The 72,089-nt window shown below is 43.0% G+C and overlaps 1 protein-coding gene across 1 annotated transcript; it reads left to right on the top strand.

Moving 5' to 3' along the window:
• Positions 1 to 33,784: 33,784 nt before the first annotated feature.
• Positions 33,785 to 63,793, top strand: DPT (dermatopontin). Its single transcript, XM_054388011.1, has 4 exons — positions 33,785 to 34,083; positions 45,013 to 45,138; positions 57,286 to 57,393; positions 63,727 to 63,793. The coding sequence occupies exons 1-4, from the start codon at positions 33,785 to 33,787 to the stop codon at positions 63,791 to 63,793; spliced, it is 600 nt and encodes a 199-aa protein (XP_054243986.1).
• The last annotated feature ends 8,296 nt before the right edge of the window (positions 63,794 to 72,089 follow it).

Below are 72,089 nucleotides of genomic sequence, written 5' to 3'. Positions count from 1 at the left end.
ACGAATGGTGAGATCAGTCAGATTATCCAGACCAGATGAGGGAAGTTTAGGTTGGCTTTCTATTATATTTAAAAGTCTTCAGTGTGCTGACAGCCGTTCAACAGCTCTGTCCAAGGAGGAACAATATACAGCAAACACATAGATCACTCTCCGTAAATGGGAGAAATGTTTATTCTCTTCTGCTACAGTTCCCACAAAAAACTAAAGTATTTCTGTATCTCCAGGTACCTGAGGTACACTCACCCCTGTACTGAGGCTGACACAAGGCCTGCTCGTGCTCTGGAAACACGGCATCAGATAATCATAGAATCATATCATACAGGTCATAAGGGGCAGATAAAACATCCAATTTATCACATCCTCCCCTCTTGTCTAGTCTGTGGCTTTGTTTTAAGCAGCTGAACAAGATTTAGAATGTTCCTGCAGAGCCAGCTGGTACCCCCAAAACCGGGGTGGTGATGGGATCCTGTGAGTTACTCTCACTTACCTGTAGAAAGCTCACCAGTCTGGCTTCCTCTCTAACGTGGCACAGGAGCAGACAACAAGGGGCTGGCACAGCCCCTCCCATTGGCTGATCTGCAAGGTAGGAACTGCCACCCTGTGAGTGGCTTGGAGCACAGTGCAGTGCTCACACCCTGCAAGAGAGCTAGAACCGTGCACTGAGACTAAAATACTTTTATGTCTGCTTCTGATTTTGACATGAATGTTTTCTGAGATGATCACTAAGTGTGCTTAGCTTCACTTTCCCCACTGACAATGCGAGATGGCTAAAACTATGAAAACCTGAATTAAAAACGATTGTGTCTTAGAAATAATTTTTGAAGAAGTGCAAAATGCTATTATAATGCTGAAAAGAGTAGAAGGAAAAGAGGGAAGGGAAGAAGAAACAGAGCTAAAAAGTGCGAAAGAGGTCAGCATGTGAATGCTGAGAGGAACAAGAAGCATGTCACTGCTGAGAAAGGAGAGGTGCACCCAGAGCTGACCTCAAATACAGAAGCAGGGAGCAGCCTAATGCTATAGGTGCAGAGAAGAATCGTGATGGGAAAATAAGTGAGGAGCACAGGACTACTGCCAGTGATGGCAGAGATGCTGCGCAGTGGAGCAGACATTGAGTGGCACACAGCACATACCTGACTGACAAGTGTTACTATGAGATGGAGCTGTTTATCCTTTAGAACACATCTAGCTCTGGAAACGTGCAGCTCCCTCTTCCTTCTAATTACCTTTTCTAGAGACATGAGCAATATCTTGTTAACACTGGGCTGCAAGTTATCAATCTGAAAAGAGAACCTTAGAAGCCTCTGTAGTTTTCATCATTTGGTAGTTTCTCTGTGTATATTTGTGCTCCACACTGTCTTTCTCTTTTAAAGAGTGAAGCACATCACATAGAATATTCAAATACTTCAGCCTAATAGCAAAGAGGGTTGTGCTGCTCAAAGAGTGATAATAGCAAGGTCTCCTAGTTTATCTAGGCTGGATCCAAGCATAATAAACAGTAACAGAAGCATCCTAGGATTGTTCAAGATAACTGGGTTGAAATGGCAGTGTTGGCAGCGAGAATTAATTGTCATGACACTAGCTGGTTTCTAGAATGATGGACAGCTAGGCGAAGTCTGAATAACTAGAAAAGTCAATGAATCATGGGTTAGCCTGACATAGCCATGTGAGCCATAAAGCCCTAGTCCCATCAAAAACTAATCTTGGCTCTTTTCCACCCCACCATTTTTCCTGGAAGACAAGAAGAACTGGCAGATTAGATGTGGCCCAGGATGGGTTCACATCCCATCATGGGTAATTAAACTGCTGCCAAAACTATCATTTGGGATGATTTCCATCATGTCTCTCCTTTACAAGCCTGCAGACTGGATTGCCTACTTAACCAGTCTCCTCAAGCTCAGAGCAAGATAGAGGACTAGGAGGAAAGTCTGAAACAGGGCTCATGGGTGAGAATGGGATCTCTTTGTTCTTTAGGGGTCTTGCAGATGTTTAAACCTAAGTAACTGGAAAAAAGAAATTGGGCAGAAAATAATTACTCAGAGGTCTAGAAATGAGGCTGATCGGCCCATCCCAGGGTTCACAGTTAGAAGAGACTGGGGAGAGTCCCAATTCATCACTATGCAATACATCTGAATTCTAAAAAAAAAAAAGAAAAAGGGGATAGTTTCAATTCTTGCTCATGGTCTGCTGATACCTCTGTGAGTCAGGGCAGGGAGCACCTGAGCTCCCATGAGGCAGCCAATTGCAGGGAGTGAAGTAGTGAATAAAGAAGTGGAAATTGTAGATTGGAGTGGATTGGGAGGGGGTACCAAAGGGACAAGGGGCAGAGGAGATATACAAGGTGTGCTCGCTCTCATTAGAATCTATTCTTGAAGCATCAGCAAATAACAAAGCCTTTGTTTCATCCTTACTGACTCTTTAAATGTCAGCATCTCTGCTCCTGCCATGTGGCACCTATAAATTATTCAGTCACCCAACTACATCATGTGTGAAAAAGGGAGGACTGAGAGGAACAGGACCAAAACCCAGAAGGGATTATTTTAATTTAAGCAAGAGCACCTGCTGTGTAAAGACTAGGCTACTTTCTCACCAGAGTCACCCTCAGGAGAGAGAAAGGGGAAGAACCCCCATCAGTAGTGCAACCCCAGCATTGGCTGTGCCAGCCGTCTGCAGCGAGTCTCTCTGGCATGAGAGTGGAGAGCCCAGGGACGTTGCAGACCAGTTTATTGCACATTGCATGGGACCTGGCCTAAGCCAGGCATAGTTTCAAGACTAGACATTGCCAATGATATTACTCATACCACTTTGAGCAATTCACTTGGCCTCCATCTGTCTCAGTTTCTTCACCTGTGAAACAGAATCTGATAGTGGCTTTGCCATGCCTGACTGCTCTTCTGGCCCTGGCTTCTCCACCTGCTCTATAGCTCCTGGCAGAACAGTCTGCAGGCGAATCTGCTTTCAAGTCTGTAGCATGAAGGGAGGCAGCTTTTGATATGGGAGACCACAGTTGTATGAATAGGTGAAAACAATGCAGGCAGTGCTACTATGAGAGCAGTAGCAGCTGATTCAGCCACAAAGAAAAGGTGATCAGAGCCCAGAGAAGGCAGATGGTGCAGACATACAAGACATGCTTGCCTACCACTTTCAAATCCTACTTGCATTCATATACATGCACTCACTGCAAAATGGTTTATGCTTACCTTTCAGTTAGCCAGGTATTCCTCTCTGAATATCACACAAAAATATCTCTTGTGATCATTCCCCAGCATACCTGCCCCATAACAAGGCACTCTGTGGCCTTTGCAGGCAGCTGTGAATGCTTCAGCTTAGCTGGGAGAACCATGCACAACAAACAAAAACGAGACTTTCCATAAAGAAGCAACCAGAAACTACAATGAGAACAGACACAGAAGCAATCCTCCTAAATTATTTTTATTATCAGTTTTCTGAGGACAGCAGCTTTCCATTCAGCTGATACAAGAAACACAGCCATGGGCTTAGGTGTTTGCATGGATGAGATGCCTTCTTTCTCTTTTTTACACACCTGCTCTTCCAGTTTCTCTTCTTAATGAACATGCAGGGAAGAAGAGGAAGTGGATCAGGAGAACAGAAGATGAAACAGCCAAGCTTCATAGATTCATGGATTCATAGATTAGATTCATAGATTCATAGATTCATAGATTCATAGATTCATAGAATGGTTTGGGTTAGAAGGGACCTTAAAGATCACCCAGTTCCAAACCCCCTGCCACAGGCAGGGACATCTTCCACTAGACCAATCTACTCTCCTCAAGCGTCAAACCATTCCCTCTTATCCTATTGCCACAAGCCCCTGTAAAAAGTCCCTTTCTGGATTTCTTGTAGGCCCCCTTCAGATACTGTAAAGCTTCTATAAGGTCTCCTCAGAGCCTTCTTTTCTCCAGCCTGAACAACCCCAGTTCTCGTAATCTGTTCCCATAGTGGAGCTGCTCCAGCCCTCTGATCATCTTTGTGGGCCTCCTCTGGACCTGCTTCACATTAGTCTCACAAAGCACCTTATCAGATTTTCTTTCTACACAGTAACTTGAACTTTGCAATGCAAAGCTAGAAGTTAAAAATAAAGATGTGACTGTATTGTTCCCACCTGTAGAGCCAACTACCTGCAAATCGTATTTAAAAAAAAACAAGTCACAAATTCAAATATCAGTGGAAAGATTTTCAGGAGTGAAGAAAAGGGAAGTTTGGATACTACTCTGAATCCTCACTAGGCATACATACTCCTGATTTTGGAGATGTGAGTAAGAGGAGTTACGTAACTATGCAAAATGTCAGAGGTGTGGGGGCAAGAATCCTGTCGGGGCTCGGGTATTAGACTGGGACTCCGAATGCATTGCCATGATTTCCATCGCAAATCCACTGAGTCACAGAACTGTCAGGGATTATTCACCCTGTGGGAGGAGCCAAGGGAACACAGATCTGGGAGGAGACCTTTCGCACTGGCCAGATAATGCTTCAGGCAAGCAGGGAGCACTGTCTGGTCCATCTGCAAATAGCCCCAGTGCCCTTTCAACTATTGCACACCATGAACGAATGTTTTCACACCCCCACCCCCCTCTGTACTAGCTGCCTGTGCACAAAGATTCCTTTGGTATCACATCAAGATATTCAAGCAGTCTGGTTCTCATAGAGCTTTTTTATACTACACTGATGCAAAGAGCTGGCAGTGGATTTATCCTTACTTTGGCGAACCAGCCTGCAACTCATAAGAGGAGGATCTCCATACGTGAGGGGATCTCCACACAGGTTTGAACAAGCAGCCCTCTGCTTTGATTTCAGAGTGATAATGATCTTCTTTTCAAAACGACAGCTTAGGGCTCAGCTGCTGCAACACTGTTTTTGGAATCAAATTACTAGAAAGGTCAAAATCATTAACATGTGCTTCAGGAAGAGGGAAAATACCAGGCAAAACCTGTAAGCTTCCACTGCTGAAAGATGCCCTGTGGACTAGCAGATGCTATTATTTGCTTCATTTCACCATAGGCAGAAGGGTGTCATCTCACCAAGGGAACAGAGAAAGAGGTCATTCTGCTTGCAGGTCTTTAAAAAATGTGCATAGCAGGAGAAGCCTCTTGTGACTTTGTAGATTTTAAACTGCACAAAACAGTGCTAGAGGGAGTGAATGAACAGGCTGGGGCAGCCTGAACCTGTACACTCTCCATAGGGCCCCTTTAACACTCTAAGCTGTTGGGGATGGCTGTCCCAGTGTTAAAAATGCACAGGCTTATTCTTGCTCCCACAGCAGGAGATTACAAATACAGAGTTGGTGCTACACCCAAAGGACAATACCTAATAAGAGGATTTTGCTCATGCCTCAGTTAAACGTTTTGGGGCATAAGCATAACAGTGATTTCACTACAGTTCTTCAACAAGAAGAGTTAATAAATATTTGAGCTACAGCTTTGTGAGTCCACCTGAAGACATCCAGAGTCTCAGCAGTGCTTTGATCACCAAGGTAGTTGGCAGATCAGGGCAATGTTTTTGAGAGCATTCAAATTAAAAGTTAAAACATCTGTCAAGAAACAGTGTAGAGCTCCTACAAGCTCCTGAATTTTGAGTGCTCCATGCACTGTTTACTATTTTGAGTTGGGTCTCACTAAGTAAAAGCCAACCCTACATCCTACAAAATATGGCTAAGACACTGAACACAAAACAGTGTTCAAACCTTTGAGAGCTGAACAGGACAGTGTGCTCACAGGGTTCTCTCCTGCTGATGCTTTTAACCATCTCCTCCCAGGTAAGTAAGCTGCTTCTAGATTCCATAGTCCAGTGATGCCCTCATATTTGTCATGTGTATTCCTGTGTAAATAATAGGATTCACTTTGATATGATAGTACCAATGTCTCTAAAGTGATCTAGCCCATGAAAAACCATCTTCCTAATCCCTGAGAAAGTCATATATATTAGCTGCAGCCTTCCTGGTATGAATTCTCCAGAGTGGATTCAGTTTCACACAAGTCCCAGCAAGACAGACCACCCTATGCTAGGAATTCATACCCCCTAGAGCCTCTACTCTTCAGAGAGGCAAGCAGCCACTGGTCTTCCCATAGGATCCACCTTTAAACCTATAAGTAGTTTTTTCCTGCCTAGAGCAGGGAGGTTCAACCTGGGAATTTGGAGAGAGAATGCCCTATATCCCCCTTTCATGTTTATACACCTTTTTGTGCAGCATTGCATGTCCATACTCAGTGTTCACCTGCAGCATTAGATAAGAGTTTCCACGGCATTTTTCCTTATCCAATCCTCCTGACCCATAAAAACTTATTTCCTGGGCTTAATGAGCTATTCCTCTTGGCTCAGGCTAAAATTGTTAGCCACTCTGTTCAAAACTGCTGGTCTTCCAGTGCTTTTCCATAACTGCTGCATATTCCTGATCAGCTAACAACTCACACTGGAAAGGGCCCCTTGCTAAGAAGGTATGTAACAGGTTTAAATCCACCTGCAATGCAGCCTTCTGAGCAGGCAATATTCCTAGTATTTCTATGAAAACAACCAGCCCAGCTTCCAGCTATCCAGGAGAAAATGTATCCCCAGGGCATTGCAGGACTGAGGACCTGGATGGTGATAGCAGAAGTCCTGCAGCCTCACCCGAGTGAGCAGAGCTTTTCAAAAGGACACACTCCAGCACAGCTTGACACGCTTGTATTCACTCGGCCCAGCTTAATCTGACCCAAGGGCATGCAACAGTAAAAATATACCCTTCATGCATTGTACTTCTGTGAGCTTCACCTTTCCTGCACTTTGCCTGCACCTTGTTGCAGTTGCCACATGGTTATTGATCACAGACCACTGTGGCACAGTCTGACTGGGGCTTTTTTTCCCAGCTTTTATTACTGCTTTGCATTGCATTGTGTTGGCTACTGTACTGTCACTGCAATCAAGTACTTTGATTCACAGCGAATAATTAGCCTAATTTACCCAGTACACAGAACTTAAAGGCTCTTGCAAGCATTTCCACTGGAGAAAAGAAGTGTCAGACCATGCTAGGAAAGATTCTGCACTGTGCTCAGAAAAGGCAATTCAGGAAGGTTGTGTAAAGGTCAAATTTAGTTTGCCTTTAATGTTATCAAAGGGGAGAGTGTTTTAAACTTTCAGAAGCGGGTAGCTGCCTCAGGACAGTGTCTCCCTGACTCCACTCTCTCCAGTGGAGACCCCTCACTCTTTAGGCCTGAGCAGTTGTTCAGACCACAGTGAAATAGTCGTGGTCATGACCTTGCTCTCACCTTTCCCTGCTACCACTATTTCTTTGAGGATAGTACTTTTCAGGGTGTGAGGGCAGTGGAAGGACTGTATTCACCTGATGAATACAGCCAGGACTTGTATCTGCAGGAATATAACAGAGGTACTGAAAACACAAGTCCTCTGCTCCTCTTTTCTCGCTGAGGGCTCTGCCATCCAGCACCTCCATGCAGAATTTCCTCAAGGGATAGCAAGGGCTCAAAAATGCAAGAACTGGCTTCAGGCCAGCACTTGGTCCTTTGCTTGTTCAGGAAAACTCCAGAGATGCCCTATATGTGAAGTGAATCGTGAACCTCTACCTCCAAGGGAATTAGAGTTAATAGCTTCATGTTCTCACAGCACACACACACACAGACACAAAGCCAGGATGCAGGCATTTTGAGCAGCATCACTGCTGGGCTATGTACTTCCTTAATGCAGTTTCAGGAGAGATGGTTGTTAGGCAGAGGAAGCAGGATCCCATTTTGTACGCAGATTTCAGTTCCAAATTTAAGGTCTTACAACCTCATGATGCAGAGGCATCAGCAGCAGTATCTGGCCATTGCTTTTACAGTGATCATCAAATGACCTTGAGGTTTACCCGACTGGGGAAGTACCATATCTAAAAATACCCCATTTTCCAGGATTGTGTTTTCATCTATATCAGAGACATCCTAGTGAAGAATCAATTCAGTTGGGCACAGCCTCACTGCCTTCTCACCCTTCCCCTCCCCCACCAGCTCTCCCTTATTCTGGGTTTGCAGAAAAAGGCTCTGAGATTTCTCTTTTAGCACTGACCTTCTGAGATAGCTAATGATGAAGATAGGAAGAGGCTGCAACCAGACAGTGAGAAAAAGAAAAGCCTTTTGCTAGCAGCGAAATGTGTGAGTAATATACACACTGTTGGACTGTGGCCAAATCACTCTAGTAACGGCTGTTAGTTCTCCTTACCAAGAAAATGATCAAATGAGAAAGAGAAGCTGCAGTCGGGTGTCAGCAATGCTGAGTCGCAGCGGGAAAGTGCCGCATCGGATGGAAATTTACCCAGGAGCCAGCGACCTTCACATGCTGGGCATGAAGACCAAGGGCTTGCACGGATATCCTGCCCTCAGCCACACTGTGCTGCCGCGCCACCTCTACGTCACCTCCCAGGAAGAGCACACCCCAGTGAAGGAGGCCAGGAGATAAGCTCAGGAGCTGTGCAAGCTTCAAGACAGAGTGGGCTGCCTTCAGGCATGGACAGCCTTCATAGCATGAAAAAGGGTTCTGCCTCCATGGAGTACAAGGATGGCTGGCTCCACAGCATTGCCCAGTCTATGGTGATTACTTGTTGGGAGATTACTTGCTGTTCCCCTGCTGCTGCTCTGGACACATGGTGTTGAAATCAGACAGTTGGGTCCAGTTGATCCATGCCTGGGGCTACCCTACCTGGAGATTGCAGGTAGAAAAGGAGATTTCACAGCTCCCTGTTTTTAGGGCTGATGGGCTGTGCCTTGTGTCAGGCTAGAGCTTTCCCAGAGCCTGCTTCAATACTTGCTCTGTAGCCATTTTCACATTTCAGGCACCTACTATAAGCAGAATATAGGAATGCTCTAGCTTCACCTTGTCTGCAGGTCTGAGGTTTGGGATATCACCAGTACATCACCCTTCCTCCTCACTCCCAAGTACTGCAACATAGTCAATAGCTTTGCCTGCAGTTTGCAGTCTTTCTCTGAAAGACAATGGGGAGAAGGAAGGATGTGCAATAATGCCAGAGGACAAAGCATACAAGGCAGTAAATAGCTGAAAACAGCGGTCAACTACCAGCACCAAGCTGGAAGATGGAAAAAAATGAAGAGGTAGTTGGTGATGCAGTGATGGAGATGCTTGCTAGATGGTGCTAGCACATACTTTGTGCTTTTGTCAAGGACCAACACAACATTATTACTGCTTTTTCTTGAGGCAGAGGTTTCATTCCCATTTCAAGAGCCAGAGAAACTACTGTCTATTGATGGCACTGCCAATAGAGAACTGGTAGTCCCTAGTGAGGTTCCTGTCCCTTTCAAAGATGAAGGGCTTCTGGAAAATCAGAAAGATAATGCTCCTTTTGCAGACTGGGAGAATGATAAGCAATGACAACTGCCTCAATCCAGTACTCCTGTGTTGCTTAAACATGACACAAAATATGACATCTGCCTTACATCATCCTTGAAATCAGCCCTTCTTGCACTGTGCTGCAGGAACTCAGTCGTAATCCTCTGGACTATACTGGATTAGGCTCTCCTGGTCGGGCTAATAGAGCTGGCTCCTGTCACCAAGGCAACAGCAGACTCCTCAGCCCTTGAAAGGACCGTATCTGCATGGTGAGGTGAACAATGTGGCTCAGGCACACTCAGTTCCATGAAACACATGCTTTTCTTTTGTACATTATGCTCTTAGTCTGGCTGTATCCTGCTTGTGGGACAACATCCATGCTGCCCTTTAGAAGATCCAAGTCCAGGTATGCTAGATCCTCTGCCTACTGTGGGAAGAAACCAATGGGCTTCTGGGACACCTGCTGGTGGACAAGGGCTTGACACACCAGGTGGTGTGAAGTTCAGGCTTGCAAAAGGGCTATAGCCAAACTCCAGAGCTTGGATTAAATGTCTTCTAGCTCCTAGTGAATATAGACAGTGAAAATACAGACTGAGGGCAAATCAGATCTTGAAAGCAGGCTCAGACTTAAATCAAACTCCTTTCGTAGCTATGGCTTACAGAGAGCCCAGCCACCACTAGAGGGAACAGAAGGCCACAATGAATGACAAAATTATAAGATTGCTCTCTAAAACGAATGCAGTCAAGCAGAAAACACTAGCAGACATTCTCCATTAAAACTGGAAGAATATACCTGAAATATTGACTCTCCTAATCTGGTAAAAGAAGGAAGTGGAGATTGGAAACGGAGAGCACTGTCCAGCCAACCTTCCCATGTGTGACCGTGGGAAAGAATCACCATTGTGACCACCTAGAAAGTGGAAGTATGTTTTTGCCCAAGAGGTTTGAAATAACCTCAGCTTCAGCAGCTGGCTATCCATCACTGAGAGAAGTGGGAGCAGATAATGAGACTAAAGATCACAAATCGCTGTGCATCCCTTGCCTTTCCTCATGGTTTGAAAGGAAAGAGCTTCACCAGTCCCTGCTGCTGCCTGATCCTTCAGAGCTGTTCATGCTGTCACAGGGACCCCTTGGCCCATGCTGGGATAAGAGCAAGGTGCCTTGCTAGGTGCTCTGATGGCACTTCATTTCAGCTCTGCTGCTGGCTGCTGGTGCAGAGCAGCCAGGAGCCAAGACAGATACAGGGACTGAGCAGTCCTCACATAGTCTTTCTCCCTAAATGTCAAGGTTGGCTGAACAGAGCTGTGGGAAGAGTGTATTCTTCCTGCCTCTAGTGCCAGGCATTTCTGCATATCTTTAAGTCTTCAGGCTTGTCCCTTTCCTGGCTGATGGATTTATGTGTCTTCATCCTCCGCATCACTACATTCAGCAGTTTTACCTCTGATTCACACTGGTATAATCAAGGGGAGAAGCAGGTCTCCATGTGATTGCTGCCAGGAATGAATGCTGGAGGTCTTTTTCTGAGCTGTGCAACAGCTACAGGGAAATTTGTAGTAGAAACTGTTGCATTACTGCCCTTTGTCCCTATGACTCATCTTGATCCTGTTATCTTGATCCTGTTAACTGCTACTAATGTAATTCCAAAGAAAGACACTTAGCTTCAGGCTGCCAGTTTTAGTTCCACCTCCTTCTTATGCATAAGTTTTTGCTTTAGTTCCTGTTGCTGCTACCCTGCCTGGCATGGAGGGGACCATTTCCCCTCGCTCATATAAGCAAATTCAGTGCATCCACTGGTCACACTGCAGTGAGGAACTCAGTTCTGAGGTGCCTGGCTGAAGGAGAGCTGTAACACAGCTCCCAAGCCAGCTAACATATGTGGTTCTTTTCTGGCCCTTTTCTCCCTCTGGATGAAGAGGAAAACCCTGGGTCAAATATGGCTGTGGTCACTGTGGCTGCATGGCACTTCAATGGATCAGCATGGTATCAATTCAGTCCACTCCTCGTGAAAGCACTTTTCAGGTCTGAAGTTGCCTTTCAGGGCCAGGCCAGCTATCTCTGTTGCCTGGCAAGTACAGCAGCAGTTCTGCTGTCAGCTCTCAGATTCTCTCAGAGGTGCACACACACAAATGCATTGACACCTCTACTCATGGCCTGCCCTTCCTTCTCTTCTTCATCTTCAAATGTCAGTCTCACAGAGTTACTGAGGCTGACTCACTCCAAGGCTACATGTTTTGGCATCTTTATGACCTGCATGTCTCTATCCTCCTAGGCCAGCCTTGTCTCAGATCGTGGCTGGGGGCAGAAATTATGTGCCGAGGAAGAAAGCACAACTCCTTTATCTTTGGCAGGAAGGCCTCTGGGACTTCTTTGACCCAGTGCTGCTGGGTGAGGTGGGATGACGTCACAAACCAGAATAATAGGAACAACTCAGAGGTCAGGGAAATGCCAGCCTGCAACTTCAGGTCTTCCATAACAAGAGAATGACCATTTGCCTCTATTTGGATCCTTGTACAGGCTTGAAATTCAAACCCAAAAATACCACCAGAGTACCTGAATTCAAGGTCTGGAATTGGGTTTCTCCTTTGTCTGTTCTGTCAAGCACTTCAGGATTTTTCCATGAGACTCCATGCTGCCCAAAGAAGAACATTATGGCCTCTTCCCATATAGCATGAGCTCTTTTATCTAGTGTGTGGTTATGATACCCTCTTGATCTGGGCACCATGGCAAGACTATTTCTAAAGCAAAATGCATTTTCACAGCAAACTAAACTAAAAGAAAAGATCCTTCTGCTTAACAGCCTAATGGCAGCTTGTAAACATCTGCCCCACCTAGACTTCAGTCATTTCTAGAGGGTCAAGTTTTGTAATACTTTGGCCCTACAGATGTCACTAGGAGCTCTGCTCTTGATTTCTGTGGGGCCAAGGTTCATTTTAAGGGCATTTAATCTCATCAGAAACTGAAAGAACTTCATACGGTCTGTGCTCACAGGTCTTACCTACCCATTCAGGGAAATGCTGTCTCTGTGGAATGACCATGGGCTGACAAGACATCCACATGCATGAAAGATCACCATGTCAAAGCCCTAATTTTTCTGAAAAAAATTGCCTCTAAGAGCTATGCATATTAAGCAGTTCACCTTCCCTTCCCTCTGATGGAAAATAGGCTGAATCAAGAGAGGAACTGCAAACAGGACTTGACAAAGTTTGCAATTCTTCAGAACAATTGGGGCCTCAGCATGAGATAGGAGCTGCACACTTCACCACTCTGCCCAGTGTTCACATCTTAACATCCACTTGAGAAGTTTGCCACTGCCTTACAAATAAGAAATGGCTGAAGCACTTGAAGTATGCAAAGGCCAAACTGGAAACAAACTGTCTTATAAGCCAGATCTGTCACTCTTAAGCCAGCTCTCCTTCCCTGGAGCCAGTCTGATAGCAAGATGATATCGCCAGACCTTTGAGAGCAAGTTGCATCAGAAGGAAGGAGGGAATTGAAACAGTGAATCCACACAATACCTTACCAGAACCATATTTTGCAAGTAAGCCTTAGGGACATAGGGAGCCCATGTGAAGTAGTATAGAGAGAAGCTTGCTTTATGCCCAAGGGCTTCACATTAAAATGGTGCACTTCTGTATCTGCAGATGCACTGCACTGACAGTCCCTGATTTTGGAAAGACATATAAATATATCACAGATTTATTCATGTTTAGAAAGACCCCTGGCATTATCAAGTCAAACTATTAACCCTACTCGACAAAGTTCACCCCTAAACCATATCCCCAAGCAGCACATCTAAATTACTTTTAAATGCATTCAGGGATAGTGACTTAACCACCTCCTTGGGCATCCTATTCCAATGTTTAACCACTCTTCCTGTGAGAAAATTTTTCCTAATGTCTGTCTAAACCTATCCAGTTGTAGTTTGAGGCCATTCTCTCTTGTTCTATCGTTAATTACCTGTGAGAAGAGACCAGCACCAGCCTCTCTACAATGTCCTTTCAGGTAGTTGTAGAGAGCAATGACGTCTCCCCTCGGTCTCCTCCTTTTCAAACTAAACAGCCCCAGCTCCTTCAGTTGCTCTTCATAAGATTTATTCTCCAGGCGCTTCACCCACTTTGTTTCCCTCCTCTGCACTCACTCCAGCACCTCCACATCTCTGCTGTATTGAGGTGCCCAAAACTGAACAAGATACTCAAGATGTGGCCTCACCAGTGCCAAGTACAGGGGCACAATCACCTCCCTACTCCTACTGGACACAACATTTCTAATACAAGCCAGGATGGCTTTCTTGGTTGCTGGGGCACACTGCTTGCTTGTATTTAGCTGCTTGTCAGTTAGAACCTCCACATTCCTTTCTCCCAGAGAGCCTTCAAGCTGCACTTCCCCAAGCCTGTAGCATTGCATGAGGCTGTTGTGGCCCAAGTGCAGGATCTGGCATATATAGAATCATAGAATGTCTTGAGCTGGAAGGGACTTTAGAGATCATCCAGTTCCAACATCCCTACTATGGGCAGGGACACCTTTCACTAGACCAGGTTGCTCAAAGCCTCATCCGGCCTGGTCTTCAACACTTCCAGGGATGAGGCATCCACAAATTCTCTGGGCAACTTGTTCTAGTGTCTCACCACCCTCACAGTAAAGAAATTCCTAATGTCCAATCTAAATCTACCCTGCTCTAGTTTAAAACCATTGCCCTTTGTCCTATCACCATGGGCCCTTACAAAAAGTCCCTCTCCAGCTTTCCTGTAGGCCCACTTCAGGTACTGGACGGCTGCTAGAAGGTCTCCCCAGAGCTTTCTTCCAGCTGAATAGACACAACTGACTCAGCCTGTCCTCATAGAAAAGGTGCTCCAGACCTCTAATATCTTTGTGGCCATCCTCTGGACCCTCTCCAACAGATCCATATAGATACAGGGAGGGCAATATATAAACAGGGAGGGACATATAAATATATATACTCTCCTAGTAAATGAACAACTTTTTACACACAATAATATGAGTATTGCACACAGTAATACAGAGGATGAAGACAGATGTTATGTCATGAGCATATCTTTATCTATCATGGTATAACAGTTCTGGTGGCTGTTTGAAAGCTCCAGTAAGAAGTACTTCTGTTAGACAACTTTCTTCTCACTCTCATTTCATAAAACCAAGGCTGCTGTGGATTACACAGTGACAGTCAGTGCACCAAAAAGTAGCCATGAGAAAACTCCAGCATTGCTGATGGGTGATTAAGCATTAACAGACATCAGTTAAAAGTACAGCAAAAGAGGACATCAGGGAGCAGCAGAACAAGATCCTGCTGCACAGCTCCACCAAGGTACAGAAAACATCACATCTGCATGGAAAGACATTTTGCCTTCCTACTCTCAGCAAATCCTGCCACCTCTGCAGAAGTCTCTGCAAACAAATAGCAGGGCGAGGTTTAGGCAAGTGGAAAAACAAATTTCCTCCTGGAGCAATAGATGCAGAATGCAAAAGACAACATCAAGCTGAAAAGTCCAGCAATCCATTAAGAAAAGCTTACATGAGCCACATTTTCCATGTTTCTAAAACAGAACCAAAGTAGCTAACATCCCTTACATGGCGAGAGTCCAGAGAAAGAGGGAAGCCAAAGCAAGCTGGGCTGTCCTCCAGCAGAGTGGTTTAGCTTCAAAAGTTGAAGTGCACTTTAAGGGGGAACATCAGGCCAACTTTGCATGCTCTTTCACCAACCTTACATGGATTTCCAACCTGATGAGACATTTCTTTCTCCAGATCAATACTCCACCCTTAGGGTATAGTTTAATAGATAGGAACTGCATCATTTAAGCAACTGGGACAAGTTTCATCATTGGATGATCAGCATAGCTGGCATTAGCTATTTCCAGTATACTCTCTGTGCACAGGCAGGTCAAATTTCCCCCCAACACAGTAACATATCTACCTATTTAGCAGCAGTACCAGGCAGGAAATAGGAAGGATTGCTTTTGCAAATAGAGTGTTTGAGCATTTCTAAGTAAGGTAGAATGTAACTAGCATCTAGTACTACAGGTACAGACATGTATGGATGAATAATCGTGTGTTTAGAATACAGCTGTCACAGCCTATACTTTGCGGAAAATAGCATGTCAGGGAGCTTGTTTTTTGTCTCACCTGAAAACTATCAATGCCAGAGCATCTAAGGCAGGCCTGCTGATCCACTTGGTATAAGATGAATTGATTGGGAATCTTCCATCCATGTTGTTACTCCATTCACTGATGCTTTTCTTGGGTAGAGCTAATGGGAACATACTGCAAAGTCAGAACAGCTGTTAGCCAGCTTACTAGCATGGGGTTCCTTTTTCTTATTGTTGTTTTGCCTTGCCTTGTTCACACAGATAACTGGTGATGTCAAACAAGTGAGAAGAAAAATAGATCTTTAAAATGAAGAATTTATCCTCTGAGCATACTCAGATGAAAGACATAGTTTCAGGGATCTTATGGTGCTTTTAGGAGAGAGATGGGAGTTGAAGTCATTTTAGAGAAGATATGTAGGGCCAAGTAACCCCAGCCTTAGTGATCTGCATGTTGCATTGAGTAGGCTGAAGGAGAAAGGGGCTACAAGCCTGCTTATATCAATTCAGCACAGAGAGGAGAGCTATCCACAACACAAACACACTGTCATGACACATAACTCTGCTCTGCTGACAGCCTTAGTGAAGGGAGCAGAACTTATGTGGTCTGGAGGTTGAACACATACCTCTACCCAGGAGCAAATGTGAAGAAGTAGAAGCCATGGAAAAGAGGACTGGAAAGGAAAAACAATTGTTGTACTCTTACTGAAATGGCCAGACAGCTTCCCTGGTGTCCTTACATGGGCAAAGAGCCTCCCTTCTTCCTTAGCAGCTGCGCCTTGTTTCAATGTATTAAAAAATCAAGATTACAAAGCTATTCAGAAAAGGCAATCACACAGTGTCTAAAATACAGATCAGATTTTTTAATCGGATGTTCTTATTTCACAGAATACATGGCCCAGAGGTTTTTGAATTAAGCATGTGCAGAAGTTCTGTTATTTTTTGGGAAGAGTGAAAAAGCCCAAATTCAAGAAACCAACTCAGACTCTAACACACTCCCCTTTATCCAGTTGCACTATACATAGATGATTGTCTTTTTGGGGTGCACTGTAAGGGAAACAGTGAAGATTTCATTCAGAAAGAATTTGGAGGGATTTTTCAATGTGGGAATAGCAGAAAGAAAGCTTATATTAGGAATCTCTGTTGAAATACAGGCTGGGAAAAGACGTCCCTCATCTCCACATTCTACAGCAGATAGTCATATGAGAGGTATCAAGTCCAGAAGGGCCCAGAGAACACTGTTCTCCAAGTCCACACACTCTGCCAGCACCACAACATTTCAGAATGACCTATTTATAAAGCAAAATGCTAACAGCCTATAACACGAAGTTAAATGCCAGCACTATACTGTGCCATGAGAAAACAGCAGGAGAGATGATAATGACTGCCAGTGTCCAAGGTCCCTGCAATAGCTGGGACTTTGCTGTGGAAACTCCTAGCTGTTGGCATGTAAAAGAGAAGCAGGTAGGACTGGCAGTGTGTGATTTCTGTATGGCACATGCATACATAAAAGCAGAAGTTAGGGATCACATCCAGATTCACAAATCTGGAAAACAAACTCCATTTTCAGGGATAAGACCTGATGAAAGAGAGAACAAGACAGTGGCAAAATAATAGAAGGAAAAGAGGATGGAAGGAAGATTAGGCACAAAGGAAGGGACTTGCTAAAAGACTCACTTCATGACCTTCATGACAAGTAAACTTTACCATGCTTCTCCTCAGTTCCCCATGTCTGTAAAACAGATACAACATTTCTGGACCGCATAGATATAAGTGCCTCCAGATACTCAAATGAAAAGTCCTAGAAAGCTATAAAATATTATGGTGAAGAAAAGCATCAGGCATAAAAGAGAAAATCTAACTCAGAGAATAATCACTGGTATCTGTAGGAAAATGTGACTTTGGGTGCAATAAAGGGCTAAGCCTTTTATAATACTATAAAAAGACATGGCTGAGAAAAGCAGTGCTCTGTCTTTATTACCACTGTGGTTGCCAGCAGAGCTTCCAACTGAACAGACAGTGTAAACAAATAAATGATGATGTGATGGTGATAGTGACTGATGAAGGAAGAGCAAGGTCCCATTGTGTTCAGTGTTCTGAACACCGAATGATCCTTACTCCAGAGTCTCATGTTTAGACTGTTAAGCCAGAAAGAATAACAGATACAGTAAGCTGGTAAGAGATGTACATACTGCAATTAAATGTCTTTTTCTAACTGGGTTTCATTTTGTTCAAAATGATGAGTGATCCCATCACCCTAGACTTATGTTTCTGGGGATCTGGATCTGTCTGTTATGTATGAAGGCAGCCAGCAGTTTTCTGCTGTGGAGGGCAGAGACTGTATTAGGCAATTTGTGAGCCATAACTGTATGCAAATTATTTTCTCTCCAGTGGATGAGAGCAAAGAAGGAATTTTTGGCAACACCCTCCCCAGGTTTTCCACTGTTCCCCAGGGACTCTGCCTAAGTGAAGGGCTCTTACAAGGCACATTATTTCCTTACTCATGCAGCTTGAGCATAATTTTGCGTGTAGTACTGCAGGGATCTTAGCATGCGGCTTTGGGCTTTGCCAGTCAGCTCACTGGAGTACTGAAGCACAGCAACGAAGCCAATGCAGCAAAAATGCTGACGGTACTACAGCCCAGGAGAAGTGCTATTCACAGTCAGCTCACGGCAGAGCCTGTTGCAACGTCATAAATCCTCCAGAACAGCAAGTGCAGGGCCAGGCAGAGAAGCCTGCTGTCTCTGCTTTTCTTGCACAGCCTGTCCTCACTGCTCTGTGTCATGCTCTCCTTCACCATCCATCACTTCAGCACAGTCCAGGCAGACGTTGAGAGCCAGGTTTGCAGGGTTATGAGTTAGCAAAGGCCTTTTCCGCCATGTCCCAAAGACCACAAAAGCCAGGGAGTTTCTTGCTGTCGATCCCTGTATTTGTGCTCTAAGTAAATTTGACATAAGAAATATGGAACCCCCGTGGTGCTAATATTAAAAACAGGTTTCAGAGTGCAACCGCACTTCAAAGTGGAAAAAAAAAAAGAGACAAGGCTCTTGGAAGAAATAAAAGCAGCTGTAAATGTCAGAATAATTTAATGTCAGGAAATCATACATTTAGAGAGACAGGCTTATAATAGTTATAAGAACTGCTGGGTAAGAAAAGAATTTTGCTTTCTGTTGAATAGTTGGAAGCTTTTTTTCCCCGTTCTCTTCCATCATAGGAGAAGACAGAGACTGTTGTGAATTTTCCTGTGAAAAGTCAGAGAACAAAAATCAAAAAGGAAATTGTTAATAGCAGGGGAATATGGGCGTTTGCTTGAGGTTGTAAGACAGTGATTGTGAAACCCATAGCAAGAGACAGTTACTGGTGTACAGCTGAGCTTACAGCATCAGAAAGACCAAAAATGAGCAGAAAGCCCCCAGCAACATGAGGAGAAAAGTAATTTGCTAAAGGATACAAAACAGCCTAGTGGCAGAGCCAGCCTCTGCTGTGACTAAACCCAGTGTGTCAGGATTTATTAACCTATGACTCCAGGATTTACTAAACCAGCATCTCCCACTGAACTGCTGATATTCTAAAGCTTAGGTTTAAATACACCAACACATTCTTGGAAGGATGATCTGAAAATAGATTCAAGCAATTAATACAATTCTCCACTTTTTTTGGTGCAAGGTTGCCAAGGCATCTGGAGAGTTGCAGCACTGGGCTAGGGACAGTGAGGTTCCCCAGTCAATCGGGTTAGCCCATTGCAGATATAAAAGAAAACTGATGCACTCTTTTAGATGCTGGGTTTTGAATTCTTCATAAAAATAACCATGTGAGAGCTGGCCAATGTGCCCAACAGTAGCTGAGAATCAGTCTTTGATTTTCATTGCATATGTGGCATGCACATGCATCCATGCTAGTAAATATTCTAAGGTCACAGAAGCAGGACATGCCTCCTAGAGTGAAATTACACCATCATCAATATAACACTTTAAAGGGGATAGTGATAAAGACAGATACAGAGGAGAGGCTTTGATTTTGTACCAAGTTCCTCTGGTCACAAAGATACCATACTGCCATGCGCTGTAACTGGTAATTTGATTTGCAGGTGAAAGAAATGAGAGCTTGCACATTTTCCATCCTTGGAGGTTTTCAAAACTGGATAAAACTATGAGCAACCTGGTCAGTTTTTCAGCCAACCTAGATTTGTACAAGAGGTTGAACCAGAACCTTTCAGAGGTGCCTTCCAACCTGAACTATGCTGTGTGCAATGCAGCATGAGGAAGATGTGACGTTGCTGTCCATGGTTAGTAGGCTACTTCTAGCCCTTATGCCCTTCAACTACTGGAAACAAACCCTTCAATTTTCCATGCTTCACCAGAAAGCATCCCTGGACACAGCTACAGAGGCAGCTTAACCTAATAGTGCAAGATTTATCTACATACATTTCTAGTTAGCGTAAATCATGAGCTGCAGGACCAATGGGTGCTGACACTTCACATTGTGCTGCATGGACACAGCCAAGAATTTAAGTAATGAGCAGAAATGTTTCTTAATCATGTCCCTTGAAGGCAGTCACAAAATAGAAGCACAAACTATTCCTCTAGTGCCTGTCATGCCTGCTTTTCTAATGTGGCACCTTATGAACAACCCAAACAGATAACTTTGTTCCCAGAGATTTTTTTGGAGTTCTGCTGGTGCTTCCTTCATTCCTTCCATGTCTATCTTTACATTGAATAGTAACTATTTTCTCTTTATTTGTCCATATAAAGCAAATAATAATACCAAGGTTAGGCACTCTCAAAACTCTTCCACAGGTCCACAACATTCTCAGACAATGTGGCTGCAAATATGCTAAAAGTGAGAAACAAGGAACCTGCAGGCCTAATAACGCTGTTGGAGCTCTCAATGCAAAAAAACCCTAAACAACCCAAAAAACAACAACAAAAACCACCAACCCTGCACACAACCACCAACAAAAACTCCAAACCCCCCCAAAAAAACCAAACCAAACAACAACAAACCAAAACCAACCTAAAGCATAGCACAAAGAAAAGGATGTGGATGTAGTTGACAAGCCATCAGAATTTTATGCAATTAGAAAAGTTAAACACAGTAGCAGTTATGTAGAGGTTTTCCTGCTTCTTGGTGAACAGTTACTGCTGGGGTCTAGCATGGTGTCAGGTACACCAACAAATTACAAGAGTGGTCTTACAAGAATGGCCTGCCCTCTGGATGGGCATGATCATGGCATGATCAGCTGTGTGGTGCAAAGGCAAATCTGTATGTTTGAAAGATGAGAGCAGGCTCAGGACGTCCGTGGCTTGAGCACGTAAAGACCAGATATTGAAATCATGTTTCAGGGGCTCTCAGTCACACTTCTTGTGGTGAGGAGGAGGAGATGATCTGCCACAGCCCCACAGAGAAGCTGAACTGAGAAACAGGCAATTTGTAGCAATAGTGATTGTACTAACTGCTTGCAACAAGAGGAGCTGGGGAGAAGCACATCATGATTTGTGGCCAAAAAAAAAGGCAAACAAAAAAAAATACTGCCAAAAAGGAGTTGGCCTTATCTTAAAGGTCTAGGCGTACCAGATTTTATGAACTTGGGAGTAAAAAACCCTGTACCGGTACAGGAGGGTGTAGAATAGGTCGAGCAGATATCTTTTTGGGTTTATGCAAACTGTCAGAATGGTACTGAGCCAGGGCACATGCACTGAAATAGTTCATCACCAAGATGAACTGCAGGGCTATCAGGATCTTTGTTACCTGCCCATGCTCTATTTGTTTGAACAGATACAGCGACCACAGAGCCTGGGTGTCAGATACTGTTGCACCCTCCATGTTTCAGTTCTTTGTCTGAAAGCCCAGATATTTCCCGGGAGAAGGCAACCTTCCTCTGAGCTGTCACTGTGCTGCCACCTCTGCACAGCAGGTGATCAAGAGCTGCTCCCAATGAGCTGAACAGAGTAGCAACAAGGATGACCTCCAGCCATCCCCTGCTTGCAAGATAATGAAGCAAGATCTGTAAATGCCATGTCATGGAGGTCCTGACAACAGCAGTTGCCAGTCACACATGAAGAAAGTCTGTAATCCCTTTACAAAGGTGAGGAATTTGTGGCATGAAGAGGCAGATCTAACCTAGCTTTCATCCACCTTGCTGAGGCATCCACAGCAGCAAAGACAGCAAGTCTCAGACAGCAGCAGGAACCATGTAAATGGGCAGGGACCCAGGTGGTTTTATAATCTGTGGTGCTCACACAGAGCGAGGAGAAGTCCCAGGCAGAGGGGAAGGGGAAGACAGGCGTGCTCAGAGCAGCAGGGTCTTTTCTGAGGCTGGGCAGACAGACCTCATTTGGCACAGCCACATTTGTCATCCACCCACACGGACTCTGGGACTGTCAGCTTAAGCACTGTCATTAGCAGCTTCACTTCTCATAGCAAGCAAAGAGGGGTGATGTGGGAAGGAAGGAGAATGAAACAGACCTGGGAGCTGAGAAAGAAGAAGAAAGCAGGGTGAGGCAAGGGAGCTGAATTACAACAGCTGGAGAAAGGGATTGTGTCAGTAGAAATGTCAAGGAGCTACTTCTGGATCAAGACAATTGGTCCTGCAGTGACAGGGTTAACTTTAAATCGGCAAAAACCTGCTCAGACTTTTTCACTTCCACCATCAAATCTCTGGGGCTGGCAGTTGCTAATTACAATAATGGGAGGTGACAGTCACATGAGGAGTGGTAGACGGCTGAGCTGGGCTGAAAATCCACAAGGTCAAATGAAAATGAATTACAGTGATTGGATGCAGAAGCCCCTTTCCCAGATTTTTTTCTTCATCTCCTCCCTCAGCTTCCCACCACCATCTGCAGTACCACAAAAGAAAGAAAAAAAAAAAAAGAAAGAAAAGAAGAAGAAGAAAAAAAAAAGTAAAGAAAATTCTTTCTTATCACTAGAATGCAAATAGACAGAGGGCAGTGGAAGCTGGGCTGGGAGCTGAGTTTCGATGGCTGTGCTGTCACTCCAGCTATTCAAATTCACAAACCCTATGGCCAAAAGGGATCTGGTAATCATCTCTTTTCATTTCCTACATAACATGGGCTGCCAGGTAGCACTTAGCTTCATTGACTGTTAAAGCAAGACCATTCTGAACTCTTAAGACTCTATTTTGACACAAAGAAATCTGCATGAAGAAAGTACAAAACCAATATAAATCACCACAAACTCAGAGTGTTCCTCCTCAGCATTCACTTTGCACTGGCCCAAATGCTCATGCAGAGATAGGGCCCTTTGCATGCAAAACTGAGACACCCTTAAGTCACATTGCTACCCCTTCTTGCCCTTATCTAGCTCAGAAAAAAACGGTTTTGGCTCACTCCCATTCCCATGACCAGTGAGTAAATTACAGCTACTGCCATTCTCACATCAAAGATCAATTCAGCCCTGACCTCAGACTTACCCCGTGGGTCTGTGCAGAGTTATTATGAGTGATTAGTTCAGATTTTCCCCTCCAGCATTTCACAGTGATGTTATGATCTGTAAGTCACCATCTATGCTAGTAAAAGCCATGGGACAACTTTATAATGATACCAAACTTCTCTGAAGGAGAAACCTGCTCACCATCCATAACGGCTGGTTTCCATGACAAGGATGACAGCTGACTGACCTCTTAATGCTGTTCAGACAGATACAGTCACACCCCTGGAAAAGTGTGGCCTATATTAAGCCCCAGGTCCATGGATTTTGAAAATACTACAGTTAGCTGCTGTGACCTTGTCTAAAAGCTTGCCCATGCACCAAATTGAAAGAAAAGGCAACTGAGACATACATGGAAACAAGCTTTTTGTGAGACTTCCAAAATAAACAAAGCAGGACTTGCACCTCCTTTGTATTTCTTCCCAGATCATGAAGAATACTCTGAAAATACTTCGATTGCTTTTTCTAATTTCTGTGTTAGAATTTAACATTTCCCCCACCCATCTTATCACAACAGGTATTCTTAATGCTTCGAGAATCATCCAAAGATACATATCTTGAGGCCAAACTTAAAACAAGTGGAAATAGAGAGAAAATCAATAAATCAATTCAACAGATCTATTCAAAACTCCTTGTGCATTAGGTTTAGTACTAATTTCACTCAAATAGCTAACAAGCTCACTGGGGAAGAAATCTCTTTCTGAAGAAGTCATATAAAGTTTCAGAATATTTTTGCCCTGATGATCTGGTGTTGACTGCTCTTCCAAGAAAGCCTTCCAGCTATATCAATTAGGAACCACCAATTTCCAGACCACACAAAGACAGCCATGCTTGAATTCAGCCTAATGATTAAATATCAAGCTAGTATGTTGGAAAAAAAAGGTGAGGTGATTTTTGATGAAAAGGGCAATTCAGCTGCTCAGCTCGTGTATAAAAAGGCCCTGGTAAAATACTGCCTGCTAAATCTGTGAGGAGTTCATCACTGACTCAGCCTTAAGCATCTGGCTCTCTCCTGAATCAGTGCCACCTGAATTTCCTGTAGCCTCAAGGCATTTTTCATTCTCTTTTGGCAGCTCCACCTTCAAACACTGCACCCTGCCTGTCTAGGCTTAATATGGGACTGTAGCTAGACACCTGTTATGGATTTTAAGCATTCAGTCTAAAAGAAATGGTGTTAACAACAGCTGCAAGCAAGAAGAATAAAACCTTTTCAGCAAAGAGAACTAGGAGAAAACACCTAGCTCTTGGTAGTGACATGTAATTGGAAAAATACCATACCCTGTCCTGACATTTGAAGCTGTAATGGCAAACACTCATCAGATTGCCTTTTCCTCATAGTAATGATCCTGGAAGAGTTACTGTCATTACAACAGCCTGTAATTTGCAACAACTCTAGGGAATGAATTTATTAGCACAAGTACTAAGAGTTAGCAGAAGAGGGCAACTTTTACAGCTGATGTGCAGAGCAGGGAGGAGCAATTATGTCACTGCATTGACAAAAGCCTGAATTACTATGATTAAACCATGCAGGAGGTGAAAGAGCAGGAATCATCTAACTTCTTAATTGCTAGAGGATCTGAACAAAAATACATCATTTTCTGTTCATAAGCAGTGCATGACTTCTTACTACCTATGCATAATAGTCATGTTACATAGCTTCTTATCACCAGATTTGAGGAATGGACTTCATTCTGGAGGTTGTCTGTAAGCACATGGAGGAAAAGTTTGTCAAGGATATCAGAATGGGTTCACAAAGTTTGATCAACTTGATAGTCTTCTATGATGGTGTGACCAGCTGGGTAGATGAGGGGAGAGCAGTGGATGTTGTCTGCTTCAGTTTTGGCAAGTCTTTTGACAGTGTCTCAAATAACATCCTCACAGGTAAGCTTAGGAAGTGTGGATGAGTGGACTGTGAGGTGGATTGAGAACTGGCTGAAAGACAGAGCACAAGAGTGTCATGATCAAAGGTACAAGGTTTAGTGCTGCTCCCCAGGGGTCAGTACCAGGTCCAGGTCCATTCTTGTTTAGCATATTTGTCATCGACCTGGATGAAGGAACAGGTTTGCTGGTGATACAAAAACTGGCTGGAGTGGCTGACACTCTGCCGGGCTGTGCTGCCATTCAGGACAGGATGGAGAATTGGGTGGAGGTAATCCTCATGAAGTTCAACAAGGGCAAGTGTAGAGTTCTGAACCTAGGAAGGAATAACCCCATGCATCAGTAGAGGTATGGGACTGACCTGCCAGAAAGCAGCTCTGCAGAAAGGACCTGAGAGTCCTGGTGGGCAACAAGTTCACCATGAGCCAGAAACGTCCCCTTATAGCCAAGGAGGCACATGATATTCTGGGGTGCATTAAGAAGAGTGTGGCCAGGAAGCTGAGGGAGGTTCTCCTCTCCTTCTACTTTGCCCTGGGCTACTGTGTCCAGTTCTAGGCTGCCAGTTTCAAGAGGGACAGGCAAATACTGGAGAAAGTCCAACAAAGGGCCACTGGAGATGCTGAGCATCTCTCTTAGCATCCTAAGAGAGACCTGAAGCTATTTAGCTAGGAAAAGAGAAGACTGAGAGGGAATCTTATCAATCCATACAAATATCTAAAGGCTGAAGGTCAGGAGGATAGGGCTGGGCTGTTTTCAGTGGTGTCCAGTGACAGGACAAGGGGAAGCAGGTACAAATCAGAACACAGGAGATTTCACTTGAACTTAAGCAGAAATTTCTTTACAGTGAGGGTGTTGGAGTACTTGAAAGGGTTGCCCAGAGAGGTTGTGGAGTCTCCTTCACTGCAGTCTTCTTCCTGTGCAACCTGCCCTAGGTGATCGTGCTTTGGCTGGGGGGTTGGACTCAATGATCTCCAGAGGTCCCTTCCAACCCCTGCCACTCTGTGATTCTGTGGTCAGAACTGGTTAAATATACCCTAGTAAATCTACTTGAAACCTTCTCTAAGGAGAGATCTGTGGAAGTCAGTAATGATGGCAATAGGCTCGTGGGTTATTTAATGGCAGAATATTCTGTGTAGAAGTTCTAGGATGTCTACACAAGCCCTGCAGTTGATAAGTAAGTCTACCCTTGCACCAATTTAGCATTTTCCCTTTCCTTGGCTTTTCATGCTCCAAGTTTTGTGCAAGCATGGAAAGGTTGGACACAAAGGCAACTGTCACTTTTGTATACCCAGTACTGGGGGTTAATGTGATGTAGGAATGGTGAGCAACTAATGAAACAACTGCTCAGTGATAACTTGAAAACTACATTTTCAAAGTGATAGATTTCAGAGTTGCAGATCAAGAATATTTATCATGGCATCTAGTTGGTTTCCGAGACCAGGAAAAAATGTTTCAGCTATTTAACTAATGTTTTGTTGCAGCTTCCTTAATCTCTCTCCTCAGACACTTTACATTTTAAGTTTTGCTTTTCCTGTTTGCTTCTATTACTTAACTCACGATTTAATGCTACACATATAAGCAGGAAGCTATCACAAAAGTAATCTAAAAGCCTGTGATAACCCTGGAAAACAGCACTTTGGCTTACACTTTTTATTTCCACAGCAATATTCCAAGAGGTATCGTATCAGAACTAAAGCTGCTTCCAAAGAGAAAACAGCTCTGCAGTATCCTTTAGTATCACAGGAGCTTCAGCAGATTCTCCTTTTTACAAAGAGCTACACCAAGCAGAGGTTGAACTAGCAGTCTCTGTAGGGAAGTGTCAGGAAGAAAGGGTTGGGAAAAGATGTGTTTTCTCAGAGATGGAGTCTGATGCTGACAGTCTAGATGCTGGAGTTTAAAATCTGTTTCTTGCCCTGAGGTGCTGGTGGACATTGGGCCGATCATGGGACCTACCATGTAGAATAAGCAGGGTGGGGGGCAGGGGTTAGCCTTTTCTAGTTTTCAAGAAGGTGATTGAACTTAATCAAAAGACTTAATCAAATGAAAGATGCTAGAAAAAAAATCATTAACAGTAGGAAGCCTTGACAAATGAACTCTAACCTTCACCATATACATTACTCTGAAAAAAGGTAATAACTTTGAGCTAAGAAGTTGACAAGGATGTATCCTTGCCCCATGTGAAGCACAGCTTCACCCTTCTCCATATTACCAAGGCTTCTATAACCTCATTTCAAAAACATAATAAAGGCACCCTAAATCCTCACGTTAAAAGAACTGAAAGCTTATTTAAAGAAAAAAGAAAAGAGGAAGGGGAGGGGGGGAAGTCATGCTGCAAACATGCCACAAAAAAGTAATCAGTAATGGAATTCCATTTACAGCTCCCAGATCATGCAGCCTCCCTGACTCATCCCAGACACTTTGCTTTCTCAGAACTGCAAGCATTACTCTGAGACAGTGTTTCATAAAATATGGGAAATGTGTTCAAAATGTCTGACCTCACTGATGTAATGAGCAGGTGTGAAAAGAACTTTCTTCTCACTGCGAAATGCCATGGTGCAGCTGCCTTAGCTTAGACACAGGAGTATATTGCTGCTGCAAAGTCATTGCTTCTGCCTTACCTGATTCACATGCAAAGGATTTCAGGGCTCAGGGAATATACACCCAGCACCTGCATCAGCACAAAATGCAAAGCTTCACTTCTGGCTATAGTCCTGAATAATATGGGATGGAATCACTCTTGTGCATCTAAAGGATGAAGTGCTGTGAGGTAACACCCATGTATCATAGAATCATAGAAACACTGAATGGGTTGAGTTGGAAGGAACCTTAAAGACCACCTAATTCCAACCCTTCTGCCAAGGACAGGGACACCTACTGCTAGATCAAATTGTTCAAAGGCCCATCCAACCTGGCCTTGAACACTTCCAGGCATGGGGCATCCACAACTTCTCTGGACAACCTGTTCCAGTGCCTCACAGTGAAGAATTTTTTCCTAACATCTAACCTAAATCTACCCTCTTTTGGTTAAAAACTGTTACCATTTGTCCTGTTGTTACAATCACTCATAAATAGCCTCCTCATCCCCTCCCATCTTTCTTGTAGGCTTCCTTTATCTACTGAAAGGCCACTATAAGGTCTCTCCAGAGCTTTCTCTTCTCAGAGCTGAACAACCCCAACGCTCTGAATCTGTCCTCATAGGAGCCCTCAAATCATCTTTGTGACCCTTCAACAGATCTATATCCTTCTTACACTGGAGCCCCCAAAGCTGAATGCAATACTCCAAATAGGGTCTCACCAGAACAGAACAGAACAGAGAAGAAGAATGACCTCCCTTGACCTGCTGGTCACACTTCTTTTTATGCAGCCCAGGATACAGCTGGCTCTCTGGGATACAAGAACACATTGCCAGGTTATGTTGAGCTTCCCGTCAACCACACACCCAAGTTCTTCTCTCCAGGACTGCTGTCAACCCACTCATTGCCCAGCCTGTGTTTATGCTTGGGGTTCCCACAACCCAAGTGCATGACCTTGTGTTTGGTTTTGTGGAACTTCATGAAGTTTGCAAGGACCCACCTCTCAAACCTGTCAAAGTTCTTCTGGATGGTATCCCTTTCCTCTAGCATGTGGACTGCACCACACAGCTTGGTGTCATTGGCACCCTCCTGTGCTCATTGTGGGGTAAAAAAACCCAAAACAACCCATGAGTCAGACCTTTGCAGAGGTAGGAACTTCAGCACCATGGCAGCTAAACCCAGATGGCACTACCTTCATGCAACCTGGCTTTGTAGAAACAGGTCTAGTAGTAGTTGTCACTGACCAAGTCTGAACCCTTGCTATTCTTATTGAGGCTCAAGTGTCTCTATGTTTGCCAAATAGGATAAAGCTTTTCTGTTCTTTCTTCTGTTTTAGAATCAAGCTTGGGTGCTACTATAAATACCATTAAGCTGGCTACTGCTATGGACTTGAAGGGTGCCACTGCACCTGTGATTTTGGTTCCAAGCATTGCAATCACTCTGCATTTCGTGGCTGTAACATGGCACAGTAGGAGACTGCTGCAGCATTTCTCCTAATGGCTCCAAAACATTAACAACAGCTGCAGTGCTAAGTAATGCTGCATTCAGTGTCCATAGCAGGAGAGAAACAGAATAATTAAGGTTGGAAAGCACATTTCTCTGAAGGCCTTTAGGCCAGCCTGTGCTCATAGAATCACAGAATGCACTGGGTTGGAAGGGACCCTCAAAGGTCCCTTGCATTGAGCAGGAACATCTTTATCTAGGTCAGGTTGCTCAGGGCCCCATCAAGTATGACCTTTAATGCCTCCAGCAATGAGGCCTCTACCACATCTCTGAGCAACCTGGTCCCGTATTTCACTATCCTCACTGTGAAGAAATTCCTCCTAATGTCCAAAGCACAGCTAACTTCAAAGTTAGGCCAGGAAGTGTGAGTATCAAGAATAATCATTTTCGTCCACCATCACTGGGCAAGACAGAAATTAAATGCTTGTTTTTGTGGATTAAATGCACTATTTCTAACAACTGATAGGGAATGATATTACCAGCGAGTACAGATTTCATAAGTTCATAGAATTGTTTCAGTTGGAAAAGACCTCTAAGATCATTGAGTCCCAACTTTTAGCTTAAGACAACTGTAGCCATTAAACCATGTCACAAAGTGCCAGGTCTACATGTTTCTTGAACCCCCAGGGAAAGTAAATCCACCACCTCCCTGGGCAACCTATTTCAATACCTTTGGCAAAGAAACTGATAAGGACAATCTGGTCTTAGCACCATATATTTACTACTTCATTGATGCTTTCTGCTTTTCCAGAGACTGAATGTACAAGGCATGCAGCTGATGTTTTTAAAGTCAAATTAAATGGTAAGTAATTTCAGAGAGAGACTAATTTTTAGTATCTTTGTGTTCTCTCCTAGTGCAAACTCCAGCTGAAGCTAACCAAAGTCACCAAGCTACAGACTAGTTTGCAGCTCTTCTATCTACTGGCTTTTGAACTTCCATGTTTGATTCACTGGCTGAAACAGTGTAAGGCACAGTGCTCAATATGCCAATGAGTCACTGAAAACACGGCTAAAGTTGCAACTTTCAGCACTAGCAACACCAGTGGAACTATCTGAGTTGGAGCACTGGTGTGAAATGTTATCAAAACAAGTGCTATGTAACCTCAGCTTTGCTCCATGAACCAAGCAGTTGTGAACTGCAAACCTGACCCAGCATTACTCAAACCCAAAATTCATGTACACACACTGTTCTCTCTTTTAACCTACAGGAATTATCAAATCACACTTCCTCCCGCTCACAAATACCACCCTTCTCCAAGGTAACTAAAAACCGTCATGTCCCTCCCTGCAAGAAATTCTACTCTCGTCTGTTTTTATTCAGTTTCAGAATGAAGCACGAAATTTAATATTAGAAGTTCCCAGAAAACGCTGGATCCACGAACACAGAACTGTGGGTTATGAGGCTACAGGGACCTGTAATTCCACCTCTCTCATGCTAACCATCTTCACTGCACAATTTTTCCGCCAGCCAAACCACTTCTTGATGACAGTGCAGCACATAAGTGCCACCCTACCCACTGAGATCATGCAGGGCAGACTGTATATAGAAAGTGACCACAGACACCTCCAAGCTTCATGCTCATGCCAAATGCAGACAAAGGAAGACTGCTCTACTCTCCACAGAGCCCTCATCCCTCTTCTCATCCCCTTTTGACCTTGATTTTGTCTGGACTGGCTTCCAAGGAATGGTGCTTATGAAGGGTTATGTGAGGCAAAGATAATATGTATATGCTAATGTGGTGCTTCCTGCTCTGATGTCTTCCAGAACGCCTTCCAGGCATACACAGCAGTGTGCAGAGCTTCCAGATGTGACTATGTGTCTAAGGAAGTAAGGGGGAGGAGTGGGGGGGAGGAAGCCTACTCTTCTGAGTTAGCTGAAAAAGTGATGAGAGATCATGCAGTTCAAATCTGGTGCCCATCAGGTATCTATGGGGTTTTAATCTTATATTTCCTCTCTCCTTAAATTTGGGCTACTTGTGTCCCCTCCTGTTACCTAAGATCTAGAGGTGGGCAGCTCCAAGGAAAGGGCTGTTCTGTGCTGTCTCCATAGGCCTCTTCCCCAGGCATCTGGGGCTGCTAAAGCTGAAGGTGAGGCACCGAGCTAGATCATCAGCTCTTTGTTGCCAGGTTCACGTGGAACTGCACTGACTGTGAGGGTGGATGACTGAAACATTGATGAACTGTGCTCCTGGTGATGAGCTTAACCCTCACTTACCGTTTTGCCAAACCAGGAAACAAGGCTCTGCTACCAAAAAAGCTATTAGCCGAAGGCACAAAGGTACTGGTTGATGAGGCTGAACATGGCTTATGAGATCTGGGGCCGGTTAGTAAAGGCACCCACCTCCTAGGATGCTCATGCTCTTGCAAAGCAATGAACAGGCATGATGGGTTTGGAGATCTTAGAGAAGAGCAAGTCCACCCCTCACAGGTCTTCTTTCTGATAGTATCAGCAACAGGGTAAAAGCTGACACATTTGGGGTTATTTTGTGTGTGGCCCAAAAGGGGAAGAGGGGAGGAGAACCTTGCAGCAATAGACACTCTCTGGATTCTTTGCAGTGATTTCAGAGGAAGAGACAGGATTTGAATCTGTAGCTGTTCCAAAGGTCACATGTTTCACTGCTAACACAGCATAGGTACCACACACCTACTCAGACTGTGTTATGTTGACTTTGGACTGTCAGGAATGACTTACTAAAACATGCTCAGGTCCCACAATTTTCTATGGGCTAAGTACACAGTTAAGCAAAGCACCCTGAACAGGGTGGGTTCCTTATACAGAAGTTACCTGAAGATGTGATATATAAACATATTTCCAAGTGGCAAGTCAGGTTTTGAATTTGCAGCACAGCAGTTACAGAATCACAGAATTAACCAGGTTGGAAAATACCTTTGAGATCATTGAGTCCAACCTATCACCCAACACCATCTAATCAACTAAACCATGGCACTAAGTGCCTCACCCAGTCTTATTTTAAACACTTCCAGGGATGATGACTCCACCACCTCCCTGGACAGCCCATTCCAAAGGCCAGTCACTCTTTCTGTGAAGAATTTCTTCCTAACATCCAGCCTAAACCTCCCCTGGAGCAGCTTGAGACTGTGTCCTCTCGTTCTGTCACTGGCTGCCTGGGAGAAGAGACCAAGCCCCACCTGGCTACCACCTCCTTTCAGGTAGCTGTAGAGAGCAATAAGGTGTTCCCTGAGCCTCCTCTTCTCCAGGCTAAACAGTCCCAGCTCCCTCAGCCTCTCCTCATAGGGCTTGTGCTCCAGACCCCTCACCAGCTTCACTGTCCTTCTCTGGACATGCTCAAGCATTTCAACATCCTTCTGGAACTGAGGGGCCCAGAACTGCACACAGTACTCAAGGTGTGGCCTAACCAGTCCTGAGTACAGTGGAAGAATGACTTCCCTGCTCCTGCCAGCCACACTATTCTTGATACAGGTCAGGATTCCATTGGGCACACTGCTGGCTCATGTTCAGCCAGTTGTTGACCAGTACCCCCAGGTCCCTTTCTGTCTGGCTGCTCTCCAGCCACCCTGTCTCCAGCCAGTAGCACTGCATGGGGTTGTTGTGGCCAAAGTGTAGAACCTGGCACTTAGACTTGTTAAACCTCATGATGTCTTCGTGGAGACTTTCAAGACCCATCTGGATGCCTTCCTGTGTGACCTGCACTAGATTCCATGGTCCTGCTCTGGCAGGGGGCTTGGACTCGAAGATCTCCAGAGGTCCCTTCCAACCCCTAACATCCTGTGATCCTGTGATCCTGTTGGACTGTGCCCATCTGTCCAGCCTGTCAAGGTCCTTCTGCAGAGCTCTCCTACCTTCTAACAGATCAACACCTGCCCCCAGCTTGATGTCATCTGCAAGCTTACTGAAGATGGACTCAATCTCCTCGTCCAGATTATCAGTAAAGATATTAAACAGGCTTGGGCCCAGCACTGATCCCTGGGGGGCACCACTAATGACTGGCTGCCAGCTGGCAGTGGCACCATTCACCACCACTCTCTGGGCCTGGCCTTCCAGCCAGTTTTTAATAACCCAGCACAGAGTGCTCCTGTCCAAGCCACAGGCTGGCAACTTTGCCATGAGTTTGCCATGGGAGACGGTGTCAAAGTTCCTCACCAGAAGACCTGTGTTTCTAGCCCATGGGAAATGCAATTGCCTTGCTCAAAGATTTCAATAGACTATGATGACACATGAAACTTATTTCATCATAACTTGCTCTAACCTCACATTGAAACATCTGCCAAGCCCACAGTTTTATGGTGTTCATAGACAGTCATAGCAAAATAATTTCTGCATGGAAGCCAATGCCCTACTTCTCTGGGTGAGCTGTTTCCATGCCAAGCCAGAGTCTCAGACATTTGGGCTCCACCTCACATCCATCAAGCCAAACCAACCCAAACTGCCTAAAGGACTTTTTTTTTTTTTTTTCCATCAAAGGAGCAGTGAATTTCCCCATCTTGCCCATTTCCCTTCTTTCTAGGAACTGGCAGCATTATGTCACACGTATTTAGGGGAAAGAGAGTGGACACTCACGCACACACACGATCATATTTTGTTGCGTGTTACGAATGATGGAAAATGGTAACTTCAAACAGAGATGTGATTTCAAACAAAGTAGTTTGAAAACTGCTGCCTTGAGAATAAAAGTGGGATGTCTGCGACAGCTGTGATACAACACGTGTCTTGCTCCATACAGTAGCTCTACAGAAAGGGATCACAGATGGTTGTTGGTGGTGGGAAGACCCTGCTCTTACAGCTCACAGATTTACTGTACTTGCAGAATTCCACCTTAAAAGTAACTGGACGTGTCTTTAACTCAGAGAAGATTTACTAAGCAATGACACATTGCACTTGGATCTTGAAGTATAACATCTGGAAGCCAAATGTTAGAGGCGGTATAAAAGGGCCAGCCCAACAAACCAGCAGGGCATTTCTACGCCAGGAACATCCTCAGAATGGACTTGGTCCTTCTCTGTGTGTTTCTGCCTCTGCTGACTGTGGCACGGGGTCAGTACGGTGACTACTCCTATGGTCCCTACAACTATGGAGATAATGATGAATGGGCCAATGTGTACCGGCAGGGTTTCAACTTCCAGTGCCCGCACGGGCAGGTAGTCGTGGCCATCAGGAGTGTTTTCAGCAAGAAGGAAGGTTCTGACAGACTATGGAACTACGCCTGCATGCCGGCGGCCCAGAGCCTCGGTGAGCCGACAGAGTGCTGGTGGGAAGAGATCAACAGGGCAGGAACTGAATGGTAGGACACCCCCAACCATCCCCAGAGGGCACAGCCCCGATACCCCTGTGGAACGTGGGTGCTGACACCGCGGTCAGAGCAGTGCCAATACACATGAATGCTGTCACAATCAGCGGCTTCACTGCCCTGAATGACTGCCTGAAGCTCATTAACCGTGATGCATGTGTGTGAAGTGAACAATATCACATCTGCCTTCTCTTTAGCAATCTCTTGCTGGAGGGTCTCAGTGTGCTTTACAAATGCTGTGTCCTTTGGTCACTCACAACATCAGCTGCAAAGGGGTTTGGCCCTGATATTGTTTCCCAGGTGAGGAAAATGAGTTATGAACCTTTGGTGAGGATAAAGTCCCTCTTGAAAGGCCACACATTGAAACAGTGACTAAACCGGGGAACAAACTGTAAAACTCCTCAATCCGTCCTCCTGCTCTTACCACTAAAAAAAAAAAAAGTGTCTCTGTATTGCACCACTCTTCTCTTTGTGTTTTTGTTCCTAAGCTTTTTGGCTTAGGCACAGTCAAAGGCTGTTTTCTAGTCAAGCTGGAATTACAGGAGCCAGAAACCTACACTAACGAGTGATGATGTTGGCACATATATGCATGGCAACGATAGCAGAAGACTATGTTAATTTGTGAATATAATCAATTTTAGGTAACTAAACATAACATTTTCCATCAACCTTAGAAGGAAAGGTGATCAAATTTTATGGCCATAGTAATTTCTGGAGATATGTACTAGTTTTATGTACATGTTTAAGCAGCACGTGTCAGGTATTTAATTATCTTTTAATTTTTTTCATGTGATGTGAAACATTTTTGGACAACTCTGAGCCTGAAATATTTTTGAACAGTATTAAATGAATTCAAGAATGTTTTCCAATACTTGAAATGGTTTTATTCCAGCAATTGCAATGTGATTTTTGTACATTTCATGTTATATGGGAGCAGGTTAGCAATAGAATGTGAAGATTCTGCTTTTTAAATGATTCAAAATTCTGTTCTGATTTATTCATACCCTTTAATTTACCACGTGGTACCTTCCTATGGCTGATGCAATTGCTAAGGAAAAAAATATATTGACCCTATATGAAATAATTTCTGAAAAAGAACTTAAAAGAAAGAGGGAGAGCTGCAAAACAGGCAGAAAGAAGACACTGTGATAATCCTGGATGACTTCTTCATTTTTCAGACATTGATACAATTTCTACTTATTGCATAGTAATTTTGAATTAGAATTTTCCATTGTTTAAAATAAAATTATTATTCTTTCCTGGCAGCAGTTGCTCAAGCTCACTTCTCACAAGCAGGATACTGTTTAAGTCTATAGAGAATGTTTTCTTCTGTTGTCTGACCGTAGGGCCACATCTATCACCATGTTCCATATGCTCAGCATGACTACATCCACAGTGTGTTACCTGATTCTCTCCACCTCTTAAAAAAATTCTTTCCACTTTTCTCTTTTTCTTGCCTACATTTTGTTTCTAATGCCAACCCTATCTTTTCTCCAAACTTATTTCTTTTCCAACCCCCCTTTAATGTTTAATTTTGTTTCACTCTGTTCCCTTTCCTAGCTTTTTTTAATTATTTTAGTGATTTCTTTCCTAGCTCACTTTTCCAGTCCAACATACTCACATCTATCTGTCTCCTCTGCATAGATCTCCTTCTTTCTTTCTCCTCTCTGCTTTTGGGGGAGAACACACCAAAGTGATTAGGAACACATACCCCTTTGCAAAGGTGAACTTGTGCTCCTAATTACTTGGGCTATTTCCATAAATCTTAGCTAGCTGTGCCTAGTTGTGTTCCGCAGTTGTCTACACCTAGGGCTGAGCTAGTTGCATCTGCAATGCTTCAAGGAGAAAGGCTTGCTGTAAGCCACCACATCCTCAGAAGCACTGTCCAAGAACCCAGTAGGATCACTCCAGACTTGAGTGAAAATGTAGGCCAGCAGCCAGCCAGCCTGGAGAGTCTGAGTGCAAACTCAAACCATGTGATGGCATGGATGTAGTCTGCAGAACTTTTGACAATCCCACACCTTCGCTCCTGGTAGTCTTACTCTCACATCTCTTTTCTGTCTTTCTTCCACAACCAGTGCTCAGTGCTATTTGGAGGTATACCCAATTCCAAAGATGCACACTCAGTAATCCAGTGGAACCACAGATACGAGTTGCAATCTGTGCCATTAGTTCCTGCTTGGCCACCTTCTTCAGCTTGGCTTCACAAGATATTTTCTCTCACCCTGTGCAGCCCATCCAGGGAGATCCAATGGCTTGCACCACTGATAACTACAAAGCCATGACGTTTTTCTTAAAATTTAAGCTGCGTTTCCCCTGTTGTAATTGAGGCTTTTTGTTCCTTGCCCTGTCTGCACTGAAGAACAAGCACACTGGGTCCTTTGTAAAATCTCTTTCACTTGTAAATAGGTAGCAGCTCTGCCTTTCCCTCACCCACACACCTTCACCCATGCTTTTGCTTTCAGGCTGAACGTGTCTCCATTTTGGTTCTCCTTTGGAAGTTTTATGTTCCAGCACTTCTAAGCAAGTGCTGATGACACATACACCTCTCCTCTGAATTCCCTCCAGTTTATCAACAATATCCCAGAAACTATAGGCAGAATCATCAAAAAATTACCTCTGACAAATGATGTTTATGGTATTTCACAAATCACCATCCTTGACTGTTGTGCAGTTTGTCTTGAGACAAACTAAAGAGAGGTTTCTTTGAAAAAGACAACAAATCAAGAAAAGCTTTAGAGAGGAAATGAAGCGGGAACATAAAGCAGAGAGAAGAAAGAGTCGAAGTCATTGTTTTCTTTAGCCATTAACACTGGGGGGTGGGAATGGCAGAAATGGATGTGGGGAGCCTAGGGATAGAAGAGTTGGGGGCTGGAGGGCAGGAGGAAACCACTGACAGCTGGTTTATGCATGTTTTTTTCCTACACTAACACTAGGAAATATATGGACTTCCAGGATTAAACTTCTAAACCTTTGCATTTTACAGATAGGAAAAAAGTTATTTAACAGAAAGAGAGCAATGACACAGATCACCATTAGGCATCTATTCATAATGCCATGTTTATGACTTCTGACCCTTTCCATGGTCAATGGAGAAAACAGATAGTCTAAAAACTGCTCTCTGAGGCATCCCATCTCTGTCCAGAAGCAGACTCATGAAGACCAAACTCCTCTGACAATTGCCTGGAATTACCTGCTGGCATTTCAGAATGAATCTAACTACAGGTCCTTTTCTTAATAAATGCATCCCTGAAGTTATGCCGGTGGCTACATAGACTTGTGTGTTTGCTGAATGGAGTTGAGAAACCTGTGAACACATTGCAAGACTGAACAGGGAAAATTTTAGCAACAGATGACCAGGGATACCTTCTCAGCTTCATTTATCTGTGAACACGTTTAAAGTTAAGTGTGTGTGCAAAGGCTTTCTTGAATCTCACAAGATCCAACACCTTACTCCTGCATAGAATATCTGCTAACCAAGGTGCTATTCAATATTGGGAGCAGAATCTGTTTCTGAAGTGGGGAAAAGTCTTCAGAACATCCACTGAATCTGACATACGCAGTCCTAATGATTTGTATGCTGTGACATCTCAAGGAATCTTGCCTTTTCAGGTGGAACAAGCCTTGTATTCTTAGCTCCATTTCTAATGGAGGAAGTTTGACCTTAGGTAAATATTTCACCAGCTAAGAAAATATAAGGTCTGAGTGATGGTGGGTTAGACTGTTCTTTATTGCTTTGCTGAATACTACAGGGTAGTCTCTACAGACCACTCTTTAAACAAGCCACTTAAGAAAAACTACTTTTCTTGCCAGAAAGTGATTGTACCAAAGGACAGGGATCACACAAATGAACAAAACTCTGCAAATGAAAGACAAACAACTCTTCCTTCCAGAAGAAAATGTTTGTTTTAAACAACATAATACAGATGGAAGCATGACATATCCCAAATCTATTCCCATAAGGCAAAAAGGAGAAACATTTCCAGCCAAGTGGTATCTAATGCATGTTCATTGCCTCTTTTCCATGTTTAGACTTCTGAGAAAGTGTTTGGATGGAATTTGGAAAAAACAGATATCTAAATTCTCCATTCTTGCTCTCTTTTGCCTTCTCTTTAAGTGCACAAACAGGCACACACGCAGATCCTTCAAGCTGGCACACAACCCTCCTTTCCACAAACTGGGTGCAAAGACAGATTCATGAGCAAAGGAAGTGTCTCCAGGAGCCTCCTGTTCAGGCACTGGCAGCACACCCCAGTACATCTGCAAGGAAGAGTTTTTGTTCACAGCCTGTGACCAATCCCAAGTCTCAGAGCTGAGGCTGTATTACCCAAACCCGATAGTCAAGCTGCCTTTTCAAAATGTTCCCATTTGTGGTGCTATCTATGCAAACAAGTTATATTTTTTCAAAGCCCAAGGTTTCTGTTAAAGGGATAGTGTTACAATCTGCACAGCTGCTGTGTACTGAATCCAGTGGGAGCATTTGAGGAGAAAAGAGATGTTTCCGTAGATAAAGAGGCCTCATCAGAATCTGTCAGGAAAAACAGCAACAGGACAGTTAGGGCCTTGCTTTCCCTTTGGGTAGGGAGGAGAACGAAAATCATCACTGACCCCTAGATGAATCAAAAAGAGAGAAGATGATCGTGAGGTTGCCTTTGGCATGTGGAAATAGCAACACTGCATCTCACCATCCCAAAACAGATAGCAGAGTCTCCTTATAGAAGTGGCCATTGGAGACTGGCACAGCCTAATCAAACATGGAAAAGTCATTCCCTTTGTATGAGTGCCAGAGTTTGAAGTGTCCTGAGCCTGCCCTCAGCCACTTCTCTCTCTCCACTCATCTGTAACAGATTCACCATTAAATTAGCTTTTATCATGTGACTACATAGAGGACGACACTGCAAAAATAACTCAGGAGAGCTGGACTGGGCCTCCTCTTCACAGCTGTACCAAGAGGAAAAGTTTTGGATACTTAAAGAAACAGATATTGGTGAATGCATGCCACACTCTTAACTCTGATCTTACTGGCTGTGTGAGGTTAGGCCACCTCTCTCCACCTCTCCTTCAAGGAGGGCTGCAGGTGAATGCAAGCAGTGCTGTTTCTGTTGGGTCAGTTTGCTGTGTCTGACGTATCTCCATAACACATTGATTCATCCTGCTGTGACAAGCTCTAGAGAGATAGCTCTAAATTAATTAATGGTGCAAGCTTTACAGGAGCCATCTGCTGTACAGCAAAACAGTAGGATATTTTTTGAAGTACATAGTATGACACTCTCAGGTTACTCTGTTGCAAGGAAGAAATCACCCCTACAAGAGCATGACTCAGCTGTGAGTCAGATTATGCACGTTCCCAGAGAGCTCCAAGAAGTTCTACCCAGTCAGTATAGCAGGCACTCAGTGCAGCTCCACTTGCTGCATCTTAACGTGGGCTTCCTTGAGTGGATTTGTGGTGAATGAGCTTCCTTTCTGGGTTGTTATCCTCAGGACAACGAACTGCTCAGGCTATATTCCTGAAGTATCTGAGGGACAGCACTCCTCACAGGGAGGTTCGCAGCACAGCACCAGTATTAGATGGAGCACAACACTCTGAGACTTTGTCTAGCAAAGAGCAAAAGTAAGCTGTAGGCACAATTATGAAGTAACACCACAGTTAGTGCTGTTGCTCAAAACAATTATACTGTTGCAAGCAATATTTGCCTTCAGTATGAGTCAATGAGGTAAACACTTGCTTCCCGAGGCTGGCAAATAACACAGCACAATTTAAGCGAATCTGAAGGTGAAACAGTTTGTGCAGGGACCCAAAATGCACATATACATTTTCAGTGGGTTTCTTTCAAACCAGCTCTAGTTTGCTGTCACAGGTAGTTAGCAAGCATCTCACTGATGAACAAGGAAAGCAATCCTAACCTTAACTAAGCTGGTAACAGGGATGCACAATTTGCTATGACATGGGTGCCATGACATAACTCAGCTACACAACATTCATTAACCAGTTTAGAAGAAGGTTTGATGAAGGGAAGGCTTTCCACAACAACTGCAGCAGGACATGGAAAGCCTCAGCTACCATATCCCTGTTACTCATCCCAATACAAGGCTAGAGTTTACTTCTACGAAACACTGCAGTAATTTCCAGCAGATGTAAATGAGGGAAGGGCAGCTTCCCATTCAACAACACCTGACCCTCACCACTACCAATCTTCCCACTCCTCTATCTACCAGCCAGCTCATCTCCTCCCAATGCGAGATCCAAAAGGCAGCTCTACATGCACCGCAACTTCAACCAGCCAGAAAAACAAAACAACCTATCCATTGCCAAGTTGAATCCCACACATTCCCAACCAGTTTCTCATACTTTTCCACATTCATTTACTAAGAGGTATCTTCCTCTCATCTCAGCAATGTTAGGATTTCATGAGTGAGCTTTCAGTGACATTAACTCTGAATACTGAACTATCCCCTATTAAAGAGCCCAACAGAGTGGACTAGTGAGAAAGGTGGGTTTTTTTTATTTGGTTTGTTTTTTTTCCTTTATTTACTTGGCCAAAACTCAAAGGTCCTGAATCACTAATTTTTGTTCACTGTACTGGTTGGAAGGATTTGTTGTAATAGGAGTAGTGAAGTCAAAAGAGAAGGAAATCTAGACATTTTTTTTTTTCAGATTCTGACTAGAAAGGTGTCTTTTTCCCTTAAAGAATTACTTTCTGCTTGTAGGAAAGAGGCTAACTATTAAAAGTAAATGACTATCCATACAGACTAGGGGACAAGGTGATAAAAAGCAGCCCTGTGGAAAAGGTCTTGAGGGTGCTGATGGATGAGAAGCTGAACATGAGCAGGGAGTGTGTGCTTGCAGCCCCAAAGGCCAAAGACATCCTGGGCTGCATCAAAAGATGTGTTGCCCGCAGGTCCAGAGAGGCAATTCTGCCACTTTGCTCTGGTGAGACCTCACCTGGAGTACTGTGCCTGGGTCTGGAGCCCTCAGTATAAGAAGGACATGGATCTGATTGAGTGGGTCCAGAGGAGGGCCACGAAAATGATCAGGGGGTTGGAGCACCTCTGCTACGAGGACAGGCTGAGGGAGCTGGGGTGGTTCAGCCTGGAGAAGAGGAGGCTCTGGGGAGACCTAATAGCAGCCTTCCAGTACCTGAAGGGGGCCTACAGGAAGGATGGAGAGAGACTGTTTGCAGAGGCCTGCAGTGCCAGGATGAGGGGCCATGGCTTCAAACTAGAGAAGAGCAGATTTAGATTGGATGTTAGGAACAAGTTCTTTACTATGAGGGTAGTGGAACACTGCAACAGGTTGCCTGAGATGGTGGTTGGGGCCTCATCCCTGGAGATATTCAAAGTGAGGTTCGAAAGGGCTCTGAGCAACCTGATCTATCTGTGGATGCCCCTGCTTACTGCAGAGAGCATTGAGAGTAGATTACCTTCAGAGGTCCCTTCCAACCCAGACTATTCTATGATTCTACAAAAGAGAAGAAAAGATTTTATACAAGCTCACAAGTAAGCCTTCCAATTTCCGAGAGCATCTCCTCATTTTTGGAGAAATATCTGGCTTAAAAATTAGAAAGTTCAGGGGAAAAACATCCTATCTCAAAGCTAAAGAAAGGTACTTTAATGTCACAATCATCTTTCTTTTTCTGAACCCAACATTGAACTTGAGATTTCAGGACTTTCTGTGTATGAGACAGAAGTAGAGAGGGAGAAGTGAACATGACACTAAAAGCGTATTTTAAAATTTACCATGAATATTTCAAAATAAAATGAAAATTTAATTATAAGACACGACTTATGTCCAGCTATCCTCCCCATCTAAAAATAATTCTTAAGGCAACGAAAAACAGTTGTTTTTTTTTTTAACAAGCATTTCATAAGAAGACAGAATCAGCATCAAAAATTACTAAACCTTCCTAAAGTTTGGTGCCTAAATATATGCACATGTAAACATAGCAGCATTACGTTAGCTACAGGGTTTTCAAACCACTATAAAGAGAAGGGTCCATCAGTGACATCTCTCTCCAAATGAATTTTTCCATCAAAACTGGACTATGTTAATGGAGGCGTCAAGTAAATAAAAAAAGTTGTAGGGCAAAGAGAGCAGGAAAGAGGTCAGGATTTCCCAGACTGAATGTGAGCAGGTGGGGAGAGGAAGGAAGAGCCTCCCAGAAAGAGAAGTATGAGCAGAAATATCAGATGTTAGTTAGTGGGGATGAAAAATTGCAGGGCAATGCTGAGACTCTGAGAGGCAATGCAAAGGAAAACGAGAAATAATCATCATTTCACCTACGCAAAAGAGCTGGAAAATCTCCCAGGGGCCCAAGGACTTGATCAGAGAAAACGCAGGTAACTAGGAAGGGGGAGAGGCTGAAGAATCACAGAATCACAGAATGTTAGGAGCTGGAAGGGACCTTGAAAGATCATCTAGTCCAGCCTCCCTGCTAGAGCAGGATCGCCTATACCAGATCACACAGGAATGCATCCAGGTGGGTTTCGAATAACTTCAGAGAGGGAGACTCCACAACCCCCCCTGGGCAGCCTGTTCCAGTGTTCTGTCACCCTCACAGTAAAAAAAGTTTTACTCATCCTGAAGAAGACAAAGAGATGGAAGTTTGAGGTGACTTTTCAAACATCAATAGTCATCTTGCAACAGGTACAACTATTCCCTATATTTCTATGTATCAATCTCTCCTCCATCAGGATACCACCAATCATCTGAAGCTATCCAATGTTTACAGAGTCTTAGCCATATGTTCCCATGGCCTATGTGCCAAAAAACAAAGCAATTTCCTATCAAAGTCCTGCTGAAATCCTCTGAGTGAGAGCCAAGCTGCCTTACTTGGTGTGATACCATAGCAACTCAGAGTCCCCATCATTGCTTTACTCCGAAGGTCCTCGAAAGAGTCTCACAAAGCACAGCAGTATGCGTGGCCCCAGTAACGTGGGAGATGCAGACATACAAACAAATGTAAACACTGTTGTCTGAACAACAGAACACTCTAGAAGGGACAAGTGGAAGAAACCCCTGGTTCGCAGGTGGAAACTGAAAGTTATGCAGAGGAATTCATCCCTGCAGTGGTCAAAACTGATCAGATGTTTAGTTTTTGAATCTAAACATATGATCCTCAAGCTTTGTGAGCCCTAACACCTGTATGCACAAGTGAATGACTTCCCAAACAGCAAACCCTGCTAGATGATGTGCTTTCCCTTCTGGGAACTCCAGGCCCGTTAAAATAAAATATGAGGTCATTGAACGAAACCAGTCAAAAATTTTGGTATTTGTTAATCATGAAGTTGCTTTTGAAATTATCTTTTGGATAGATTAATATATTTGATTTCACGACATTGCAAGGAAGGTTTGCTACAGCTCTAGGTGGCCAGTTTCCTCGTTGAAGGGAAAAAAAAAAAGAAGAAAGAAAGAAAGAAATAGAAGGAAAGGAAATGGAAGAAACTGAATTACTATAATTTTCTCCAGTAGGGAATGATGGTATGAGGGTGCTTGAAAGAATGAACACTCAAGAGCTGAGTTAATGAGCTATCTGTTTTGATGTTATTGTCTTCCATCTCCAAGGAGCAAGCTATTCAAACTGATTATCACTCAAATTGCTTTCTTTATCAGTGTCCAAGTGATTGTAGGGTGTGCAAAAAGAGAAGCATACATCTCCACTCTTGGAGACCGTGCCTAGTCTACTTGAAGGCAGTGATTTGTGTGTGTGACAGAATTCCCCAATACAAACAAAGCATGAAGCAGCAGACTTTTCAAAATCCAGTCATACAATTTATGAGTCATACAATTTCATAACATCTGAGTCCCAAATTTCCTCATGTAACTGTTATCAAATTGTGATTTCATCACAAGCCTGTAATGTTTTTGATAAAGAGTGACTTCTGTGGGAGGCAAGTAATTCATAGAATCATAGAATGCACTGGGTTGGAAAAGACCTCCAGAGGTCATCTAGCCTAACCTCTCTACAGAGAGATCAGGTTGCTCACGGCCCCATCAAGACCTTGAACATCTGGAGGAATGGGGGCTCCACCACCTGCCTGGGCAACCCATTCTAGTGTCCCACCACCGTCACGGCAATGAGCTTCTTCCTAATGTCCAGTTTAAATCTACCCTGTCGCAGTTTAAAACCACTGCTCCCTGTTTAGTGATACACGCCTTTGTGAATAGTCCCTCTCCAGCTTTCTTGTAGGCCTCCTTTAGGTTTTGGAAGGCTGCTATAAGGTTTCCCTGGAGCCTTCTCTTCTCCAGGCTGAACAACCCTGGCTCTCACAGCCTCTCTTCATAGGGGAAGTACTCCAGCCCTCAGATCATTTTTGTGTTCCTCCTCTAGACCATCTCCATCAGGTCTGTGACTGTATTGTGTTGAGGGCCCCAGAGTACTCCAGGTGAGGTCTTATCAGAGCAGAGTGGCAGAATCACCTCTCTCAGTTTGAGAAAGAAGTAAAATAATAGAAATTGCTGAACTTCTCTCAGAAAATATTTTCTAAGGCCTCTTTTTTTTTCTCTTTAAAAAAAAAAAACGCAGCAGTGGGGGAAAAAAATTACACCAGTGAACCTCAAATGCTCAAATACCAACAGTCAAAGACAGAAGTATTAATGTACTATTTCCAAGTCAGACTCATGATTTCAAAACAGTTGAGAATGTCAACACCAGAACAATCTTCTTGCCTGACTAGCATACTGGAATGATTAAATACTTATTTTTAAAAGCAGCATAAATGTAAGACATTATTAGTTAACTACAGGCTGCTTTCTTAGACACAGTGGTTAATCGGTGCACAGCAAGTGCCTACAGTCAGTGTTTCTTAATACAAATTCAAACCCTTAGCTTCCACTCTGAATCAAAAATTGTAATTCTGTTTGAAGAAATGCTTGAAACTAATCTAACACCATGTTTTCCTTTCTTTGTTTCTCCTCTTTATTAGGTATCAAACCTGCTCAAACAATGGGCTGGTGGCTGGTTTCCAGAGTCAGTATTTTCCATCTGTGCTTGACCGTGAATGGCAATTCTACTGCTGCCGCTATAGCCGGAGGTGCCCTTATTCATGCTGGTGAGTTCAAGCAGAAACCAAACCTCTTAGCCCTTTTTCCTCAGCAGTCCCTCGAACAGTCTTTGGCCACTTAACCTAACAAAACCCTCATCTGAGCAAAAGCTAACTGTGTTTTCACAGAATAGAATCATAGAACTGTTGAGTTTGGAAGAGACCTTTGAGATCATCATGTCCAGCTGCTCACCTAGAGCTCACAATCCCACCACCACTGCTAAAGCACTACCACTAAACCATGCCTCTAAGCACCACATCACATGCATCTTTTAAATCAATTTAGGGATGGCGACTCCAACACTTCCCTGGGCAGCCTGTTCTGGGGCTTGACAATCCTTTCTGTGAAGAAATTCTTCCTAATATCTAACCTGAGCCCCCCCCTGGCACAACTTGAGACCATTTCCTCTTGTCCTGTCACTTGCTGCATGTGTGAAGAGGCAGATCCCCACCTCACTCCAACTTCCTTTGAGGTATTTGTAGAAGGTGATGAGGTCTCCCCTCAGCCTCCTCTTTTGAAGACTGAACAACCACAGTTCCCTCAGCTGTTCCTCATAAGACTTTTACGGGGCTAAGCAAGTGATTTCCAGGTTCATAACAGGATTCTTGAGGATCCATGGCTAAGGGAAGAGGATGAGGGTACAGGAACACTGAACAGCGCAAATGAACAAGTTTGGGTACCAGCAGCAGCCTAGGTATCCTGGAAACCACAACACAGATCTCCTAAGTGGAAGGAGATTTCAAAGGTGGTGACAGAGCTCCCACTATAACTCCAGCACATTTACTCAAGTAGAAGCATCTCTGTACTATGCAGTTGTGCCACAGTGACTTACCGGAGTGAACTCACTGCCAGTTAGCCCAGGAAAAGTGTCCTCTGGCTGACTGACTGGGGATTTTTGTAGTGTTTGCAATTTGCTCCCTCTCTCAAGGCTGTTTGAAGACCAAAGTCAAAATGAACTACTGATCATAGTCCAAACCTAAAAAACCCAGGTGACCTCATCTTAACATAGTATCATAACTAGTGCTGGAAACCTCATAGAGATTATGGGGAAATGAGCTACATATCCCAAGCTTCCCTGTGTCCCAGGTGTGGTTTATCTAAATTGAGACAGAAGCAGACTGTGTAACAAAAGCTCTTATTGCTCCAGTCCATTTTGTGTAACAGTACTCATGATTTTGTTCGCCGGGGCTGTTAATCCATCTGTTCTCACAGAACAGTAAACAATAATCTGCCAGCATTTTTTTTAAGAAGAAAACAAGGGGAAAATGTGTTTCTTTCTTTCCAGAAATCATCTTAGAAATAAGCTTTCCATTGAGATGCACACAAACTGTTTACCTATTGCTTGGTTTTACTGGCTGGCTACTGGCAAACACAACAGCAGTGCCTTGCCTTGCATCATTCAGTCTCCTTGCAGACAAGAGGAAAAAAATGTTTTATTACCTCTGTTTTTAAAGATTTTAAGTGTCAGGAACAGTCTTTGAACATTCCTCTGCCCTCTTGCTACTGCCTACAGATGTTCTCTACCTGGGTGTTTATCAACATACCTTCTCAGACTCTTCTGTCTGAGGAAATCTCACTCTAAGTTTTAAGCACTTCTTCCAGGCTTTCTTACTCCTTGAATATTGCATGTATTTTCAGAGAGACAACAGAAATCTTCCCTGACCTATTCTGTTGTTGTTGTTGACAGTTCTGCTTCCCTCAGCTGTCATCTTGACAAGTGGAAACAGCTTTGTCCCTGCCTTGCAAATTTGCATTCAGAGTAATGCAAATCCTAATGTAAATGTTTGGGTTTACTGATGGCTTGCTTTTCCATCCCAGCTGAACACAGACTCTTACACGGCCCTTCCATTTCCAACAGTGACAACTCTCCATTTTCATGCTTGGAAAAGAATTCTTTATGCAGTTCAGCCGCTACTGCCTTTTCTGCATGCTGCTACTGCCTTTTCTGCATTTCAACGGCAGGTGCAGCATTTCTCCTACTAGAAATAGGTAGAAATCCCATGTGCTCACATTCTTCTGGAGGTGAGAGCTGTAAAACCTCTGGGAAGGCCTGCCACCTGGCTTCTGAAAAGCTTCTGGTGCATTGTCTGTGATTATAAAACTGTTTTATACACTGTATTGCTAGACAGAGTCACTCCACTTGGAGCCCAGCTTGTTCTGTTCAAACTGCTGGCAGATCTTGACTTACTTGTCCACTCTCAGTCTGGATGATGGACTCATCTACTTGAGAGCCTTGTTTGACCTTACTCTCTTGAAGTGCCTCCTTACAATGTATTTATTCTGATTTCCATCAAGCTCTCATTCTGCCTTTGGAGTTAGCAAGGTAGATATAAGCTCTTTCTACAAATTAGAATGTTATTGTCTGAATGGATAGATAAAAACACGGTGGTTTAACAGGCTCAGTGGGTGACAGTCAAAGGATGATACTCTGCCTGGGTGCCCAGCACAGGCAAAGAACTGTAACTGCACCCTGAGACTCCAGCCCTGATGGTGTTCAAAGCCAGGCTGCATGAGGCCTTGAGCAACTCAGTCTAGTAAGAGGTGTCCCTGCCCAAGGGAGGGGAGCTGGAATTAGATGACCTTTAAGGTCCTTTCCACCCTGAACCATCCCATGATTCTATGATTCATCAATGATCTTCAAGAGGCAATAGACTACACCACCACCCAAGTTTGCATACAACACCAAACTGAGGGGAACAGCTGATACACTTGAGGGCAGGACTGCAGCGCAGAGGAGTATAAAGAAAACCTTTTTTTTTCTATGAGGACAGTGAGATAGTTGATCAGTGAGGCTGTGGAGGCTCCAGCCTTGGTTGGTTTTCAAGACTTGACTGAATAAAGCCCTGAGCAGCAACCCTGGTCTGACTTTGTTGTTGATTCTGCTTTGAACAGATGGCTGTACCTGAGACCTGTTGAGGTCCCTTTTCACCAGTTTTCTTGCGATCCTGACTAGGAGGATTCCTCTGCCAGAGGGACCACACCATGCAGAGAAATAATCCTCTCCAAAACAGTGATCTCCTGCCTCTTGTCTTCTGGGAACAGTGTCCTGTCTAGTTTATTCCCTTTAGCCTGCCTAGACACTATCTGGAAGAGGGCTAGTTGTTATGCTGGCATATAAACAACATGAACTGCAATGTGGTTGCGTGAAACCCCATGCTTTGGACCAGTTTCACCACTACAGATGTGACTTGTCTGAACTGTTAAATGCAGTGTACAGCAACTAACATTTCCATTCCCTAAGAGCAGGAGATTTCACTCACAACTTCACTTCCTTTGGCATTTCCAAGTTACTGTCACAAAACCTTGTTCACACACCACGCTTCTGGTCTGTTTCTTGCACTCTATTTAAGATGCATTTGACAGAGAGAATGTGTTTCCCAAACAATCTACAAAGCAGTTCTGAGCTACCAGGTGTAGTACCTCAAAATGTATGTGCATATAAGACACGATAGATATGTGTGTCCATATCATCATGTATTACAGTTTCTGCACCAATCTGTAATGGTATTTGTTCTGTTCCAGAAACTAGCTGTCAATAAACTATCTGTGGAGAGACAGCTATTAATATGCTACTGACTCCTCTTTCCTGATTGAAGCAGCTTAATGTCATGTGAAGACATCTATTAGTATATGAGTATGTGGAAAAGTAACACTAGGAAAATATGCAATGACTGTTGTGCCTCATGGATCACACATGACACATAGGAAAATCTATATTCAAAGACAATCTCCATTGCAGAATTTCTCAGCAGCCTTGAATTTTAATGTGCAATGAATCCTTCCTAATGAAACCAAATATAGGCAGAAAGGCAATTTTTAGAAAACAGACGATATCAAAGTGCAGCACACCCCTTTGTTATAAATTAGCTCTCACCTTGGGTGTTTGATCCCTTCCTCTTCCGGCTGTCTCTCTACAGGGAGAGACAGCCAGAAAAAATACTTTTGTATTTTTGGCAAATACAAAAGTAGCAAGATAGTTGATCCTTATGCATAGTTTCTCTCAGCTTTTCTTCAGGACCACACTCCTCCTGAAGGGAGGTGGTCTTCCCTACACTGAACAAAGACAGGTTTTTCCATGTATATGAGCCATGCAAACAGTTTATTAGAATTCAACCCTGTTTGTACATCTGGAACATTGCTTTGTTTGAATCCTAGTAATGCTTATTGGAATACTAATTTATGACACCATCAGGCTCACTAAAACTCACACTTAAACACTTAACTAACAACATGGTTAAAGCCAAATACATGCTTAAAGATGTTGCTTGGTAGCATCTATACTCTTACTCTTAGAGCCTATCAGTTCTGTTTCACAGCTCATCTTCTCCACCATTAATTCCCAGTTTACCTGTACAGTAGGTATATATGGAAACTAAATACATTAATCTTTTCCAGTCTTATTATTTTGCACTTGCTATTTTTAAATATTTTTTTTCTTTTTACAAGTACTTTGCTTTCTTCCTTACCATGCCAAGCCTTGTCATGGATTCTGCACATTTCTACCATACTGAAAATAATTAACATTCCTCACAGGAGGCAGAAAAGCTCCCATTATTTTACCTGGCTAGGGACTGCTACCACAGTAAAATAAACTGTGAGCTGATCCAAACCATAAAGGAAGCAGATGTAGAGACAGGGTTATTAAGTGGTCCCATTAGAGCTCAAATTTTTCTGTTTCCTAGGAAATTACTTGAGTCTATACTCTTCAAAAGCAAAAACATCTCACAGAGCAGCCCCAAGTCTGCACAGACTGTTTATGACTGTTTCTCCTCTCCAAAACAACCAGCAGTCCAAGTCCCAGAAGGTTTGTCTGGAGCTGTGGCTGCTCTCTGTCACGGTGACATTGTCCAGACAACAATTACATTTTCCAAGAGTTATGGGACTTAAAGAACTTACTTGTTTTCTTGACTCAACCTGCCACCAATCTCATATTAAAACTGATGAGATCCTTTGCAGGTTTCTCAGAGATTATACCAACATCAGAAATACAAATCCAAGAAGTGAGCACTTCTGGACAACCTAATTCTCTCTTTCTTTAAAAACAAAATAAAACAAAACAAAACAACAAACAAACAAAAACAACCAACCAAACAAAAAACCACAAACAACAACAAACCCACAAAGGGATTTAACTTTTCTTTTTCTTTAATATCTCAGCAAACACAAACTTACAGTTCAGTCTCCAGGACCATCTTCCAAAGATGCCTTAGGAGAAACACTTTTGCTTGACATTGGAAAGTTGGCCAATATTAAGCTGGCCCATATTCACTGAATGTAATATGCAGGCTCACAGCTCTTGAAACAAAATTCTTTAAGGAAAGCCATATTCTGGAAGCACTTGTTAATAACATCCAAAATAGTAAAGCCATTCAGGGGACACTCCTTGTCCTCAAAGGTCAGAAAGATAATGTCAAAGCTTATGTTTGCCTCTAGACATGGAACAGCTCCTTCTTTTGGATGTTTCATTGTTAGAGGAAGAGTTCAGCAGCAAAGAGGAAAATGAAGGTAAAAGAGAAGCCATTCATCTTGTTAGCACTGCAGCTGCACAAGAAGCAAAAAGCGTAAAGCACTCTGAAACAACACACAGGGTAGTAGGAAACAAGTACGTTCAACAGCTGGAGCAGGAAACCTTGAACTCTGGGTTGGATATTGGGAGAAACTTATTTACTGAAAGAGTGGTCAGGCCCAGGGAGGTGGTGGAGTCACTGTCCCTGGAGGTGTTCAAAAGCAATGTAGATGTGACACTTCGGGACATGGCAGTGTTAACTTGATGGTTGGATTTTATGATCCTGGAAGACTTTTCCAACTGGAACAGTTCTAAGATTCTATGATATGTTAAAAGACTCACTTGATTTGTCTGCTTGATATCTGAAAGCAAGGCATACCCACAGTTCCCATTTACTTCTCTAAGGGGCTGGCTCTACAATATCGATAAAACCATTGGTATGACTCCACCTTCTTACTGGTAAAAAAATAGGTTCATGACAACTATTTCTAAAGTTGGTTGTTTAAAGAGTGCTAGGGATCACTGTAGATTGGTACAAAACACTCTTCTCGGGCTAAATGAGTAACTCTGTTTTCTATTAATCCTTTACATAGTGATTCTTCACCGTGGAAAATAAACAACACTACTAGTTTCAGACTAAAATAATACAACACTAATCCTGTTAAAAAAATTAATGCCTTTTCCCAATACACTTCCTACACAGAATAAGATTTACAGGACTATAGTAAAGTACATTAGAAAAAACATGGGGATGGGTGGGCTGATGCAAACAAGGCAGAAGATAATTATCCCACATAAACTCCATACCAGCTAAAATCTCCATTATGGAAATACCTTTTTTGTCTGGTTGTCCCACTCTCCCCCACACATGCCAAGCCACTTGTATGCCTCCTCACAAGCTTTAACATAGAATTACCTGTTTTCTTCTCTCTTGACAATGCCATTAGTGCTCCAGCCTCGTGTCCAAACATCATGCACTTGATATTCACCTGGATTTACGAAGCTGAACCAGAATTACTGTCTTTTCTCTACTGATTCTTTCAAATAGATCATAGAGATTGAAAAGACTACCACAGAATCAATCATAGAATTGTTTAGGTTGGAAATAGCCTGTCTAATCAGATCTCACATTACTATTTTCTCTCCTACAAGTCCTTCCCCAAACTTGACACATTTGTGCATACTTGAGTTTAGTAAACAATGCCACTAAATGCACCCTATAGTCCCTACACAGGTCCTATGCTTCCTTAGAGTTCAGTCGGCACCAAATTACTCAGTGCCTAGGTCCCATGATAAGTATGACACAGGTTTTCTTACAGTTGCTTTGTAAACCTGTCTTCTACAGCCTCCCCTCATGCACCATCTCAGGCACCACAGCACCACTGCACGGCTCTAGAGACCTTAGGTCAATCCCAAGGGCACCAGCAACTTTGTCTCAGTACTTAGGAATTTCCAACCTTCTCACTGCTCTCCTAGCCTAGTTTTTCTTTGCTAAGAGATGAATTCCAGAAGTGCTTACAAGGGCTTGCTGTGGATGGCTCTTCCCAAATAGGTCTTGCCCTTGAGCTTGGACTTCTTGGGAGTCCAGACTTCCATGGGTATACAAACCTACTAGGGCAACAAGTCTCTCTTGCTTGTTTCATGACTCCTCTCAGGTATAAACCAAACATTGCCACAGGTTTGGTTTTACCACTTGTCTGTAGGGCCCTAGTAGGTCGTTCACAACTGACATGCATTAGAGAGTAAAAGGCTGAATATTTTCAGTGAAGCACTTGATAATGAGGTTATGTGCTGAGCCACAAAAAATGATGAGGGAACTGCTGTCCTTTGCCAGGCAGACCACTTTGAGAGTACCTTTAACGGATGAGTTCAGTGATCATTTTCCCCCTCCATGATAAGAAATCCACATAGTGAATATCCCTATGTGTTACAGACCGGAACATCTCTCAGTACAGCTGTACTTCATGTAATTTACCCCCAGGATTACAAAACCAGAGTTAATAGAGAAGGGCTGGGTCACACCACAGAGCCTTGCTATATGGACAACCACATTTCCTTCTGAGGATACAGTGCAATCCAGATGACCTTGAGATGCACAAGCTTAAGGGAACAGCCTCATAAATGAGTAGAGCAAACATCAAAGAGAACTCATTTAGACAGACAGACCACACAGACCCAAGTGAACTTGAACATTGCTCTCATAGCACTGTTTATAATTTTTCTTTCCAGAACAAAAGGAGTCAGTAGGCATTTGTCTATGTAACAAGACAAACTTCAGAGCAGCTCAAGCCCCCAAATAATTTACTTTCAGTAACTGCGTATATTTACTTTTCAAATATTTCTTAGTGGAGGAGCCTTAAGAGGCTATATGGTAATATGGAGAGCTTGGCAGAGGGAGATGACAGCAGGCAGAAAGAAAAGAGAGGGAAATGAAGGCTCCCTACTGCATCCTTTCACTTCACAATAACACTGCCTACTTCTGCAAAAGGTCTGTGAGGCTCTTCACAGTAATTCAGGAGCTTGTCATTAAACTCACTTTTCAACTAAAAGGCTCATGAAACAAGTTTAAAGAATTGACTCTCAGTTCTGTCTCTGAGTAGAGCTGAAAATGGCTTTATAGCCTTATGGTTTGTTTTACACAGTCCCATCTGCCCAGCACATAGCGCTGGTCAAGATTACAGAGTATTTTCCTTGCTGAATGCCAAAAGTATGTTATGAAACACATTTGGTGGGACATATATAAACACATGTCTTGGTGTTTTCTACTAGTAATACCTCAAAGAAGCCCCAAAATCTGAAATTGATACATGAATGTAAAATGAAATCCTGATCCCAGAGCTGGTCTTCACGCCACATTTTAAAAACCTGCTATGATCCAAGAATCTTCAAAGATGTGATATCAGACAATCAGGCTTCAAATTAGTAAACTAAATACTGGGAGTCTCTTTTAGCTGAAGGAGCAGCCACACCATTAAACCTTCCCACCCTCTAAAACAGTGTCCATATTCTCCCTGTTGGGAATGGTACCAACCATGTTATAATTCACAGACTCTGGGTCTGTCTCATTTGGTTTGGGCTAAAGCTGCCCCAGGGATTGTTCTAATAATTTTCACATCTAGGCAATCACGCTAGTGTGTCCAGAAACATTCTCTGGTGGTGCTTAATTTGCTAGCATATGTATAGCCCCTTCTTGGCCTCTGCCTTTGGATCCAGAAATACTCACTGGTTCCCAGATTTAGATTCATGGTTTCACTGATTTCATAGCCATGCAAAAATTCTTCCTCAAGGTCTTGATTTTGATGTAAAGACAATGGATAAAATACAAATCAGGTTGGAGAGGTCAGCCATTGTGAAGTATGCTGTAGCTCTCATCACAACCCTGGGCATAGAGTGCAGGGCTCCAAAAACAGCTTTTTGCAAACTGGAGGGCTTTCAGCAAGTTGGCTATACCAAGGGACCAGCTTATGTTCAGGTTAAGGTTCTTTTATGAGACTCTAAATGCGTACTACAGATTCAAATCGTAAGTTTTCTAGGTATAAAAGTATTCAAACCAGAGCTGTAAACTGACACTGGCAAATACATATACATTTGGGAGCACAAGGGGAGATATCCTGAAAGCAGAAATTATAATGTCAGGCTGCAATTAAAATAACAAATAGATTAGGTTTGCCGTGGTTTGACAGAAACAGATTCAGGTGATGAACTTTAGTGTAGGAAAACCCACCAGCTAACAGGTGTGCTACCATGAGAAGCAGCTTTTTTGTAATATTTGTATTTACTTTCTTTGCCTGAGTCAAAGCCAGTTTCCTTGAAATCCATAGCGGTGTCTTGACAGGACGGTCAGATGGGCGAGTGCAACAGCATGAGATTTATCACATCCGGGTTCCACACACTGGCCACAACAACCCCATGCAGCACTACAGCCTGCAGGCAGAGAGGCTGGAGAGCAGCCAGGCAGAAAGGGACCCGGGTCTACTGGTTGACAGTAGGCTGAACATGAGCCAGCAGTGTGCCCAGGTGGCCAAGGTGGTAAATGCCATCCTGGCCTGTATCAGGAATAGTGTGGCCAGCAGGAGCAGGGAAGTCATTCTGCCCCTGTACTCAGCACTGGTTAGGCCACACCTTGAGTACTGTCTCCGGTTCTGAGCCCCTCAGTTTAGGAAAGATGTTGAACTGCTTGAACATGTCCAGAGAAGGACAACAAAGCTGGTGAGGGGCCTGGAACACAAGCCCTATGAGGAGTGGCTGCGGGAACTGGGGCTGCTTAGCCTGGAGAAGAGGAGGCTCAGGGGACAACATATTGCTCTCTACAACTGCCTGAAGGGAGGCTGTAGCCAGGTGGGGCTTGGTCCCTTCTCCCAGGCAGCCAGTGACAGAATGAGAGGACAGAGTCCAAGCTCTCCAGGGGAGGTTTAGGTTGGATGTTAGGAAGAAATTCTTCGCAGAAAGAGTGATTGGGCTTTGGAATGGGCTGTCCAGGGAGGTGGTGGAGTCAGCATCCCTGGAAGTGTTTAAAATAAGAATGTATGATGCACTTAGTGCCATGGATTAGTTGATTAGATGATGTTGGGTGATAGGTTGGACTTGATGATCTCAAAGGTCTTTTACAACCTGGTTAATTCTGTGATTCATTTTGGATTTTTTGTGGAAGCTGGACTGAAAACTGGCTTTGCTTTTTCCACTTGAAGAGAATATTGATGACTCTATTTATTCTTCCTTACAACTGCTGGTGTACATGGATTTTTCTGTTTCTTCTAGTCCTTAGTGTCTGTCCACATGACCTCTAAAATCCTGCTACTCATTTCTTATCAATGGCACAGCACTGCAAGGGCTTTGCAGATTCATGGGTCCTTGGTCAGAGCACCAACAGCAGGCACTGATCAGGCCTGATCTCTGCTTCCCAAGCACATTTGGGGATGGGTGTTTCATCTGTTTGATGATTGCCTTGACCAAAGAAGAGGAGGTGTGGGCACAAGATATGTTTAAAGAAGCTGACTGTAGAGACTTCATGATCTTATAAGGCTACGCTTGAGTTTTACACTCAGTCCCGTAAATGATTTGTTAGGAACAAAGTTCCGACTGAACAATGTTTTTCTTTCACTTTCAAATGCTTAAAAATGACCTGGAATTAAGTCCCATCTGCTTTACAAAGGAGATGTAAACAGCATAAGCATAAACAAAGTGATCAAAAATACATTTAAAATACACAGAGTGGTGGTAGTTTCAGATTTGGGTTTGTTGGTTTTGTGGGGGTTTGGTTTGTTTTGGTTTTGTTATGGCAAGTTCTTCTAATTTGAAAGTAGCCAAATATTGCAGGGTTCCTCAGTTTTCTGTTAAGTTTCAGTTTCCGAGTACTCCAATAGTTACTGGTTTGGTTTCCAAATACCTCAAAAGCATTTAATTTAAAAAAGTTTAAAACTATCCCAATAATTCCTGTTAAGTATGTTATTTATGTTCAAACCCCAGCAATTTAACAAAATGTAAACATGCACAGGAGTGCTCATCTGGGATGTGCTAGGATCACCTTCAAGAATCATTCAGATACTCCTGCTGGACTGAATTAAGTCAGAGAAACTGTTCTTAGGATTTCTGTAAAGCCATTTTAACTCTCTTAGTCTCACCAAGAGTTAAGCTGCTCATTTCCACAGGGACAGTATCTCCCTGACAGGGATTCTCATTCTTCCCTGTGCCTTTCCAGAGTGAAGCTGACACAAACCCACTAGCAACTCCCACATAAAATGGTGTCATACAAGGAAAGATTGAGTGCCAGGTTTCCATTCCTGACCTCTAACATAATGTCGACTTAAGTACTGGTCAAGATCCCAGTCTCTTCTGGCATCTGGACATTATCTGTAAAACCAGTACAGGATTACATTGCCTATTCCCAGGAAAGCAGTAACCGTAATTTGATTTAAAAGTACAGAAGTACTTTGAGCTTGTTAGATAAACACACACACAAATATTGTCCAGGCTCATATTTTTACATTACAAACTTAGAAGAAAGTGGAAACAACAAAGAGAAATGGATTAATTGCTGTATTTACTTAATATAATTCAGAAACGGATAAACGCTTATACTTATTTGACTTGGCAACATTTACAGCACTCTGTAACAGCAAACAAAACAGACTCACAAGAGGCTGAAGCAAATCCCTGCAATCAAGACATTAGTAGACAAGCTCGACATTCTTGTTCAGGCTGTTTTATCCCAGCATTGCAGATACAGCTTTACAATAAGGGTGGTGAAACACTGCAACAGGTTGCCCAAGGAGGTCACGGATGTGTTCAAGGCCAGGTTGGATGAGGTCTTGAGCAATCTGGTCTAGCGGAATGTATCTCTGACTGCAGCAGGGGAACTGGAACTCGATGATTTCAAGGTCCCTTCCAACCCAAACCATTCTATGATTCTTTGTATATACATATAGTACTCCATCTTACTCCCAACAATTACTGAAATTTATTCACACAGCCACTTGAGTTAGTTGTGTAGAAGAGAAAGACAATCTTAAATGTAAGACTGTATCTTGTAGTGCCGGCAACAACTTTCAAAGAAGCAGGAAAAAATTTCTATCTGAGTTGCATTCAGTCAGATGGACTTTTCTGTAGAATGATAAATTACATTCTCCTCTTTTTTTCCCCTCATGTAAAGGTTAACAACAGAATATCCAGGACACTATGGAGAAGATATGGACATGATGATGTACACTTATGACTATTACATCCGTGGGGCAACAACAACTTTCTCTGCTGTGGACAGGTTTGCTTTTCATCCGTTTCATTAGAAATTCAAAAAAACCCAATGCCTTAATTTCTATTTCTCCCAAACACTGCACAGCTACACATTATCTCATGTAGTACTCAGTCTTAAGATGGTACTTCTGAGGACCAAAGTTAACAGTGCATGTGGCTAATTGCCCAGTGTGGTGTATCAGGAACATCTTCATGCACAAGGGGGTCATCTACCATGTACATCTGAATAGCAAAAATATAGCAGCGGTGGTCTTGGCTAAATGTGAGCTCTGTAAATTGTCACAGATCAGTGGTATTGTTTGTCATGTACTTCTAGTTGGAGTATCTTTCATCTAACTCAATAGAAACTCAGCCTGAACACCCTGTCTTCTCAGGTGACAAGGGACTGATTTTAACCCAATTTTCTTTGCAGAGAAGCAGGGAATCTGCCAGCGTACAAAGCTAAGACCACACAAACTGCAACATGAATGTTGTAAAGTGCTCAATCCATTGCAACACAATTCTAACAGATTGGAGGTCCTGTCAGGAATTAATGCAACAGTATTGTATGTGGATCCCTTGCCAGAAAATTAGTTAACTACTTTTTCTTGGTCAGTCCTGGTCATTATCTGACATTTGCTAATCCTCTTGAGTGAATCCCTATAGCTAGTGAAGTTGCAGTCATAGAAATGGATTCATAATTGCTTTTTATTCTGCTCCCTCTTTACTCCACAATACTGCAAAGTTTTAAAATGTGTCCTCAACATGAACCCCACAGCACTGTTCTGCCTGGGACTACAGAGATCTTAACAGAGCAGGTTTAAGGAGACTGTGAGCAGTCACTGAAACCTGATTGCGGGAGACGGATCTTGATTCTATCCTCTCAAGCTGACCTCTAATACATCAGCTGTGACCTATTTCTTTGCTGACATCTCAGTCCAGTGCGTTAAAGCATTGGTTATCAAACAGCACAGACAGCAAGGCAAGGGGTGCTCACTAGTCTATCACTGCCATGACTGCCAGGAGATGTGGAGAAAGAAGGGAGAGAAGTGGGAGTTTAAACACACCAACATCTCAAGCTGTCTCTAATAAGTCTCAAAGGAGCTCTGTTGCTTTTGTCATTGGGATGCTCTCAGCTTGCTGGAGTTTACTAGGGAACCCTCAGCTATAAGATTACCTAAAATAAGACTTCTCCAGAAATGATAACATATTGTCAAACTGCTGCATCTCCAGAACCATAATTTTCTGACTAAAATGCATTAGGCTGTTTAAATGGAAGCCATGTCTGCAAGTTGTTCCTCCAAGTAGGAGAGTAACTTTCACAGTTAATTGACTCAAAGGTATTTATTTATCCATTTAGATTAAGAATGCACAATGTTGTTGTTGTGGTTTGTGGGGTTTTCTTTCCTCTGAAATATTAACAGTATCACAGTATATCAGAGATTGGAAGGGGACCCCAGAGATCATCAGGTCCAACCCATTGTCAGAGCAGGATCACTGCTATTCCCCACTGCTATTCTTAATCTTTGATTTTCATGGCTGAGGCAAAGAGTAAGGGAGATTATACAGACAGTGCACTCCCCAGCAGCTGGTTTCCAGCCTTCATCAGATGTTCTGTAAGTCATGAATCACAAGGACAACCCTGGAAAACAGCAGCTGAGGTAACTGATGCCTCTGAGCATCTGTGATTGCTGAAGACTTACACAGTCCTCATAATGGGGTGGCAGTGGGAAGATTGGCCAAGAGCAGAGGCAGTGTCATGTGGATGTACATCAGGAATACAGGTCCTCACAAGTTATGGGACCACAGCACCTGGAAAAAGAAGAAGCCACCTACATCTTTGTCCTACCAATGCTATGACAGCAGAGATGAATCTGCAGTAGTAGCAGGCAAAAAGTACAGAGAGACCATTTTATGAATTGCAATATAGGAAACTTTTCTGTGCCAATGAGCTTTGTATCCCCAAAACCCAACTTGTGCTGCCTGGTGGACAGAGTGAAAAAAGTGCCTGCTACACCAGTTCACGATTCATGTTCACATTGCAGTATACTCACAAAAGTCAGAAAAGTTTGTCATCCTAAAAGGTCTTTTGCAGCTGGTTGGGGCATAGTAGGAGCAGGAAAAGCTGTTCAGAGTCTCAGCCTGACAGAAGCACACACACACAGCTTGTCGGTGAAAACATGCTAACAAGAGGCACAAAATAAGCCTCTGAAGGTATTTTTGTTTAAGTTTTTCTAATCACTCACACAGTTTTTGAATAAACTTGTAAAAATCATATCCTCCATTACTCCTCTCTAAGACACTGCATCACTGAGGTCACTACAGATACAGAGATACATGGGAGAGTATGTGATGCCTCTAGCAAAAGCTGTAGGAAGTTCAGAAAGTTGGTATCTCCACCTCCTTTTCTGTAATCAGTCTTGTGTATGAAGAACAGCCTTTAGACTTCAGATAGGCATTTTAAATGGGTCAAAAGGAGAAAACAATTGTCTATAAAACAAGACAGAAACATCTGGAAAGAATGAGCAGAGGCATGAAGTACATCTATGAGCACATAAATGTGTGGTGGTAATGCCAGTGGAGACAGGATGACCTCCAGACATAAATAAGGGAACATTTGCAGGGAAAGGCAGTATCTTCTGCTAGACAGACTAGACAGTCAGGTTTTCGAGAAGGACATGGGCTACGTGAAGCAGGCTGTAAACAACAGAAACTACCCACATAGACAAGCTACATTGTAAACCCGTGGCAAAACACCTTCATAAAATAAAAATACCCAATCAAACAAACAAAAAACACCCCAAACAAACAAAACCCCCACAAAACAAAAAACAAAGAAATTAAAAACTCCAAACCAAAACCAACAAACAAGCAAAAAACCAAACAACAACAACAACAAAACCCCAGCCAACCAAAACCACAAAATGGTTTCAAAATAGCTTCAGTCTGAACTCTGAAACATGTTAAGTGATGATGGCATGGCTCCCTCATGAAACCTCCTTATAGGGTTTTGGTCTGGTTGGATAGGTCTTTCATGTCCAGAGAGATGTGCCCCTGGGGCACTCACATCCCAACCTGCAGCACATTTCTTGAACAGGGAGGAGGGGATTACCAGACATTTGGTGAGTGCCACAGCTTACCCTGATGTGTAGCATAAAAGCAACATATGCAGACTGTCATAAACGTCTTTCTTTTAAAAAACTTTTCTGATCCATTTTTTGGGGTGATCTGAACAGCACTAATTGCTTAACTGCTCAGACATCATCACTGAAAAGCAGGTTGACACCCAGCTAACCCCAGCAGTAAGTACATTTGAAATGCCTAGACAAGCTGGACATCTACTGAGCTCAGCTGACCTAAATTATAGAGTATTTTAGGTCCCTAATGAGTTTCATATGACCAAAGAAAGAGGATTTTGTCAAACCCAATATGAATAGGAATTCATAGAATTTTTTAACTGAATTTGAAACAGATTATTGGGCAACATTTGGAGGTAAAAGATACTTTTGCTAAGGCATCAAAAATTCAAATCTGACAGCACATAATAGTTGTGAAGCAAAAGTGACAATTTTTTACTGGCTCCCCAGGCCAAGGAAAATGTGTCAAGTTAACAACTTAAAATAATCTCCCAAAGAAATCAGTGGATTCTCTTACCTTGACCAGTTTTAAGATAGGTTGACAGGATGCTGGGTCATCTGATTTCAACTATTCTATTATCCAGAAAGATAGCACCAGATGATCCTTGGGGGTCCCTTCCAAACTGGCATTCTGTGATTCTGTGAATTTGGAAGGGTTTTATAAACTGGTACTAGGGATCTGCAAAGTATGCCACACAGAACAATTTCTGATGGGATCTGCACTCCCACTGGAAAACTTGCAGAGGATCTACAAATTGAAACAGGCTGATAACTACTGAATTAAACACACAGCAGCAATGGTAGAAAGTAATTGCCTGAAAGGCTGAATGTTTATGTTTAACTTAAACAGAAATAATGAAAAAAAAATTAAGACATTAAATGAATAAACTTATTGTCTTTAGCCATGTGTATGTATGCTAAAATGACCTCAAGTTCAAGTGTTAATTACAACTTCTGAAATAATTCTGTTCTAATATTTTAAAACATGTTATTAATTCAGGCAAATGAAATAAATATATTTTAAAGAACTTGACTTTTAACTTTAAATTATACTGGTTTAGAAAAATGAATGGACCCCATCTTCTGAAGTAAAAGACTCCATGACAACAAGTGCTAGTTTAGAAGACCTTAATTTTGACCCTGATAATTCTGATAACCCACACACAAGTATTTTTATTTTGTTTTTGGTATTTTCATTTTGATTTTGGTCTCTCTGGGTAGCCTAGTGACCAAAAGAGTAGTAATTGTCTTTGAAGAGCATGCACATAGCCCAAATGAGGACTTCCTAAAATAAACCTGAAAATGAATCTTGCGTTTCATTAACCTTTGGTAATAGTTTTACGAAGAAATTACAATTTAAATGCATCTAGGTAAAACCTAAGGAAAACAAAAAAATAAATTATATAACTAAAGGCAAACTTGCTGATGAATATGAGACATACCCAGTTCCAAATGACATTCCACATAAACTGGTGAAGTGGCATAGTAAATTTCCAATTTAAAAACTTCAGTTAATGGAAGCTGAAATAAGATGCTTTATACCTACACAGGGCTTAAGAGTCAAACTGATCTTATTCCGGGATAGAGTCACGTAGTCAGTGAAACCATGTAAAGCACTAACAACAAAATCAGGCTCAGGTGTCTCAGCACATCCCTGAAAGGCATCAGGTTCTGCACCAGTTTCCTCACCTTTTGGAACCAGCTACCAGAAAACCAGGATTGTGCAGGGGTCTTGTAAAGCAAGCTCCTATTGAATCCTTCCAGCAGCATTGCCTCAGGTTTAGGAGATCAATATTAGTAGAATCCAGACTTTAGGAAACATCTCCAAATGGAGGTGATTCTCCCCCTCTACTCCGCTCTGGTGAGACCCCACCTGGAGTACTGCATCCAGTTCTGGAGCCCCTATTACAAGAGGGATATGGACACGCTGGAAGGTGTCCAGAGAAGGGCCACCAGGATGATCAGAGGGCTGGAGCACCTCTCCTGTGAGGACAGACTGAAAGAGTTGGGGCTGTTCAGTCTGGAGAAGAGAAGGCTCCGAGGTGACCTTATTGTGGCCTTCCAGTATCTGAAGGGGGCCTACAAGAAAGCTAGGGAGGGACTTTTTAGGGTGTCAGGTAGTGATAGGACTAGCGGGAATGGAACAAATCTGGAAGTGGGGAGATTCAGGCTGGATGTGAGGAAGAAGTTCTTCCCCATGAGAGTGGTGAGAGCCTGGAATGGGTTGTCCAGGGAGGTGGCTGAGGCCCCATCCCTGGAGGTGTTTAAGGCCAGGCTGGATGAGGCTCTGGTCTAGTGTGAGGTGTCCCTGCCTATGGCAGGGGAGTTAGAACTAGATGATCCTTGTGGTCCCTTCCGACCCTGACTGATTCTATGATTCTCACACTTTACTAATGTAGATGACAGCTGACATCTACAAGAACTGTACGTTAGATTTAAACTCCTGTGGGCCAGTACCAAGCAGGCTAAACGGAACGTTTACTCCACAGTAGGACAGTATTCGATGCTCTGAGCTCATGCCTTTTTGTCAAGGGACAATTTAACACATAATAAGCCAAGGTCTAAATTTGCAGCCTGTGGCAGCTACTGGATACTAAATCCCTGGTCTCTGCTGCTCCAGCCACGCTTCCTGCTAATGTCTGTTGTAGTAAACATATTGCTCTCCTGAGAGGGAATGCAGACAGCCCCTTCCTCACAAACCAGGAAGAGAATAAATTCTCCTTACGCTCATAAATACTGCCCTGCCTCATGTGTGACTTGGGGAGATCAGGAGTAAGATGTGTGTTTAATTTCTCTCGCTACTGATTCCTTCACACCTTTAATAAATAACACAAGCTAGAAGATCCAGTAGTGGAAGGACCAGAAAATAAAAAAATCACCTCACAATAAATTTTGACAGAACCATCTTTTTCCTCTTGGTCACTAATTTAAAGTCAATTTGGGACCGATCACCATCAAGAATCATTGTCTTCTGAAGGATATTCAGAGAGTTAATTATCCAGAGAGGTAATTTTCTTACCTGGTAAGGGAGTGTGAAAAAATTATAACTATCAGACATATTTAATTTTCTTCCAGCCCATAAAAATACAAAGCGCTCAGAGCAAAGTCAGCTAATGGCAGACATGTTTTAGTTGCCACAGTACCCAGTGTAATGTTGTTCTTACCTGTTCTGCCTTATCCTCTTCACTTCTGGCTGATATTTTTCTCTTCTCTCTTTCATGCAGGGATCGTCAGTGGAAGTTCATTGTCTGCAGGATGACAGAGTATGACTGCCCGTTTGAAAATGTTTAAAAAGATTGACTGTACCCCACTTGGAGAGCCTGGGGACAGACAGGGTGGGAGTTAAGGTCAGTGATTATACAAAGAGGGTAATTAGGCTCACAAAAAAAGTACCAAGTATCATCAGCTGTCTGCTGAAGATATAATTCTTTCCTTCTGGAGCTAATAAATAAATTGCCATCTCATGTGCTTGCAACAGCAGTTTTGGGGGATTCCTTCAAGCTGTACTGGTGGTTGTACCACACGCCCCCAACTAAAGCTGCTTATGACATAGGTGTTTATGATGCACAAGTCTACAGCATATGCACAGCTACCTTCTTTATCTCTACGTAGCCCTTCTGAACACATGCAACTTCCTTTCAGATAGCAACTTCATATTAATTGCTTCCCAGCACTCTCACTCCAAAGGAGGTAGAAACAGACTGTAAGTTTTCCAACATCCACCAGACTTTCCTTTCTTCTGCTTTGTATTTGGTCTGCATGCATAGAGGAATTCCAGGCATTTACAACACTGGATGACATCACTACCTGATTAAAATGAGAGTAGATCCATCAATAAAACCAGAAGCCTAATCCAACTTAACTGAGAGTCTTTTATATTGTCTTTAAGGTCTCTAATGACATAACTAGCCAGGAGCTCTGCTCTGGAGTAGGTGAGACTATAGTAAATGTGTACTTGTCAGAAGCCTACTTTTCAGGTGGACTGGGTTTCCACTATGGGTGTTCTTGGGAATGTATTCTTGGCTTAAAATAGACAAATAAAGCTAATGACTTCGGTGACCTCAGTTCTTCCAGCTTGTGGATCTCATTCTCTGTAAAGGATGCAATGAATGTGTTTCAAGACTGCACAGCACTTGTGCAGCTGTAATTCAACAAGAAAGTCTATCAATCTCATCCAGGAAGGTCTGAGGTAGGATCTTTAGTTTTGAACAAACCAGAATTTAGGGGTCAGTTCCTTAGCTGATGAAGTCAATGGTAAACTTAACAGTGCCTTCAGCAGTGCTGGCTCAATGGCTATGATGACCCAGTGGACCAATTTAATGTTGTAAAGCTTCACAGGAAACAGTGGTGTCAGCAAGCCAGTTTCCATGTTCCAAGCATCTGTGATGTATTTACTAGCATACCCTCAACTGTGAGTATTGAAGTTACACTTGTCCAATAAAAGAATAATAGGTCTTGCATGGCTGAATTGTTCTGTTGTGGTTTAACTTACACTGCTTTATTAATCTCCATGCAAAGAAAACCTCTGCCATTCTCAGAGACCGTGGTGGTGATTAGGGAGTTCCTGAGAGAGCCAGTTGCTAAGACATGTAAGTAACAATGGGAAAAGGAAATCAAGAAGCTTGGGGAAGCTGGAGAACCTCGTTAACTGACACTGGTGGACAAGCAAAGCAGGCCAACGTAGCTCCAAACAGGAGAGCACTAGAGCAGAAGACACACACATGAGGAAGTTGATGGAAAAAGACAGACACTATAGTTAGGCATAGAAGGATCATTTCTGGAAACATCTGCTCTAGGTGGACACTCATCTTCCACACAACTTTATCTTGACTACTTAGGCTGCTCTCAATTCTGTGTACACATCATGGGCTCAAAGAGGCCTCTGAAGGGACAGTCCAAGATCAGCTTAAACTTATTTAAGTCCACAGTACCATGTAAAGGAGCAGTTCTGCTTTCTTGTCCACTGGAGATGCATTGTCATATCATCCTCTATGCCACCTTTCTCCATTGCCCCTGTTCCAATCACTTCTCTCCACCTGTGCTCTATTCCTAGCTCCACCCTAGCAGTGCATCTGTGTAGGATACATTTCACAGGGCTCCTCTTTAGATAATTTTCAGATGAGGAAAGGTGTGGGTGGGAAGCAGAATGTATTTTGGGGAAAGACAGAAGTGGGATGTAGAAAAAAAACAACAAAAAAACCCCAAAAAACAACAGAACACAGGCATAGAAAGAGTGGTTCCTGTGAAGTCGTAGGACAGCTAACCAACAAAGCTAGGAAGAGAACTTAGTTTTTATCTAAGCTGCAGCATCCACTTCTAATATTTAGATAATGTTTGTCTGTGGGAAGACATTGTTCCAAAGCTGATAAGGTTACAGCCCAAATTCCTCAGCACAAAACAAGGATGATACCAAGCCTGCCTTGCAAAAGTTCACTGGCTTCAAAACCTGATCAAGCCTGCTTTCACTTTCCTAAACCCTTTCTGGAAAAGAGAGCCTTTCAACCTGCTTAGGACACCTTACAAATCCTGAACCACCTTTCCCTCCTGCTAACACAAACCAGATGTCATTGCAAGGAAATGAACAGAGTTGTGCCTGTTCAGATCAAGTGCAACTGAGCACAGATGCCCAGCACAGGGACTCCACAGAATTTATTAATTGTCACATGTTCCATGCCACAGAAGCACCCCATGCACACTTGTACTATGTGGAGTAAAAGTCATCCCTGATCTGAGAGCTAACACAGACCCTATCTGTTACGGAAGTCCCACAGAGGCCTAACATTTTAAATAAACCCTCTTTTTTTTTCTTTTTAAATAAATAGAACATTGGGAAATAAAGTCTTAGTTACTTAATAAATGAAACCAGTGTGGATTGAATTCAAACATCTGAGAGAAAAGCACTCTGGTAAATGCTGAGCATTGCCCCAGCCATGGGCTGCAGAGAGCATGCTGTCTGCATTGTCAGTGATTTTCTTAGATAAACTAGGGCAGAGTCACGTCTGCATTTATGATGGGAAATGAGACAAACCTTAAAAATACAATAACAAGAAAACATAGCAAGAGGAGAAAGAAAACAAAAACAATAACAAGAAAAACCTTTTGAGCTTGTCTAAGTCTAAATAAAAACGTGAAGGAGAAAAAAATGGAGTAGACTAGCGGGAGCAGAGAAATACCAACACTGGCTCCCTTTGAGGGTCTCCCTTAATCTGAAATTCAGTGAGAGCTGGTACTAAGTCAAACCCATGTTATCCATTTGATCCACTCCTCTTGAAGAGAGGTCTGAGTAAGAGAACAACACAAATATTTGTGTGACAATCCTATGGACCCCAAACAGCTGAAGGCGACTTGACTGCTCTTCCTCCTAATCACAACATTAAATAAACAAACAAATAAATAAAAACATGGGGCTTGGTAGAACAAAAGACAGCTCTGTTTTTTTCATATATTCTGATTTCTTAGTTTGCAGTATATAAGCACTTACAACATTTTTCACTTTCAGTATTTCTCAAGTGCTTCAAATTGTATTTCTCAATTACTTCTAAATAATGTAGAGCCTGGATATATGTTTTTTAAGTGAAGGATGAGATTCTTGTTTAATGAGAAGTGGGATAAGTTTTACAGGACATCAAACACTGTGAGACTAATGGTAAATAAATCAGACTTGGCAACACATCACTGATTAAAAAAGAAACAGCAAACCCCCAACTACATTGAAATAAAGCATATTTCCTGTAAAATCAAGAAAGACCTTTCAACCTCTTCCAATCCAGTGTTCAGGATTTTGAAACAGTAGATAAGCCTGGCAGGGAGTCATGACATCATGTAAGAAGATAGATGCCAACACAGCTGAAGGGAAACCAGTCTGGGGATGAAGCAGAAGACCTGGCGGAAGACCAGCTGGCTCTTAGGAAAGCTTACTTAGACTTGACCCTTGACTCACAGCCATTGAATGCTTTTCTGGTTCTAAACTTTATTTCCAGCCCACATTTATCACACCAGCAGCATATGTTACTGTACTGACCTGAATCTTTAAGGCCACAGCACTGTTTGCAAGCAGAGAGTATGAACATTGCTGGTAGTGGCACTTTGTGCTAGAGTTGTTGGCATGAACTGTAGGCAGGAGGAGTTCTGCTAATAACACATTATCAAACATAAAACATTGCTTCTGCCTAAATTCACTTTTCAAGACACAGTAGTTGACACACAGAGCTGCTACCTTATTCATCACCATTTCAGGGTACCGGTATGTGGTAGCTGATACTGTGCACAGTTATTTGGATATATGCAACAAGAAGCTTACAAAAGGCAACAGGACTGCCCCAGACTGAAAATGAAAGACATGCCTGTGGGTCAAAGCCAGAAAGTTTGTCTCTGCCTTTCTGAGCTCCAGATTTGAATAACATTGATTTCAGTTTTATCCACTGAAAACTATAGGCCTGCCTTTGAACTTTGGTCATAATCAATGGACCTCAGTCTTAAGAAAAGAATCAGTCATCTAAATATTTTTCAGGATCTTAGCTTAGCTGATGCATGTCTGCAAGGAAGACTGGAAAAAAAAAGGCCCATGGCTTAAAGGGAATTACTCAAAGAGTGTGTCAAAATACACAGGAACAGATGAGGCACTGCACATTCTGTTCATACTTTCTCAGACATAAACATCTAACTGACCTAGTCACATGAAGATGAGGACACACTGCATTAGGTTATCTTCATTTAACAATAATAAATAAAAGCTTTGCTGTAAGAATCAATCCTAGATTTCCTACCTGTATATCAGCTTCACAACATCCATTATCTCACTGACTTTAACAAGAGCTTTCCTTCTATGCTCTGTTATATCCTGCACAAGTCTGAGCTTAGCATTAAAGCCATATAAAAGAGATAAATTCCAGTATGTCAAAACCACAGAATGTGAGCTTTAGTTTACACAAAAGATCAAATTCTCTGGGCCTTGCATGAGCCAGACAAGTCACCACGCTGCAGAACCTGGTCCTTAAAAAGATAAGCCCAAGCTGTGGAGAACACAGAATAAGACAGAAGTTCAAAACAAAAGATGGTTCTGTCTGAGAGAAAAATAAGAGGAATGACAAGAACTGAAGCACAGGGAAAGAGAGGTATGAAGCCACCTTGAAGGATATGCCATTATGTAATTTCTTAAAATAACGCAAGTTCCTCTGTCTTAGGCGATGAGATGACTAGGGCAATTTAATACCAGCAAATTTCAAGATTTTGGAGAAAGCTCTGCAAATAACTTTGCAAACTAAAAAAAAAGCCAGTACAGTATATACCATCCTTGAAAAGCAGAGGATTTGCCAAATGAAGCAGAGCCAACTGATAACATTGACAGAATTTTTTAATCTGGGTTGTGAGGTCTTAATACTTTACCAAAGAAAACAGAGAAATGAGAACACAAGAAATAAGTTAACGATGAAGTGTGACCACAAAAAGGAGATGTGATCACAGATCACAGAAGAGAAAGGTAAGGAAAAAACCCAAGAGCAAATAAATTCTCAGCAAACTAGAGAAAATGGACCTTTGACACAAATCTGTCCCCAGAACTGAACTTTTAGTCATGGTTGTTGAGGCTGTGCATAAGTTTTTTCTTCAGCTAACATAAACACATTGCTGAACATACTTGAAAGTTTGAAGTTACTTAAGACTCTGGCTGTGGTTCAGACCCATCTTAAAGTCAAAATTTTTTTACTTGGAAATGGATATATTCATCAGCAAAAACACTGACATAATTACACAGATCATATAAAATTAAGTGCTTTTGGTTTCCATTGAAATCTAACAGACACCACAACTATGTCCAGTGGTGAATCAGATTCCCATCCATTAGTTTTTATTCAAACAAGATCACAAGGTCTTTTTCCTCCTCAACCCTTACTTCTGTTTTCATTTGGGAGGCAGGGAACACGGCTTTGTAAAGCATCTAAAATGGCCTTTTGTGGGTCTCATCTTGTAGCTCCAAGCCAGGGTAGTATAACCTGGGTGTTATAGTATTCTCCTATAGCTTCTCCTCTACCATTTTCATAGTCAAGCTTCTCTTCCTCTAGTTTCACATGATTTTGCATTGATGATGTCTATTTCCGTGCTTTCACTATCTCTCTCCTCTGATCATGTTATTCATAGAATCACAGAATTGTTTCAGTTGGAAAAGACTTCTAAGATCATCAGTCCAACTGTCAACCAAACACCACTGTGGCCATTATATTGTGTCCCAAAGTGCCACGCCTGCACATTTTTTTACCTCCACCACCTCCCTGGGCAGCCTGTTACACTGCCTGGATTTTTTTTTTTCCAATATCCAATCTAAACCTCCCCTGGCACAATTTCAGGCTGTTTCTTCTTGTTCCATCACTTGACATTAGAGCGAAGAGACTGACCCCCGCACCTCACTACAACCTCCTTTCAGGGAGTTGTAGAGAGCAATGAGGTCTTCCTTCAGCCTTCATTCCTCCAGACTGAACAACAACAGCTCCTTCAGCTGCTCCTCATAAGGCCTGATTTCCAGACCCTTCACCAGATTTGTGGCCTTCTGGGATGTGCTCCAGCACCTCGATGTGCTTCTTGTAGTGAGGGGCCCAAAACTGAACGCAGTATTTAAGGTGTGGTCTCACCATTGCTGAGTACAGGGGCACAATCACTTCCCTATTCCTGCTGGCCACACTATTCCTGATACAGGCCAGGATGCTGGTGGCCTTCTTGGCTACTTGAGCCCAGTGCTGGCTCATGTTCAGCCAGCTGTCACCCAGCAGTCCCAGGTCCTTCTCTGCTGAGCAGTTTTCTGGCCACTCTGCCCCAAGCCTGTAGCATTGCATGGGGTTGTTCTGACCCAAGGACCTGGCACCTGGCCTTGTTAAACCTCTTCTTGTAACTACTGAAAGATTTTGGGGCAGCAATCTTATCTCCCTGCCTGGCCTGTCAATCAGATACAAATTTTCATTCAGCACCATAAAAATGATAAAACACAACAGCTTAAAACATCAAATCGTAGTGCAATTTCAGATACTCACTGCCCTGAATCCTGGTCACTGGGCCACTGGCCCACTGATAACAATAGAAGCCTCTCTACAGATTTTTATGAGGTTTGCACTGTTCCTTGAGTAGAGGAATCAGAGGAAGCTCACATGGAAGAATTTCACATATCATTCCAGGTCCTAAGCTGGCACTATGCAGGAGAGCAGATTTTAGTAAGATGTGAAGCTGTACTGCTATAATAAATATACAAACAAACAAATAAATAAATAAATGCTGATCATAGTCTTGAAAGGAAATATCCTTTCCTCCTCTAACTTGATTTTACCCAGTCTGAATAAATTTGGGACTTGTGGAAAATCTGATGTGGTCTTGGAGAAACTCCTACCCACATAACAGAGCACCTTTCTGCCATGTATTTCTGACCTCCCCTGGTTAGGCCTCTTTGGCGTCTAGGACAATAGTTGAGGATCTGTGCCTTACCCACCAACAGCTGTTCTGCTGAGGCAAGCAGCAAAGGGCATAAGTAATGCCAGCTGCCACAGCTTCTCTGCTAGAAATTGTCTAGTGACCAAAAACTTGATTCAAGATCAGCAATCAGACAGTTATAAATTGTAACAGTCTTGCACTTGGTACAGCTCACTGGCTGGACTGTAGCATGAGGAAGAGATTTTTTCCAAGAATTTCATTTGCTACCTTCTCCAATTTCTTTTCTTACAGTCCAGGGGGAGAACTAGATGAAACAAAACTTATGCAATCACCCTTCACTACTACTTAGAAACACAAACTCTGAGCGGTTTTGGCAGCACAATCTGCCGTTGCTTTTTTGCTGGCTCACCATTAGCTGCTTTCCAGACACCTCTGACATCTGCCTTTGTTACAGGTGGGAACTATGGCAAACACGTCACTGACTCTGCACTCAACATCACAGCAAATACTGAATTCACAGCCCAGTATCTTCAATATCAGTACAGGATAAGAGATGGTGAAATTGAGAGCAGCCCTGCAGAAAAGGACTTGGGGGCACTGGTGGATGAGAAGCTGGACATCAGCCAGCAATGGGCACTTGCAGCCCAGGCAGTCATTGGTGGCCTGGGCTGCATCAAAAGAAGCATGGCCAGCAGATCCAGAGAGGTGATTCTTCCACTCTGCTCTAATGAGACCTCCCCTAGGGTATTGCGTTCAACTATGGGACCTCCAACACAAGGGAGACATACACCTGCTAGAGCAGGTCCAGAGGAGGACCACAAAAGATGATCAGAGGGCTGGAGCACTTCTCCTATGAAGACAGGCTGAAAGAATTTGGGCTGTTCACCTGGAGAAGAGAAGGCTCTAGGGAGACCTTATAACTTCATTTCAATATCTGAAGGGGAGCTACAGAAAGACTGGGGAAGAAGTGTTTGGAAGGGCTTGTAGTGATAAGATGAGGAGCAATGGTTTTAAACTGGAGCAAGATATATTTAGGTTGGACGTAGGAAGAAGTTTTTTTGCAGTGAGAGTGGTAAAATACTGGAACAGGTTGTACAGGGGTGTGACTGAGGTCACATCGGTGCAGACATTCAAGATCAGACTTGATGTGGTTATGGGCAGCCTGGCCTAGTTGGAA

The sequence above is a fragment of the Indicator indicator genome, chromosome 1, assembly GCF_027791375.1.
Source record: "Indicator indicator isolate 239-I01 chromosome 1, UM_Iind_1.1, whole genome shotgun sequence".
Taxonomy (NCBI): domain Eukaryota; kingdom Metazoa; phylum Chordata; class Aves; order Piciformes; family Indicatoridae; genus Indicator; species Indicator indicator.
The sequence above is the reverse complement of the archived record's forward strand: the minus strand, read 5'-3'. Positions and strand labels throughout refer to the sequence as shown.

What these genes read in the sequence shown, in the direction of transcription:
- DPT (XM_054388011.1), top strand. Translation starts at nt 33,785, where the DNA reads ATGGACTTGGTCCTTCTCTGTGTGTTTCTGCCTCTGCTGACTGTGGCA. An exon ending in AACAGGGCAGGAACTGAATG is followed by an intron (nt 34,084 to 45,012) that starts GTAGGACACCCC and finishes CCTCTTTATTAG; the next exon opens with GTATCAAACCTGCTCAAACA. An exon ending in ACTTTCTCTGCTGTGGACAG is followed by an intron (nt 57,394 to 63,726) that starts GTTTGCTTTTCA and finishes TCTTTCATGCAG; the next exon opens with GGATCGTCAGTGGAAGTTCA.